Source organism: Haliotis rufescens, unplaced genomic scaffold, assembly GCF_023055435.1.
Source record: "Haliotis rufescens isolate VD_foot unplaced genomic scaffold, xgHalRufe1.0.p SCAF_12, whole genome shotgun sequence".
Taxonomy (NCBI): Eukaryota; Metazoa; Mollusca; class Gastropoda; order Lepetellida; family Haliotidae; genus Haliotis; species Haliotis rufescens.
In genome coordinates this window covers 39,640,067-39,712,155 of record NW_025963802.1, presented here as the reverse complement: position 1 = coordinate 39,712,155, position 72,089 = coordinate 39,640,067, and the positions used below count along the sequence as shown (strand labels likewise).

At 39.1% G+C, this 72,089-nt stretch overlaps 2 protein-coding genes across 2 annotated transcripts; one reads left to right on the top strand and one right to left on the bottom strand.

Moving 5' to 3' along the window:
• Positions 1-2,120: 2,120 nt before the first annotated feature.
• Positions 2,121-29,672, top strand: LOC124150964 (sodium-coupled monocarboxylate transporter 1-like). The gene is made up of 15 exons (XM_046523179.2): positions 2,121-2,492; positions 4,189-4,257; positions 4,513-4,564; positions 4,862-4,929; positions 6,894-6,974; positions 7,131-7,204; positions 9,399-9,536; positions 19,894-20,029; positions 20,602-20,690; positions 21,821-21,933; positions 22,905-22,975; positions 23,835-23,921; positions 26,330-26,550; positions 27,759-27,865; positions 28,696-29,672. Exons 1-15 carry the CDS (start codon positions 2,166-2,168, stop codon positions 28,893-28,895), a joined length of 1,833 nt encoding a protein of 610 aa, XP_046379135.2. The 5' UTR covers positions 2,121-2,165; the 3' UTR covers positions 28,896-29,672.
• Positions 29,673-32,975: 3,303 nt separating this feature from the next.
• LOC124150932 (sodium-dependent multivitamin transporter-like) lies at positions 32,976-62,497 on the bottom strand. Its single transcript, XM_046523133.2, has 16 exons — positions 62,113-62,497; positions 61,618-61,950; positions 52,724-52,792; positions 52,415-52,466; positions 52,050-52,117; positions 51,412-51,492; positions 51,182-51,255; positions 48,461-48,598; positions 42,841-42,976; positions 42,183-42,271; positions 40,920-41,032; positions 40,026-40,096; positions 38,939-39,025; positions 36,359-36,579; positions 36,084-36,190; positions 32,976-34,122 (listed from the first exon to the last, which is right to left on the bottom strand). Exons 2-16 carry the CDS (start codon positions 61,942-61,944, stop codon positions 33,980-33,982), a joined length of 1,776 nt encoding a protein of 591 aa, XP_046379089.2. The 5' UTR covers positions 61,945-61,950; positions 62,113-62,497; the 3' UTR covers positions 32,976-33,979.
• Between the last annotated feature and the right edge of the window lie 9,592 nt (positions 62,498-72,089).

The following is a 72,089-nucleotide window of genomic DNA, read 5'->3' as shown; positions in this document are numbered from 1 at the left end:
CACAGACAGCCAATTAAGTCGGCTGCGACCAATTAACACCTGGGCTAATTAACTCAATGCTTGAATGAACGAATAACCTTGGCTGGGTGAAATAACCCTAAAAATGAGTTCCTTGGACAATAAAAAAGACGAGAACGTATGAATATCTAATTAGTCTAATAGACCAAAGACTTTGCCACTTTGACTGAAAAAGTAAATTCTGAAATTCACAAATACACACGATACTTGTTCTGAACTAGACAATCACAGGAAGGTTTGTTATCCACAGATTACTTGCAAAATTGTGTATGAAAAACCCAAGCTAACAAGATAAGCTCAATACAGCCAGAGTAAGTCACAATCAGATCAAAAGAGCCCTGAAATCACTTACTAACGAAACCAGAGTTTCAAGCGTCCACCTAGTAGCCAGCTGACCGTAGAACGGCCTAAAGAATCCTGGAAGACACAATATCATGACAAAGTTTACATATATATGTATATATGCACGCGGACCTCGGAGAGGGCAGTCTCTCCTTGCAAGCCGGGTAATACAATAATCTCGAGGCTCTTAGCCAAAGTTTGTTTCTTAACATTGGAAATAAATTGGAAAAACACGAATAGCAAACTAAGTACCATATCCATAAGGAACATGTAAGTATCAAAATAAAGTGCTGAACATAAGCTATCCAACGGTATCATTGACGATATACAACAAGTTATGTAAAAGTATCGAGGAGGCACAAAATCCATAAATGTGTAACAATATCTGTGGGTGCAACACATGAAAAAGGCAGGAAACATATCTAAGACTACATATACACAATCAATGCATGGTGAGTGAGTGAGTGAGTTAACATTTAACGTCGCATCGGCATTATTTCAGCCATATAGCGAGGAGACCAAGTTAATATATACACAATTTAGTTATTTATGCAATGTCATATTTTAAAACAATTTATGAAACATATTGGAGCATACTATATTTAAAAATAATACATATTTGAGCATAACAATATCATGAATACAGTTTAAAACACGGGCTATAGGCCACCAGCAACCAAGGCTAGGCCACCTCGCTGGGGATCATGGGGACCTCTGCTTCCTGCATGATACCCCAGCAGGATTTACGTCAGCACTTTAGCCACTGGTGGTTGTGCACAAAACTAGCCAATATAAAAAAATATTCATCAATGAGTTGGCTTAAAACACTGGTTGATGATAGTTACATCCATTACTATAGGATTACGTGTCACACATGGGGACAATATTTTTACGCTACGTTAACCTCCTGGACAGAGCCTTTAATAATGTCAGTTATTAATAGCATCACACCAAATTTAAAAACAAGCATGTAATTATTCACATACATATTTAAAATTTATTATACAGACCAATTTCTTTCAAGTAATTTATGATGAGATGCCCGCTGACACGGGAAAAGAGATCTTTTAGATTTACACCTTGATAATGTGAATCCCTTGCGATTGCAAAGTCCACACAGTCAATACATGGTAAAAATGTGTCATTAAATCACAAGAGAATGTAGAAGTCGGGACACTAATTCTCTAACGAAGATTGCAATGTCACAGTACAATGACGACCTCCATTTTGCCAAACAGCATAGAAAACCAGACAATTTAAGCAGGGGAGCTTTGCGGTCACAAGACTGTGACAAGACCAATTTTACGACCTGGTGACACTTTTATTCAGGTGTTAAGTATACATTGTCACATATGCTTTTACGTGTGCAGTGTGTACACATATTAAAGTCAAGTCACGTATGTGAATTAAATCCACTGTTACGTTAGGGAAACATTGTGATGCCACAAGCAGACACTTTAGACTTATATGGATGTATCTACGCAAGGCGGACTCGTTTACTTACATACGGGTGGAAGTAATAATATGTATTTGAAATATATATACATTATATAGACCATTAGATGGTGGTCCATGATTGCAGCACCATAACAACCAACTTCAGCAATTCATTACTGTCAACTTTCAGTTTTCAAGGAGTGAGTGATGTGTCTGAACATTTCTGTGTATATTTTATAACTGTAATGGAGCCATGAGTTTACAAGAAAAGATTAAAATACTTATCGTCGTATTAACATGTTATATTACCCCAAATCCTATTAGACAGGAGTATAGGAGTATAGTACAGTATTTTGTTTCAGATCACAATGCAAACTCTAAACACCCCCGATTACATTGTCATTGGAATGATGCTCGCCTTATCATTCGGTATCGGGGTGTTCTTCGCTGTAAGGAGTAAGAACACAAGAGAAACCTACCTCCTGGGGAACCGACAGATGGGAGTTTTCTCCGTTGCTATCTCCATGTTCGTAACCACGCAATCGGCAGTGTCCTTACTGGGCTACCCCGCGGAGATATACACATACGGAACTATGATCATCTACCTGTTCATAAGCCGAAGTTTCACCTACCTTGCCGGCGTCTATACTTGTCTCCCGCTTCTATACCCGTTACGCATTGTCAGTATATTTGAGGTAGGTACACTTTATGCTACACAAGATTAAACTAACAAGTAAAGCAGATTCCAGGTTGTGATAGGTCCCCATTATGTTATGCATGTACGCTTGGATTGAATGGATCGGACGGTCAGACTCGGGTACTTGGTTCATAGTTTCCCGGTGCATCCCGATGGCATTGGGCGTTTCTCATAATATCAAACAGATTTGTCTGGTCAAAATTCGATTATTTACATGCCACCGTTATAGAGATGGAATAGTGCCGAGTTCAAAGGTAAACAAGAAACACGAATACGGTGATCAGAAGCTTCCAACTACCACTGAATCATTAGTGTCAACAGTTAAAGAACCTCTTGATTTGGCTTCAGGTGGATCGGTTATCTGATATTATACAATAATGGTGAAATAGTCAATTCCCTTCCGCAGATTTACCCAACTGACATTGAAAAAAAAGACACACGTGAAACAGCCTTATCTCTTTCATGTTAAGATCTATGCATGAAGAGTGACTATAACTATCCACAAGACTGTATGACAAGAGAGATTACTTAAACTTGTCAATAGCCAACTTTCCCTTTTTGTCGAACAATTTTCCTACAGCTCCAGTCTTTTTTATCAACTTTTGAGGTACAATCGAGCATACTCTTTCTTTGAATATTTAAAAGACTGTCATACCGCTCTTGCCTTAAAATGTTGTTGGATCAGGTTGCAACTTCAGGTGAAGAACTGATCTGCCATTGATGTGTTTATGACGGGTGCAAACGTGTGTGGCACATACATCCCATTTGATAGAGATTCGTGAACATATCCTCATAATATATTCGGAATCGTACAATAGTCTCTGCTTTTAGAAGAGGTTTCCTATTATTCTGGAAATGTTTGTCACTTCTTTTGATTATTATGGTCAGATTAAAATTTAAAAAAATGCATCATAGAGGGTTTGGGTTATTCTTGCACAGTCAGGCTGGCTAGACTCATCATCAGCTCAGGGCCCTTGTGCCTTTTACATGCAGCCCAAACAGCGAATAGGACTTCTCACAGGAAGCCCTCCCCAGTCAAATCTACTCAGAACCTTTCGGAGAATGTATAGAGTGCCAAACAATGCAGCCTTCGGCATTAACCAGACTGTAAGAAGGTCTGTATCCTGGTAGCAAACCCTGGGTCATCTAACGACGTCAGTCAACAGATTGGGAGGTACCAAACCGAGAACAATTGGGAGTCGGACAACTTGGTTCTTGGAATGCAATCGTGACATTACGAAAGCAATGTCCGCTTTTTTGCCATGTTTATCCTGAATCTTGTCAATCACATTAGTGTGAAAAGGGAAAGAAAATTCAATGATATAAATTATTTGATTGGATTTATCAAAAAGGAATAGATGAGGTTTGTCGGCCTGCATTGGTCTGAGGCTGTATACGGGCCTATTCCAAAGATTTTTATATTTATCATTGACCATGACGCCCTCATTATATATTTAAATATATATTATGCTATTAGACAAACTTATCGGCATGTACTAACCATCGGACTCAATGGCAACAACAAGCACTATGATATCATTGTTAGAGACACTTTAAGATGATATTTTTGATGATTTGGAGAAAACAATTGGCCTTTGACAATTGACACATCTGTTTCGATGGATGATCGTTGACGGTTTATGTCGTTTTGTGATTGTTGCATATGATCAATTGCCTACATTTTCGGTTTTAAGTATCTTGGAAGAAGATTTGATTCAACTGCAGTGCGTATATACGGAACATTCCTTGGAATGTTACAAACGGTAAGACTCGGAAACAGTGTATCATGTCTGAAGAAGAATTATCCATTTCTAAATTGTGTATGTTGATACCAATTTAAGCAGTCATCAAAGTTTTCAAATTACTCTATTACACCACATTGTTCGCCAGACATCCATTGTTTTGAACAATGTTACAATGTGCAAGATTCTACTTAATTTAGCCTGCTCTTAGTAAGTGATTTGCAGACTTTTAGCTTGTAATATGGTATAGTCTAATCCTATGGATTTAATATCTAGGTTATATACATGGCTGTGGCGTTATTCTCTCCTGCTCTGGCTCTCCAAGTATGTAAGTAAATAAATCATCTGGTAACAAGGCAGTTCGATTGCAATAAAAGGATATACATTATATTCTCTTAGGTGACATCAATGATGTCTGAATAGACGTAGTGAAGGAGTGCTACGGGAAATGTTGATAAACATAAGACTTGGAATGTTAATTACCTTTGCGTTATTTTTGGGGATCAGTAACACTTACACATCTGGAAACACACCAAACTGTATGTCCTCATGCGAATCCATTCTTCTCCTACTGATTCCTCAAGCACGTAATCTTCAGCACGGATCTTCTTTGCTTTTTCTCCAGCTGCAGGCATTCCCCTTTGGATGTCCATTGTAATTGTCGGACTCGTCGGCACGGTCTACACATCAATTGTGAGTAATCATTGCAAAACGGTGTGGAGATTCCATTTAGGCTAGGTTTTATTTTGTGCTAAAGACGCGGTAAAACTGCAGGTTATCTGGGAATCCTCGCAGATCTATATTCTATCACTGGATTGTTGTACACATATACAAATATTGCCATATGTTGACTGATATATTCATATAACTAATTGTTTTTGTATTATTGAACATGATGACGTCCACACACATATCCTAAGTTCAGAAGAATGTGTGCGGGAACTAAAGGAGGTACCTGTACCATTTTTCCTTTGCTGATATGAGGACAGGATTATTTTCAAGAAAATGCTATGAATCGCTTTCCATGTCGTGACAATTTGTATGTGCGGGACTGGACTGGTACCTGCGTCTCCTTATTTGTGTTGATTTCATTATTTAGAGTATGCATTACAGATTTGACATTTGATTGCATAATTACATTTTATGTGTTTCAATGTATATATACTCTTCAAAAAAAGAAACTTGACATAGATGTAAAACCACTTTTTGCCAAATATCTAAAATAATAACATTCAATGAAAACCAAGTAGGTCAAACAGAAAGATGATGTATCTATAACTTGCGAAAACACATGCAAAGCACATAAACGTAGCGTTTGGGGATCAATTTTACAGCTTCACCCAAACGCAACCGCCTGTAAAAAACATGCAGCACAGGATCCTGCATTTAGGCATGCAGGCCCCCCTGCTGAATGGGTATAAAACTCCACATCAACGGCTGTTCATACAGTCCTTATAACGGCAGTAGAGGTGGTGACAGAATGCCAAGACTGAATGCAGCTCAACGGAACAACGCCATTGGGAGATTACAAGCTGGAGCAACTCAGCAAGAAGTGGCCAGGCACTTTGGCGTATCCAGACAGACAATCTCCGCACTGTGGACCCGATACAGAGTTGACGACAGACCAAGGTCAGGAAGACCAAGGGTGACAACCCAAGCACAAGATCGATACATCCGGCTGCGACACCTCCGAGACCGCACTACCACAGCCACGTCTACAACCACACATATCTCAGATCTAACGGTACGCAACAGACTGAGGGAGGCTGGACTTTTTGCACGAAAACCTGTTCGACGTCATGTATTGACCCCACGTCATCTGGCGGACCGTCTGCTTTGGTGCCAACAGAGGGTTAGATGGGCACGTGCAAGAAGGAGAAATGTACTGTTTACTGACGAATCCTGTTTTCTACTCACACGTGCTGATGGGCGCGCACGTGTCTACAGACATCGGGGTGAACGTTACGCCCCCAACTGTGTGCAGCAGGTTGTTCCATTTGGCGGCGGGAGTGTCATGGTATGGGCCGGAACTCATCACAGCCTTAGGTTCTTCCTTCCACGTCAACGTCATGGCGGACAGTTCGAGCAGGACAACGCTCGACCGCATATTGCACGTGTTTGTCAGGACTTCTTACAGCACAACAACATCCAGACATCACCTTAGCCAACCCGGTCACCAGATTCGTCCCCGATTGAGCATCTGTGGGACGAGTTGGATCGACGCGTTCGCAGAAGTAAACCACCGCCCCAAACACTTCCGGCGCTTCTTGATGCACTTCAGCATGAATGGCAGCACATCCAACAGCGTGTTATTGACAACTTGATTGCATCTTTGGGTCGTCGGTGTCAAGCGGTGATTGATGCACGTGGTGGGCACAACCGATACTGACATTTTCTGTACCCCTGTGACATTAACTGTATCGTGTACGTGTGTCTGTCTAGGTGACACGATTAATGTTTTGAACATTGTGTACATTGATCTTCAAACAGTGTTTCAATTATGGTTTCTGTGTCCTATTTTGAAACAATCGCATTTATTACATTTTGAAAGTCAGTGTCAAGTTGTTGTTTTTGAAGAGTATATGAAGCTGATCAACTTCCTCTATAACTAATGTGTATATGGAGAAGGTTTTATTTTCCCTCCCATGTTATTTCAGGGCGGCATACAGGGCGTGGTTTGGACGGATGTATTGCAGTCTGTGTTCATGTTAGGGGGCATGGTGCTGGTTATAGTGCTGGTGAGATAAAAGTCGTGTTCGTGTCTACATTCTATCACATAATGTGATGACTTAATGATGTTATTTTCATATGGTTAATAAACATTTGGAACCAAGTTCTAAAATTGGTCACGTCAGTTTCTGAAATAAACCATCATTACCTATTCTTTCTACCAGAGCATTGGCAGGATTGGGACTCTTCAGAAAGTTTGGGAAATCAACCACCAGGAAGGACGTATACAGTTTGACGAGTGGGTAATTTGTTTTGATTACAAAGACATGAAAATGTTATTAATTATTTAAGGATTGACTGTGTATCATTTTGGGTTCATTGAGATATGAATCGAAAAATCGATGTGTAAACTGTATGAATCCGCTTAAGAAAATACACAGTCAATCCTTGTAAGTAAATAAGTGTTATCTACAATAGGTTAAAAAAGATGCATATATCACGGCAGACAAAAATGACGAGATTGATAAAGATTCCAGGTGTAGGAAATATACCGTGGCGTGACATGAATCAAGTAACTGTATGCACACAACTTAACAAGTCAGTAGCCAATCAATAGAGTGTAGGATCAAAACAAAGTTCTTAGGGCCTGTCAATCAAGGCAAGAAGCACGAAGAACTACAACAGTCAGACTGTAACGAATCGGAACAAATATGTCCGTGAGAAAGTGTCTGTTTCAAATGACATTGCCATTTACAGTCAGATTCAAACATTAGTTGTCTGAGAACTAGAAGACACGGCTGGAAAAGTGCGGGTTAGAAATGAAACCCGAAGACACGAAATTTGTGGAACCCAAGTGAGCTGGAAAATACAGGCAAGTGAGCCTGCAAGTTTGCTGTTTCATACCTTCTCGGCCTTCGGTCTCAAAGAGTGTCTTGGACAATGAATAGGCATGAATGTCGCTAAATGTTTGGACTGAACAAAAAACATAGGTTACATATGACAATTTTGCTATTGAACTGCGTACTGAATGTTAGCTCACAAGCTCATTTCACTCATACATGATCGTTAAGACGGGGCCTTGCCTGCATATACCAGTTGACTTTAATTCAAGTTAATATCACTAAAGGTATTATTATAATACAGGGACAAAACACGTGAATACATGGTCCAAGCCTAAGTAGGGAATTGGATCTGACCTATTTTTTGTCACTGGTGTGTCAATATTAGAAATATCCTCCACATTTCTTAAAAAAAGAAACGTTTAGAAAGACTTTCTGAGGCTTTGCATGTTTGAGCAAGAGTTGTGTGACGCTCATTGAAATTTTCGTAGAGAGTATGTGCTCGACTGTACCTCAAAAGTTGTTGAAGCCTGAAGCTGCCGGAATATTGTTTGACATAAAGGAAATTGGGAAAGGTGCAGTCATCTCTCTTGTCATGCAGTCTTTTTGGAGAGGTTTTTGCCATTCTGAATCTTTATACATAGATCTAAGTAGATTCATGTGGGCAAATCAGTGGAAGGGAATTGGCTATTTGAACTATTTTAAATATCACATCATCAATATACCCGCAGCATCCGTTAAACGCCTCAGTTCCAGATTCCCCTGTTTAGATTTTTTCAATCCGAGCAAACCTTCTGTATGCCTAACGAAAGAGATCAGCCAAAAGGGGAGCACAGTCGGTGCCCATGGGGATGCCTACTCCCTGCCTAAATGTCTCATCCCCAAATTTCACATTGTTCTTAATGATGAAGTCCAGCATTTCACATATTGAATATCAGATGACATTATTTTCATTTTTGACAAATTGTCCTGAACCTTTGACGAAAGAAACTTAACTGCAGGTATGGTCAACACGTTTAGTGACAAATGCCCGATGGATCAGTTTGACATATAGGATAGACAAATCACATGTTTTGACACATTTGAACTTGGTTCTTTTTTGCATATAAATCAAATATTTTTCTATTTATTAATTAAATGTAAAGCATTATTATTTTATATTATTCTAATGTTACATGTGTTATCCGTTCATGAGTGTGGAGTCACAACAAGAACCTGTCTAACATTTTAATGAAGTAATTTGATTTTGATGGTTTGGTTGATTGATGGTTTGTTGTTTAACGCCGCACTCAGCAATAGTCCAGCTATATGACGGCGGTCTGTAAATAATCGAGTCTGGACATCCAGTGATTGACATTATGACCATCGATCAACGCACTTGAGATACGATGACATGTATCAACGAAGTCAGCGAGCCTGATCACCAGATCCCATTAATTGCCTCAGACGACAAGCATAGTCGCCGTTTACGGCAGGCAAGGGTTGCTGAAGACGTATTCAACCCCGGATCTTCATTGGTCTATTTGATTTTGGATTGGATTACAGTACGATTGCAGATTACAGCATACACCAGGCGACCACTGATATACAGCCTATGACAGTGAGTAATTATCCTCTCCCTTGAGTCTTAAATTAGTACAAATGTTTCTGCAGGCTCAGCCCCGATCCCCGCGTTCGCCACACTGTTTGGGGACTATTTCTGGGAGGTTTCTTCAACTGGTACGTCAACATGTTCAACCAAGCAACCATGCAGAGAATGTGTGCAATTCGGTCAATGAAAGGATCCAAAATGTAAGTAATGGGTGAGTAACTGTTACTTTTAGCCGCATCAGCAATATTCCAGCTATTCGCGGCTAGAAAAACAAAATCCGTTTCCTTCAGACAACATTATTTTAAAATGTTAAAATGATGACGATCGCTAAAACTTCAGTCCCTTATCACAGTAAACAGTTAACACTGACATTCAAAATTTAAAATCTACATTTTCTCATTCAGTTTAATTTCTTTAAAGTAGGCTAAAACTAAGTGGTTAGAAACGGTATTGAAAAGTTCAGAAATAGTTTGAACAGTATAAAAACCTTGAAGAATAAGTGCACAATCCACACATTCCAACAAAAGGTGCTTGATAGTCATAGGACTGTGGAAAGGAATACAACTAAAAAGGGATGGTCAGTTTTACGGTTGTTGCCTGTAAACAGGATAAACTATCAGAAAAAATGATAAAACTGGACTCTTTCGAACATTCAATGAGTTGCAAAGCTAAATGTATAGCCTTGGCCTCTACATTAAAAGTAGACCTTCCATCAGTTCATCGTAATGATAGAGTACCTTCATTTGTAAGTTGCAGCTGACACTTTATCCCCATATTTGGATCCATCAGTGCATATGCTTGTATACCCTGTATATTGATGTTTAAGTTCTAGGAAGGCTTGTTGGTATGATAAGGAGTTCGTATCTGTCTTTTTCAAGTTCGTCAACTCCAAATTGATAGTGGGTTGTATTTACTGCCACGGTGGCACTTCATGTAGTTTATAAGTTGCAACTGAAGAAATATTTAGATCCGCATCTGTAATTGTTGTTGAACACGAATGCGAAGTGGAGGAATTGAGCTAGGTTTCTTGTCATATAAAGTCTGATAAGGAGGATTAAAAACCATGTTAAACACCGGATTGGATGGATTGGAATGGGGTTTTGTGACGTATTGCAGGGCCATATTTATCCATTTGATATCAAGACACGGTTAATTAGTTTCAACATATAAACTTTCAACAGGGCAAATTCGAATACACCAAGACACAATCTTAGACCTTAATGGTGAATGGAGATAAATAGATTGTCTTTATTTCCTCCAGTACAGAAGATACATAATATAAGATACATTGTAGATACTTGAATTAGATTAAAACTAAACAAAGTAGTTACATGTCATGGTGAAGGGGGCATGAACAAGTGTTGCCACTTGTTAACGTAATGAGAGACTAGTAACATAGTTTCGCCCCATATCTCAAGCTCAAGGTCTTTCTTGCAATCAGGCAGTCCACCTAAGAGGAAAGACATGATAACATCATCATCATTTGACCAAAGGTCAACAAAGGAATTCGCATCTGTGATATCAAAGATATTTTCGAACATTTCATTTCTTTCTTGCATATTTATAGTACATGACATAAAAATGTGTTTGACTATGTCATGGGCTACAGTTCCGCAATGACATTCTCGCGATTCTATCTTGGAGCATCCTATTTTGACCATATTAGACAGAACATAAAACTTTGAAGGAAATCGTAATGAAAGTTGCCAAATCCTGTGTTGACCTTCTGATCTGATACCAGTATATCTTAACAGGTCCTGTCGGTCACACATTTGTTTCAATAGCCTAACAGAGTCTACATTTCTTATCTTTTCATTCACAAGACTAGTCCATTTACATTTACTGGGAACACTACAATTAGCTATGTAATCATTCAAGACATGGAAAAGATCGTATTTATGTACAAGGCGCAGCATGTTAAAACAGGGAGATTTATAACATCTTTTGTCAAAGTCTGGTTGACATTTGTATTGCCAAGGTCTGCCAATAAACAGTTGTTTGAAATAGAAGTCGCAGCTAGATCGACACAGTTTACCAAATAAGAGCAGAGCTTGTTTATCAATGTATGCCTGAATGGTAATAAGATCTAGACTATCCAATACAACTTCGCTTGGTGTAAGTCTTGGTAGACCCTGTACTTTTTTACTGAAGTAGCGCTGTGGTTTTTCCAGCAATTCATACTCTCTACCAGTAAGTTGCCCCCATACATTGCATCCATATAAGGCACATGGCAAGATAACTCTCTGTAGTATTCGCACAGCTGCAATTGGGTTCAACCCACCGAAATACAAGCCATTGTTATGATTTACATTAATAAGTCTTTTCAGTTTTTCACATGCAATACGCGAGCGTTCGAGTGTTGAGATACTGTCACTTAGGCATACACCAGCATACGTAACAAAATGTTTGTGTGGCAATTCTATCTTTCCACAGGAAACATGAGGGTCGGGTACATTATATTTACAATGCGAAAATACTACGACTGCACTTTTATTCACATTATAAACCAGACGCCATCTACACGCATAATTGTGAGCAATATCTAGCAGGTTTTGCAGTGCTGATGGAGAGCTACTGACAATGGTTGTATCGTCTGCTAGCAGTTGACCTGGATAGTGACCCCAAGGTAAGCGGAGGCCGTAGCCAGAGCAATCAAGCTTGCAAATGAGATCATTGATATACACTGTGAAGAGCCAGGCGGATAATACACGTCCTTGACCAACACCTTGATAGATAGAAAATACATCTGAGTTGTAGCCTGCGTATGTAACATATGATTGCATGGACGAGTAGGCATTACGCAAAAGACGCCATGTTTTACCAGTTATACCCATGTCATATAACTTAACGAATAAGCCATCAAGCCATACTCTATCAAATGCCTTTGCGTTATCAAGAAATGCACAATAAACAACTGATTTTCTTTCCGTATAGTATGCAATGTTTTCGAGGAGGCTGAAGCAGGCTGTTTCAGCCCCTGCATTTTTGCGAAATCCGAATTGTAACGGATGCGGAAAAACACACTTTCTGTTTACCCACTTTTCAATTCTGAAGAGCAGGAGGCGTTCAAAAAGCTTACTGAGGACAGATGTTAAGGTAATCCCTCTGTAATTGTTTGGGTCAGCCTTGCTCTTACCATGACCTTTGTGAATTGGTAAGATCTTGCCTACATGTACGTGATAAGAAGATGGTATATGTTCATATTTAATTATAGCATTGAACATTGTAGTTAAATGGCCAAATAATGATCTACCTGCACGTTTAAGGTGTTCATTAGTTAGGCAGTCTGGACCAGGGGATTTTCCCATTTTCAAGGACTTGACAGTACACCAAACCTCTTGGGAGGTAAAAGGATCGGATAGCCGTAAATAAAGCTTTTCCACATCAGGATTTTTATAGATCTTTTCAATTAATTCTACTCTTTCCGTTACATGAGAAGCAAAAGATTCATCAAAACAATCAGATATTACAGGTGTAGCTAAATCAGCAAAATACATGCCAAACGCTGAGCATATGTCCTCTGGCGTCGTTGAAGAAATCCCGTTAACAGTTAATTTTTACATTTGTCCATTCTGTCTCGATAAGCGTTTAGTCACTTTCACATATTCGTTAATGTCCACTTCAGCAGCTTTCGATATTTCGCAGAGTTTATCGTCAAGACTGCGTTGTTTTGATCTGCGATGGCGTTTTCGAAATTCACGTTTAGCGTTTTTGTACTTTCTATAGTGTTCATCGTCTATATTATGAGATTTTCCCGAGTCCGCGACATCGTCTCATTTCATTATGGAGAGGTTTCAAGCCATCTCTTTTCCTATATGGTTTCAGGTACGAGCGATATCTGGAGCATGGTATACTGTTGTTTGATGAATCTCTGAGTGCCTGTACCATAAAGTCGTTGTAGGAGTTGATATATTCTGCAGGAGTTGAGTAGCATGACACATCAACGCACGTCTCCCGGAGATGGTTCTCAGTCTCATACCGGTAGAGCATCAAGTCAACTTCACTTGCTTTTTTCCAGTCAATCTTGTCACCACCATAGTGTTTACTGGAACCGGCGACATTAAGATACACAATTACAGGCAAGTGATCAGACACACTGTAGGGCACACTAGTGTCAATCAATCATATGTCCAGTTACACAAGGGAGGTATTCTTAATGTACAAAAACATAGTCAATGAGAGTTCTCGAAGAATTATTCTTTGTTGAAAATGTATATTGAGACTGATTATCCAGAGGAACAATAGAAATAAGATTTCTTTCAGTGAGTGCTCTCTGCAAATATGTCGCACGTTTTCTTGTGGGTTGAAGATGTTTGCGCAGATCTACATTAAAATCCCCCAGGAGAATAGTGTCACCTTCGTGTGAATATTGATCATACATCGCCATGGTAAAGTCAAGAGCATCTATATATACACTATCCAAATTATTGGAAGATGGCAGATGTGTTCCAATGACATAGATCAGTTCTTCATTCGTTTTAAGTTTTAGACCTAACATACGGTCCTGGCTATTGGTATCCAGAAGTGTGACCTTGCACTGTTTTGATTTTCTGACGAATATCGCCACTCTACCAAAGCCTCTGTGACCCTGGGGATAACCCACAGAACATTTAGTAAATACTGCAAATTGGTCGTTAATGTGATACCGGGTGTCTTCATTCTGTCTATCAAGCCATGTTTCACACACAAACATTAGATCACAGTGGTCTAATCTGGAAGACAGTTCATGCTCGCTTTTAACGATGCCTCGTATATTCCATGTTGCAAGTCTGCTTATGAGCATTATTAGAAGTAATGGTAGCATCACTTGAAGTTTAATACATTTCCCCATAATTATTTATTGCTATGGAATGTGCGTGAACTATCCTCGTCCTGACCATACCAGTATTTCCTTGGCACCCACTCGCGGCAGTTTACATTTTCTGGCCAAAACGTATCATCATCAAGAATGATTTTTCCACACTGAGGCGACACACTGATTGATATTGTGTAAGTCGGATTATAAAATGTTAAAATGATGACGATCGGTAAAACTTCAGTCCCTTATCACAGTAAACAGTAAACACTGACATTCAAAATTTAAAATCTACATTTTCTCATTCAGTTTAATTTCTTTAAAGTAGGCTAAAACTAAGTGGTTAGAAACGGTATTGAAAAGTTCAGAAATAGTTTGAACAGTATAAAAACCTTGAAGAATAAGTGCACAATCCACACATTCCAACAAAAGGTGCTTGATAGTCATAGGACTGTGGAAAGGAATACAACTAAAAAGGGATGGTCAGTTTTACGGTTGTTGCCTGTAAACAGGATAAACTATCAGAAAAAATGATAAAACTGGACTCTTTCGAACATTCAATGAGTTGCAAAGCTAAAGGTATAGCCTTGGCCTCTGCATTAAAAGTAGACCTTCCATCAGTTCATCGTAATGATAGAGTACCTTCATTTGTAAGTTGCAGCTGACACTTTATCCCCATATTTGGATCCATCAGTGCATATGCTTGTATACCCTGTATATTGATGTTTAAGTTCTAGGAAGGCTTGTTGGTATGATAAGGAGTTCGTATCTGTCTTTTTCAAGTTCGTCAACTCCAAATTGATAGTGGGTTGTATTTACAGCCACGGTGGCACTTCATGTAGTTTATAAGTTGCAACTGAAGAAATATTTAGATCCGCATCTGTAATTGTTGTTGAACACGAATGCGAAGTGGAGGAATTGAGCTAGGTTTCTTGTCATATAAAGTCTGATAAGGAGGATTAAAAACCATGTTAAACACAGGATTGGATGGATTGGAATGGGGTTTTGTGACGTATTGCAGGGCCATATTTATCCATCTGATATCAAGACACGGTTAATTAGTTTCAACATATAAACTTTCAACAGGGGAAGTTCGAATACACCCAGACACAAGCTTAGACCTTAATGATGAATGGTGTTAAGCTCTTTAATGTACGATTGATGGGCTGAACCATATATGAAACACCGTAATCAAGTTTAGATCGAATCAATCTTCTATACAGATGTAACAGAGTGTGTTGGTCTCCACCCCATTTAGCATTTGGTAGCATACTTAAGATACCAAGTGCTTTCAAACATCTAGCCTTCAGATGTTTTTATATGAGGTATGAAAGATAACTTATGATCAAAGGTAAGTCTCAAAAACTTGACTGCTTCTTTGACTGCGTTTATTGGAATATTATTCAAAGTCAATTCTGGATCCTTATGTAATTTCCGTTTTAGTTTTAGAGAACTAAAAACCCTTTTTCTAGAGACCATTTATATATTATATTGAGGCAAACTTTCTTTCAATGGTATTCACATTTCTACAACGGCAATATACACTGAAATCATCAACAAATAACAAACCATCATAATTATCACTTAACACTTTTGCAAGTCTATTGATTTTTATGCTAAAAGTGTCACTGATAAAAAAGACTTCCCTAAGGGACCACTTTTTCCTGATCATTTATCTCAGATATTGTGGAGCCCATTTAACTTTAAATTGTCTATCTTCTAAAAAGCGTGTGATAAAATCAGGCAAACTGCCACGAAGACCCATATCATAGAGATGACATATTTCCATGTTGTATTCTAGGCTTTCTCTAAATAAAACAAACAACATTAATGCGACATGTTGTTAATAAATAAAACCATTGCGTACACATGACCCTAATCTAACTAGAGGATCAATGGTGCTCCTCTGATGCCTGAAGCAAGAATGTATATCAGTTATCAGGTTATTAGATTCCAAATACCAGACAAGACGCCTGTTGATCATTCGTTCCATGGTTTTACAGATGCAGCTTGTTAAAGCTATTGGACGGTAATTAGAAGTATTCGTGTGATCCTTTCCTGGTTTTAGCACATGAATTATATTAGCCTCATGCCAAGAAGAAGGAAAATTGCCCTATTCCCAAATATGATTGAAAATGAACAAGAGGGTTAAACAAGATGACTCAGGTACATGTTTCAATAATCGATAATGGAGATCATCTGGCCCATATGCTGTATCATTAACTTTGTTTCGAGCCTCTTGCAGTTCACACAAGGATAAAAATTCATTGTAGTCTTCAGATTTATCGGATGTGAAATTAAGAATCTTCTTTTCCTGCAGACTATTATACGTTTGAAATTTGGGATCATAGTTTGGAGACGATGAATATTTACTAATTGTCTCTGCCAGCTTTTTAGCAATGTCTTTTTTGTAAGTTAATGCCTCAGTATCAGCTTTTGCGTGTTGAAGACTGCTAGTGCGCCCTTTTATCCCTCGAACCATATTCGATACTTTATTGAGTGGAGTACGTGTAGTCAATTTGAAAACAAAATGTCTCCAGCTGCTTCGTTTATTTTGCTGGATGGTTCCATGAGCTCTTCGTATCTCCAAGTGTTTTAAGTTATATTGAGTTGGATGTTTATTATAAACTCTTTCAGCCTCTTTCCTGGTCTTTCTAGCTTTTGGTGTTTGAACACGTAGAGTTGGTAATGCTGATTAATGTATCAGAAAACAGTCTAATTTGGTCATGATCATTCATAAGGTGATCAACGTTCAATTTAGTACCAGACAAAGAACTAATTGACAGCCAATCAGCCTTCATTCATAAGGTGATCAACGTTCAATTTAGTACCAGACAAAGAACTAATTGACAGCCAATCAGCCTTGGAAAATAGCCATTTGGAAATGGAACTATCCACAAAATGAGATATAGATTTAAGCACGGTAGGAAAGTGATCCCTGCCGCACAAATCACCATGACCAAGAAAATTTATTAAATAATGATGCGTCAGAAATGGACAAATCCAACGCTTAGTATGTACCTGTTGCCGGGTGGAGGTAGGTGTTACTTCAATCATTAGGCAGACATAGACAATGCTTATCAAGAATGTCTTCAAGTACTTTTGCTTTTATGTGTAGATGAACCCCATGAGGGATTGTGACCATTTAACTCGCACACAATAATGAACGGCTTGGGAAGCTGGTCAGTGAGATGATCCAGATCCCATTTGATATGATGCAGGTATATATATAAGGAGCACAGTTATTGCAATATGTAAACTTATACATACTGCAACGACTTGTAGGTTCATATATGGGGCAATAGGGCTATGTAGTGTACCCTGTTTCACTAGTATACTTGCATCACCAGAGGCCTTACCATTGGTAATACTTGCAATCGAACTGTTAGTATCATACTGGCGTAAATTTATTGGATGATCATCTCTCTGAAACGGTTCCCGGAGGCTAAATGCCTAGGGGTTATACTCTTGAGCTAACAGTTTTATTTCCTCAAAATTAGCACTAATACCTCGAAAATGTCATTTTATTAGCGTATTTGTCATTTATTGGAGAGCGCTTCAGGCCTTTTTTCTTAGGAGAATGGCTCTTGGAGTGGGTGCTCTGATGGTGTGACACTTCCATATCGTCTAGAATGCCAAACCTGTTGATCTCTTCGATCAGTTTTATTTGTTTTTTTTTAATAGTCCTTATTCATATTTTTCTTTTTCTCAAGTGGAGAAGAAGTGGTTTGAGCTTCTGTTGTTTTTTATGTTTGTTGGAAGATTCAGTTGGTGTAAATGAAGAAGTAAGATCACGAAATGCTCTCTGGTGTGTCTGTATTCACCCAAGTTAAGTCAGTTTGACAGTGAATTGATTTTTAGACGGTTTCATAGCCTCAGCTTAGGTTGACTTACCTCTCAAGGCAATGTTATTGAAGCAGCTAACTTCCTTGCATCTGAAAAAACTAATATTCTTTTCTGTTTTTATGCTTTGAATGGTCATTTCAAACTGCCAAACTGAATACTTTTTAGATAATGTCATGTGTGGACCTGAGCAATGAACACAATTTAATTCAGAAGTACATGCGCTGCTATCATGACCTTTGCCTCCAAAACGGTAGCAGGCAGCACGATAGGTACATGATTGCTGCCCATGCCCAAATATCTGGCTCCTCAGATACATGTCAATTCTCATAAAAAAAGCATCTTAACTTTAATTGATTCCGGCGACTGTGGAACATCAAACTTAAGGAGGTAAGTGTTAGAAGGTAAATAAACTCCATCCTTCTTAAAGTTGTAACACTTGGCCTCAACATTCCTTTGCTAAGGTTCAAGGATTTGTGTGGATAGCATTTGATTAACATATTTTCAAACCATTTTGTTTCCATGAATCTATTTACATATTCTTTTAGAACTGCAACAAGGCTAATTTAGGTAACCTCCTTAATAGTTCCAGCAATGCTTTGAATTGCTTCTTCTAATTAAAATGGAGAACAAGAAGTCAACTTTTTCTCAATTGTCACTGCAACAATGAATCGAATGCAAGTTTCACGTTCAAGATAACACAATCTGTTGATCATATCCTACTCATCATCAGTATCATCAGTTTGATAACGTTTTTTTTTTTTGGGGGGGGATTTTGAGCACTCAGGGTGGTATGGTTTGTGGTTCACCCTCCTGGCTCCCCATCCACCATGGAGTATCCACAAGGACTACGCCAAATGCCTATGGGCTTCAAACAGGCGGCACCATTGATACCAAGAGGGTGTAATCAAGCGGAAATAATGTACCACCAGACTGGCCCATGAGCCACCGCCTTCTGGGCTTTAAGACTCAATGCAAATATTGCAAATATTTCAACAAGCAAATATATACAAATGTTGAAAACAGCTTGAACAGAGTTGATACAAGGAGAAATCAGGTCAAATCTGTGCTAAATAAGATAACGCACAGGGTTCAGTATGGCCAGGCAATTGATAGGACCATCAACCCGTCTAGGGTAAGTAAGGGTCAAAGTGGTGTATTGGGCAAAAGAAAGCTATTCCTGAAACCACTGCCCTCAACCTCAAGACTCCCGTCCTCCGCCGACACAGGGATGCAACCAACGACAACGGGTTGCCCAATTCGGTCGCCTTTTACGACCAGCAATGGGGTGCTGAGGACACATTCTTATCTACCCGGGTCCCCACGGGGGAAATTGTAAAGATGAATGATATCAAGACTCAACAAGAGGGCACCAAACCATGATGCATAGTCCAAATTAATATTCCATATTTGCTGAAGCTTTCTTCAACCGACTTTTGCACATTTGTTTGCAATATGTTCTGCTTTAACAAACCCCTCCAACTAAACATAACCATGCCTCCGATACACAGTGTTCTTTACTTACTTTTAATCTTACATGCCCATGCCCAAGCTATTGGTTTGAAGCTTTTTCTTCTTTACAGAGCCATACTATTGAGGAAAGCGCCAATGCAATAAAGTGTTCTTCGTTACGGGGGGCACGGGGGGCCCAGTCGTCTAATGCGCCGCGATACGCTGTCCAGAGTTGCGTCCCTTGGGCACGCCAGAAACCTATGATTGTGGGTTCGAATCCCGGTTCGCCCCGATTATGTTTCCATGTTTGTCAGCACCATACCCGTGGTCACCGAAGTGGTAGACGTCTGAGCCCTGCATCACTTTGGGCTTTCCACCACATTAAGCTGACACGCCGCGATATAACTGGAATACTGTTAAAAAGCGGTGTTAAACCCAACTCACTCACTCACTGTTCTTCGTTACAGAGCCTTCTTACTGAACATACCAATGCTTCTCATATACGGTGTTCTGCTGGTGATCACAGGGCTGCAACTGGCCGCCTACGTCTTCACCACCCAGTGTGACCCGTATGAGGCTGGTTACATCACAAACAGGAACCAGGTACACCTTGATTCATTCCATTCTTACTGTAAATGAGCGGACGTTTCGAATATAAGACGCTTTCAGCAATATTTCAATTCTATCACGGAAGGTCACATAGAATGCACTTGATGTAACCGTGTGGGAAATTGTACTCGGCCTTCGATTTAACAAGACAAAGTTTTATGCACTGTGCTATGCCAGAGCCCTTTTATTCACCACATATCAGTGTTCATTTCATGACCATATCGTTATCGAGTTGAGTCTTTCTTTCTGATTTTGTCCTTGTGGTGTGTTAAGAGTGGTTTTGTTTAGAGTGATATTTTTCTATGCATCGGAAAATCTATGGGTTGGTTTGTTGTGCAATGCCGCTCCGCACAATATTCCAGCTACATTACATCCAGCAATCTATAAAATAATCAGATAATCCAGCAGTGAATGATATCATGAGAATCGAATTTACTAACCTCTTACGATGTTTTTTGGGATCTATATTCTTACAATCTTTCACAGTGAGACAGATAAGATGAGACTCTTTGTCGCTCTTTCTCTTGATATGTCATCCAATGCCAGTGTACTACGTCTCTGTGTAGATGATGCCCTACTTTGTGTTGGACATCCTCGGCTCCTACCCTGGCCTGGCTGGACTCTACATGTCTTCCCTGTTCAGTGGAGCGCTCAGGTAATGTCAGCGTCAGGGCAGCTGTTGTTAGTTTTAGGAGTGAGGTGAGCAGTCGAAAAGACAAGTGCAAGCTACAGATTGTCTGGTATACTAATAAGAGCTGCCAAAATAATACTTATACCTCATATTTGACACCCCTGTCACCATCTGTGACTACAAGATTCGCTTGAGGCAATAGATATTAAATATATTGTCGTAAATCTTTTCTGTAACTGTTTCCATTTAGAGACATTGAACATCATCACATGTGGATAATCCAACAGTTGAAAAGTTGTGTAAAGCTCTCTATTCTCGGATGATACAGATTAAAAGGTTTTCAACCATCTTCCATTATAGATATTACAGTGGTTCATTTTATATATCCTATAAAAAATATATTATACCACTGTTTTGCAAAATTAATCCTTATAGAAATATAAATGTGACTCCGTGGTTGGATATATCAGCGACAAAAAGCTAATAATATGAAACGCTAACGTCAGTGTATAACCAGTCTGACTTCGGGGGGCATGAATGGCAAACAGATTACAATGAATGGTGGTCCAGTGGTTATATTTTCCTATTGATCTAGATCCAGGGTGACAAAATTACTTTCTACAAGGCTCCATTGCAAGACGAATGACTTCAGCTTTCCATTTGTCAACTTTCCCTTTACGTCAAGCAATATTCCAGCAGGTCCAGCCTTTAGTGTCTACAGTTTACAATTTCTGAGGTACAATCGAACATGCTCTTTCTATGAATATTTCAGAGCGCGTCATACGATTCTAGCTTAACAGTTGTTTGATCAAGCTTTCAAAATGTGTTACTGTAATATACTAGAAGTGATAAAATGTATGGCCGATGCGATTCCATAGTTTGACTTGTACCATATGTTCCAACGTTTTTTTATGGACAATAACTGACTTGTCTTTTCATGTGTTTGTCAAGGGTGCCACCAGTGGGGCAGGAGACGCTCACATTTAAACCAACAGCTGGTATCATCACTGTGTGATTCATAAACACATGCTCATGTATACATCTTCGTTTATATGTTGTCGTACAATCGACTCTTCTCTAAACAGAAATTTCTTGTGGTTGTGGAAATGTTTATGTCGCTTTTATTTACCAGTGAGACAAATACTTTTACACAGTACTCTGTCCTCTGGCATCAACGCTTTGGCCGCCAACACAGTGGCAGATATCCTGGTCGTGCCACTGCGCCGATCTTCAGAAAGGACATCCACAATCATTGCTAAATTGGCAGGTAATATTGACTCAAAATGTCTTGTTAAATGATTTTCCTTTTAATTGATCTATGCAAAAAATATCAGAGTGTCAACGGTCACTCCACAAGACTTACGACAAGAGGCACGACTTTTATTTCTCGTCAAACATCATTCTTCCAACTTTTTCAGTTCCTAGACAGTAATAAGTAGTGTCTTAAGTGTAAAAAAGTACTGCTAACGTCTTCAGTAGCAGAGCCATTAGTGATGTCATTGGATTGGGATGTCATGGTAACAGGTTTTGGATGATAAATGAAGTTCTTCAAACAATTAATTTTCAGTTTGACACCTGGTTACATTTCGTCATGAAATTCAAGCCGTTGACATGCAATAAAATGGTGATTATGCATCAATCAAATAGTACCTCTTTAGGCAAAAATGCAAATTACCGGGATAATCCACGTGCGCAAAACCCCCAACCAGCAGCTCAATCACCAAGCTACATCGTTTCTGTTGGTTCACGCTCCAATGCACTCGACTTACCCATCCTCCTTGGTCTAAGGGAAACTGACACGCCTTACGATCCAACAACGTTTTTCGGTCTCAGGGAAACTGACACGTTCATGCCATCAGACACCCCTTTTCAGTGTTTCGGAAACTGGCTGTGGCTTCCTCAGAGTGATGAATGGGGAGGGTGGGACGTCAATAACAAGCATGCACAATATATATTTTTTATTGTTTACTTAATTGCGCACGCTTGTTTATGGGGTGCTAATACAGTCACTTATTAACTCAGGCAGGAAGCCAGTGAATCGCGTTCGAGCCGCAGCAGTGCTAATCATATTTGAAAATCAATTACTGATATCGATTTTGTCAATAATAATTGATGTTCCATTGTATTTGAGAAGTCATGTGTTGAACACTGTGTGAGAGATCCCGTGCTTGTGTACTCCTTATTGTCCCAATGCCAAGAGCTTGGTACCACTGTCCCATTGTGCTGTCATTTTTTCAGTTTGTTTCTACGGACTCCTGGCTATAGGAATGGCGTATATGATTCGATCACTCCAGGGGCCAATAACACAGGTTGGTGCAACGAAACATGAAAAGTCCTCTTACCATACATATTTAATTTTACTAAGTTAAATCAGGTGTACCTGGCCTTTGAGTGGGTGAGAGAGTTGGATTAAACGCCGTATTTGAACAGTATTCCAGTTATACCACGGCGTGTCAGGTTGATATAGGGGGAAAGTCCGAAATGATGCAGACATTAACCACTATGATGAAGACCATGAGCACGGGTACCAAGAAACATAAGCGTGACGAACAGGGATTCGAACCCATAATCTGGTTTCTGGCGTGTCAAGGGGACACAGCTCTGCACAGGGAGTTTCCGGCGCATGAGACGACTGTGCCACCATGCCTCCTACTGACCTTACGAGGAAATAGTCCCAGTTAAATTGTCAGTTTCACTTAGTTTGATTCACATTGTTCTAAGCACGCTTTGTTTGTCTGTTTTCTCAGTTTATAGGTTAAGGATGTACTGAGTACACATACAAATTGCCACAGTTTGACACATGGCGCAGACTGTAATGTCTAGACAGGCATACTCATGTATTAGTGTAGGTCCGTTTCTTGTCCTATTGACGTATATACGAATATGAATATTACAAAATACGAGAGGGCATTCTGAACTCATCATAATCAATGGGATATCACCATCCAAAAAACTTCATTACAGCACATTTTTTTGTTTGTTGATATTATATATTTTTATTTACAGAAAATCATGCTTAGTATACATACATAATGAGGTATAAACCTCTTAGAAAAACAATTGCATCACGCTTCAAGTTCAGATTTGCTACATTATGACATGAAGTATTTCCATTTACACAAATCGATTCAGAGTGTTCAGTGTGCAAACTTCCCTCCTTTGCTGCAGATGACACACGCTGTGTGGGGAGCTGGTGGCGGTCCTGTGTTAGGAATGTTCTTCCTGGGAGCTGTTTTCCCAAAGGCCAACAAAGTGGTAAAAAAATAACTTTGCTTCAGATTGTTAAAACTTAAAAATTGTTTCCCAAAACAATTACATTGTTGCAAGGTGCATTTCGTTATAAACATATTCAGTCTGACAGTTTTAATCAATAATATGTCTGGTTTTGCAGATGTAACTGAAAAAATATCTAATCTCCTGACAAAATCCCAGCCTCCAGAATATCAAATGGTCAATCCCTAGGGTCCAATACAAATTTAATACTACGGGACCGACACGAGATCCACCTGCCACGGGCCCTTTGGCAGGCACTTATTTTGAACACAGCTTCCAACTGATTCTTCCAGTTCACAACTGAAACTGTGACGATGGTTCTCATTGCGTATAAGAGTATCTTGGTATATATCTTTATTTCTATATGAGATGCCATAGGCCATGAACATTTGAAAGAAATAAGTGATGTTTACAGAAGGCAAGCGCAATTGTGACAATTATTTATTTGACAGTGACAATTTTGATAATCGTGTACTCAGGGCTTTTTTCACATGTTTCGCTGTATTCAGAAGTACAAAATGAGTATTTCACTTTGTTAGCATTATCAGCGACATCACACCTTTACTGTTACAATACATACTCTGCAAAACAGAAACGCAAAGTAGATATCTGAGTTTTGCTGACATCCATACAAAATTAATACTAAAAATGAATTGGTCATTTCCTCATGAAATGGGATTTATTTGTGTGTAAAGAACGCGGTACGACATACATTTGGTGAACAGATTGGAAAATCGTAAAAACACAACCACGTGAGAGACGAAAGATACCAAAGACTTTCACGTGCAACATGACTTGTTCGGCTACAAAAAAAGTTCGGTTAGCATTTGCTTGTGTTATATATATATGTATATTTTCTTTTCATGAAGAATATATAAAATGTACTTAGTTTTCATGAAATGTACATACCTTCTTATATTTTGTGTTGCTTGTGTACAGATTGCCAGTGATCAACACTGACCAATTACACTTCACTTCACATTGTCTATATGTAAGCCATGGAAAGCTCACAGCCCAGTGAAGTCTGATGTTACGCAATTGTAGCTTTCCTAATGCTCGATAGCAAGACGGAAGTCGTCAGTTCCCAGGTCGGGTTTTGGTGTTAACTGACATGTCATGTCGGCAAGATTTTGAACTTTTATTGGGTATGCCATGTCGGCAATGTGTGAACTATGGTGAATTACGGATTTTATGAAACATTGACTGGCTCTTGTTCGGAAATGATGAAATATCACAGCATAAAGTTGTTATGTATGGAAACTGTTTACATGATTCACTCGCAACACATGCGATCGCAATGTTACAGCAATTGAACAGCGAAAATATGCCACGACAAACGTTATCAATCCAACAAATCAACTGAAAACAGGAGAATCATTTTCAGCTGCAGCCAGGTTTTTCAACGTTGCACCAAGCACCATTACATGACCGTGGAACCATTATCAGAACCATGAAACAACACAGGACCTTCCCTGGTCCGGTCGACCACGTATCACAACTAGAGCACAGGACAGATTCATACGGCTACGTCACTTACGTGAAAGAACCACCTCGGCCACATCTCCAACTATGGCAATGCCAGGTTTACGTAGGATATCAGCCCAAACAGTGAGAAACCGTTTACGCGTCCTCCTCATTATGCAAGAAGCGAATGTCATTTTCCAAACAAGACTGACAACAGACTTGTTCAGGAATCACAACATCCAGGTCCTACCATGGCCCTCAGGGTCTCCAGATTTAAACCTAATCAAACATTTACGGGATGCACTGTACGAACAACAGCCAACAGCCACAGAACCTCCGACAGTTGGTACACGCACTCCAGGCAGAGTGGTTAAACATTTCCCAGGTCAACAATTCAGGATCTGATTTCTTCCATGGGACGACGATGCCATGGGACGCTAATGGTGGCCACACAAGATATTGAGAATAGATTACCTTCGCCATGAAACTTTACTATTACATGTGTGTCAAATGGAACCTGGGTCAATGACAACGATGTGTGCCAGTCTTGAACAATCGATTACCATCTGTTGATAATTCATACATGAATGATGCATAAATTATACCTCTCAAATCACTTTTGCTTTTCTCTATTAACCTAAGTCTCAAATCAAAATATGCAAGACATATAAATACAAAATGTATTTCATCTTCAATGCAACCCGAATTACACATTTCACAAAGTCGATGTTCATAATCAATATCTAATTCCAAAGAACAAGATGTTTTATTTTCTCCTTGTAAATAATGTAATACCAGATTTTAACAGATTAGAAAGGAATGTGTCAATACCACAATTCGTTTGTAATTTGTCGTGACAGGAATATTGTTTATTAATCCAATGAATTTTTAAGCTAAACTTGAAATGTTTTCATTTTCATGTGTAGGGAGCTCTGTGTGGAGGTATATCAGCTCTATTAGTGACTGTCACACTCAGCATTCTACAAGAACTTCATGGAGTCAAGCCGACCACTCTAAACCCCGCACCTCTAGATGCATGCCCAGGAGAATCCTATCTAGAGGCGAATAGTACCATGGCATTCACAACCCCAAAGATTCTGAATACAACATTCCCACAAGATTATATTCTGAATTCTCATCACGAAGGGTATGTTTTTAACTATAACAAAAACATGTGTATAATAACCTGTGATTCCAGATTAGAATTTTGTAATATTTCCAGGTTAGCCTGGAGCTGACAATGTTGACTCGTTCGATTTTTCAAACATGCATTCACAAAGTAAACTCCATTCTTGATGACACCGGCTCTTAACTCAATATGTTTTGCTGAAAGGTAAATCAAAATAAATTTGCAGTAAATGCAATTGTCCAAGATTGTAAATTGTATTTCTGTTTTTTTTCGAGCGAACGGTTTGAAGCTCCATTGGTAGAATTCACTCCATTTTGTCAGCACCATACCCGTCCTCATGGGTTTCACCCAAGAGGTAAACGTCTGCGGCCTGCATCACTTTGGGCTTCCTTCCCACATTAAGCTGACATGCCGTGACATAAAGGGAATACTATTCAAAGCTGCATTAAACCAATCTCACCCACTCTCTTGGTGGAATGATTAAAATGTGTCAATTATGTCCCTTAACCTTCTCTACACGGAATTCCATTCAAGTTCCCTGCACCTTATAGTGAGTGAGTGCGTTCAAAACTAAAGTCACATCGGCAATAGTTCAGCCACATCCTAAGTACACAAAGTTATACATAAATACCAAATCAATTTAGAATATATAAAGCCTGTCAATAAAGGACAGTAAAATAACTAGAATGTCACAGATTTGTATCAAAGCTAGTATGAAAACATTGAAACACATCATGATGTATAACAATGCATTATAAAACGGGCTATAGATCTAGCGCACCATCAACCAAAGTTAGGCCACCATACATGGGACCACTGGGACTTACGGTACTTCTGCTACCTTCATGGTACCCCAGCAGGATTTACACCATCCCTTTACCTACCGACGATTGTCATTAAAGAATTATTATAGAATTTAAATAGCAGTAGGAATAGATCTACTTTCAATTATGTGGTTCCTCTCAGGGGAAACTTATGTACCATAAACGTTATTGTCAATCCAAGGTAATAAACATTTAGATTGTCCGAATATCCTCTTTGTGCAATTCCGGTAAATCCGAAGGTGACTCAAGATCTTGCTTTCAGTCAATGGCTACTTGGGCTCGACTTCATTGTTTGACAGACCATCGGAATATAACCGGGATATTGCTGGGCATTAACTCTCTTTTAAGTATTCTGAAACAGCATGTTCAAATAAGGATCAGCTCTATGCTGTGGTTCCACAGATTGTCTGCAGTGCCATTCTACCTATATGATGTGTCCTACGTGTGGTACGGCTTCATTGGCTTCCTGGTGGTGCTGGTTGTTGGTGTGGTCACAAGTTGGATCACCGGTGAGTCCAGCCAGTGTATAAACATATGGTATATACCTTTTCGCAAACACCTGGTATCATCACTACTTGATAGTGATTCTTAAACACAAGCTCATTAAACCGCCGGAATCGTACAATTCACTATGGTTTCGGCAGATATTTCATATGAATATGGAAAGGGTTTTGTCACTTTTATATGTGTGTACGCCAATTTGAATGGCATTTCAGTTGTGTCAGGCGCGTGGGAGTCTAGTCGTTGGTAAGAGAGAGGTGAGTTAGGTCTTCGCTATTTACCATTTGTTATAGGCATTGATATGGTGCTGGGCAAAAAAATATAATCAGAGCGAATCTGAATCAAACCATTCTCATAGAATCCTGTCATGCATAAGGGACGCAACTCACATGTGTCTTGTACAATGCCTTGTGACAATGTCATTATATGCTCATAGAAGAACCTTCATTGGCCCTATGGTTGCATGTGGGCACTCAAATTGTGTCACACTACTGTTAACATGTATTTCGATGGGCGGGTTTGCTAAAGAAGTGCTCCTGAATAAGTATTTTCTTTTGGTCATCAGCAAGAACATGGTCTAATATAGGTTCGATACCTCTGGCGAACCAACCAGAACCCAGAATTCTAAAAGTTTCTTGGTAAAATGAATTTCATTGTGGACCGTTGCACATGCAATCCGAGATCTGGCACAGAGTCGATTATTTACAGGCAGTCCTGTTATGGTCGGAGATATTGCTAACATGCGACGTAAACCAAAGCGAACACACTCACCTCATGAAATCAAGTATGTTTGCCCAGAGAAATACTAATCCCATTACATGTTCTTTCTTTCTGACAGCAAGCCGATACCCTCAAACAGTGGACCCGCAACTCCTCTTTCCGTTTGCGCGGCGACTGTGGAAACTGTCGAGTACAAGCGGGATGCAGCTGACACCTTTACCAGGGAATGAGACTTACGTACCCAGCCGGAAAAACAGCCATGACGAAACTCTACCTGTCCCTTTCAACACGGCAACACGGACGCCACAGCAAGTCTAAAGTCGGGCCAAGCAACGATGAAATTCAAAACAAAGACGTTTCAAACAACATGTACATCACCATTTAACTGTTTAACCGACTGGTGTTGGGGAATTTATGCTTAGCGTCATTTTAACCACTGTTCAGACACGCTCTATTCTTATTATTAATTTTGGTCCAATACGACAAAATATTTGGGAAAAATCCTAAAAATGGAAATCGATCTTGTCCCTTTGAGTGTCCCCATAACATTAGACATTTTGGATCAGTTATATGTTGCAATTCAAAAGTTAAGCCTGGTGTAGATAGATTTATTGTATATCATAAGCTATTTATTCAAGAATTAGCAGATCTAGACCTTGCCTTAACTGTTTCCGAGAATAAAAAAAATGATTGCTATTTTGTAACAAGGACATGCAGAAATTGGTGATGAGAATGTCATTGATATGAGCATTGTTATTTGGAAGTGCAAAAGTGTACTGGTAACGGATGAATGGTGTGATGGTAGATGGATAAATGACAAAATCAAAACCGATGACATGAGGTAAATCTTGAACAATTAACAACTATAGTTTATTATCAAGAGCTTTGGTTAGGAATTCCATGAACGGTGGCAGTGTTCTAAATTTTGAATGATTACATCAACAGCTGAGTACTTTATTTGCAGCTTTTCGCGTCGTGACAAACTTAGAGCTCCGACAAAGTGCATGAGAGCGCACAGGTACATTGAAAATGTATTGTGTAGCAAAACAACCTAAGGTGTTTGCCTTATGACACTGAACACGCAAGCTCAAAGTGTTTGGCTTTCCACGAAAGGGCTGAAAATTGTATCACCGTTAATAGTTTTCCACAAACAAACAAATCCTGTCCGGAAATACACTTTCCTTTTCTTTGTTTGTGTTTTTTTGTTGTTATTTAACGCCGCATTCAGCGATATTCTAGATATATGATGGCGGTCTTTGAATAATGGAATCTGGACCAGATCATCAGTGATTGAGATCATGAGCATCGATCCACGCAATTGGGTTACAATGACATGCATCAAACAGGTCAGTAAGCCTGACCACCTGATCCCGTTAGGCGCTTCTTACGACTTTCTTTCCTATTCAAATGTCCGGAATAAATTATCAGCAAGTCACTTGACTGAAGCACGTTATATTGTGAAATATGACAACAGGCCATTAAGTGACCTGTTATCTATCATGTACACCTCATGGAGACGGACTGGACAGCGTTCTGGCTTCTCCGAATGATAGTTTTCATGCATTGGGACGAATATTCCGTTCTTGATCAAATTGGAGTAGTCCCCCCTCTGTCCCACTCTAAACAAATGATGTTCCGAGCTATCCCTCAAACGTACATGTATCCTGTTCATGTAGATGGAGGTGATCATGCGAGTGTGTTTTGAGGTGGTTTATATCCTACGTTGGGAATATTCAATGCAAAGTTCTCTAAATGATTATTCCTACTACAGGGTATTTACCATTCGAAAATATACAAGCGTGACAACGCCTGTCAGCGAGGTTTGACGTGTTGATAATAGCTCTCACTGTTTGGCACACGTGGGGCTAGATATTGTTACTTCTTGCGAACTTAAATATACTAATAATATCACGAAGGTAAGTTTAGAATACAGTCAGCTTAAAAAGATGGATTTATTTTGCCATATTTTTCTTTTCGGGTGAAGTTCTGTTACATGGACTTCTCCCCCAATGTGACAAATCTCAAATGATGTCCTAAACACATTTGAGGAAACATCTACTGATGCAGAATTCGCTGAAAGTTATATCAAAATGCAAGGACCATAAAATAGAGGGACGGCCCTCCCTAACAGTTTATCACTTTCCATCAATGCTACGGTCTTACATGTAACACTCATACGCCTTGCTGTTAACCTCCCTCTACCGCTGCATGTGCGCAAATGACTGACAATTCCGGTAACCACATAAACAACATTACATAATATCCGGGTCTAGAGTAAATTCCCTCAGCCGCGATTTCTCTGACTACGACCCGCGACAATCAGTCAACTACTGAAATGTCTTGAATAATTTGCATGTTGATAAAGAGTAGTGGATAAAACTCTTGTCTTCCTCACTATCTTACACTGGAACGCTGAAAATATTGTGGCCATGTTGAGAAAACCTTAAGTATTTCACAACAGCCAGACATTATTTGCGTCGAAGAGACAGATTTGCTGCCTGAAAGTAATTTCGCAATTATTGGTATACCAGGACAGAATAAGCAATAATTCTAATTTAAAAGAAACCCTGGACGGGAGCTTGCCCTTTTTCTCTCAAATCTGATGTATATTTCAAAGAGTGAGTGAGTTGGGTTTAACGCCGCTTAAACAGTATTCCAGTTATATCGCGGCGTGTCAGCTTAATGTGGGAGGAAAGCCCGAAGTGATGCAGGTCTCAGACGTTTACCACTTCGGTGAAACCCACGAGCACGGGTATGGTGCTGACAAACCTAGAAATATAATCGGGGCGAACCGGGATTCGAACCCACAATTATAGGTTTCTGGCGTGCCCAAGGGAGGCAACTCTGCACAGCGTATCGCGGCGCTTTAGACGACTGGGCCCCCCGTGCCCCCGTATATTTCAAAGAACGCACATTACCAAGAACAGTTTTTGAAACATATGCGGTAGAAATATATTATGGTGATAAAAGGAGAAACCATAGTCATTTATATCTACAACACTGAAAAAAATCTAGTCTGGAAGATTAAATGGAAATTGTTGAGATACCTTATGGCCATTACTTCATGTGTGGTGGCTTCAACAGTCATAATGAATTGTGGGGCAGTGATAAATCGTATTTCAACCGAACAGTCAAAGGGGAGGGGGTATTACGTGTGTGTGGGAGGGGGGTATAATAAAGGAGACATCTGTATCTATGCAAAAAGATTCAGAGTGACAGAACACTTTTCACAAGACTATACGACAAGAGAGATAATTTCAACTTTACAAAAGTGAACTTTTCCTTCATGTCGAACAGTTTGGCTGCAGCTCCAGTCCTTGTGTCCACGTTTCACAACTTGCGAACTAAAATTGAGCATGCTATTTCTTCCAAGATTTCAAAGAACGCCATACGACTCTAGCCAAGAAGCTGTTTGATCAATGTTTGATCAACATTCAAGGCCTCAAAAGGTTTATGGAAGACATGTGGAGGACATTTCCAAATTTGACGCACCAGTGACAAGAATAATGTCCAATGCAATTCCCTATCTGGACTTGTACCATATGTTCCCGTGGTTTTTTTCAGGTAAGCACGCAATTCCTATCATAATCAACGTAACTATTGGTGTTAGAAGCCAACTCATTGCTGAGTACTTTGTAATATTGGATATTATTGTGTACAACCAACAGTGGCTAAAGTGATCACGTAATTCCTGCTGGGGAATCGTGCAGGCACCATAAGTTCCCATTATCCCGAGCGAGGTGGCCTAGCTTTGGTTACTGGTGGCTTATTGCCCGTGTTTCAAACAGATGTTGATATTATTGTAATACCTAAATATGCTTGACAAATAGTTTTTTAAATATAACTTTGTATTCATGACTCAATTGTGTACATATATCAACTTGTTCTCGTCGCCATATGGCTGAAATAATGGCAATTGGACGTTAAATTTTAACTCACTCACTGGTAGTGACGAGATGAAAAATGCAGTTATCTAGGTGTGTCAGCACCATACCCGGGCTCGTGTGTTTCACCAAAGTGGTAAAGTCTGGGATCGGCATCACTTCGGGCTTTCCCCACACATAACGCTGACACCCCGTGATATGACTGGAATACTGTTAAAAGCGGCTTTAAACCAAACTCACTCACTCACTGAATAGGAAAGGACCCATGAAGATCCGGGGTAGAATAAATCTTCAGCAACCTGTGCTTGTCGGAAAAAGCTAAATGTAAGAAGTCTGGCTAACGGGATTGGTTGGTCAGGCTTGCTGACTTGGATGATGCATGTCATCGTATCCCAGTTATGTGGATCGATGCTCATGATGTCTGGTCCAGACTCGATTATTTAAAGACCGCTGTCATATAGCTGGAATGTTGCTGAATGCGGTGTTAAATAACAAAGAATCAAACACACAAACAAAAGAATAGGAAAGTGTATTTCCGGACATAATTTTTTTATATGTGGAAAACTATTCACGATGATACAATTATCGGCCCTTTCGTGGAAAGTCAAACACTTTGAGTGTGCGTGTTCGATTTATTAGACAAGCACGTTAGGTTTCTTGAAGTACAATACATTTTCAATGTGCCCTGTCATGGACTTCAGAGCTGTGGGTTTGTCAAGACATGACAAGCTGCAAGTAAAGTGCGTAGCTGTTCCGACCACTGCAACCTTTGAGCTCATGCGTATATTTCATGGAATTCCTAACCAAAGCTCCTGATAATAAATTATGGTTGTTATTTGTCCAAGATTGACCTCATTTCATTGGTTTTGATTTTGTCATTTTTCCATCCAACATCAAACCATTAATCAGTTACCAGTACACTTTAATACTGCTCATATCAATGACATTATCATCACCAATTTCGCATGTCCTTGTTACAAAATAACAATTATCTGGTATCATTTTCTGAAACAGTTTCGATTTCTGGTGTCCCCCGCCGTGATATTGCTGGAATATTGCTAAAAGCGGCATAAAATCATATTCACTCACTCACTCACTGAAACAGTTTCGGCATGGTGAGCTAATTCTTGAATCTATAACTTGAATGATATGCAATAAATCTTTCTACACCAGGCTTAACTTTTGAATTGCAACATTTAACTGATCTGATGTTATGGGAACAATCAAAGGGACAAGATCAAATTTCCATTTTAAGGATTTTTCCCAAATATGATATTTTGTCGTATTGGACCAAAATTAATGATCAGAATAGAGCGCGTTTGAACAGTGGTTAACATGACGCTAAGCATAAATTCCCCAACACCAGTCGGTTATACTCTCGGTAGATATACATGAGTTAAATGGTGATGTACATGTTGTTTGAAACGTCTTTGTTTTGAATTTCATCGTTGCTTGGCCCAACTTTAGACTTGCTGCGGCGTCCGTAATGCCGTGTTGAAAGGGGCAGGTAGAGCTTCGTCATGGCTGTTTCCGGCTGGGTACGTAAGTCTCATTCCCTGGTAAAGGTGTCAGCTGTATCCCGCTTGTACTCGAGACTTTCCACAGTCGCCGCGCAAACGGGAAGAGGAGTTGCGGGTTCACTGTTTGAGGGTATCGGCTCGCTGTCAGAAAGTAAAAGGACATTTAATGGTATTAGTATTTCTCTGGACAAACATATTTCGATTTCATGAGGTGAGTGTGTTCGCTCTGGTTTACGTCGCATGTTAGCAATATCCCCAACCATAACAGGACTGCCTGTAAAAATCGACTCTGAGCCAGACCTCGGATTGCATGTGCAACGATTCACACCGTTGTTATTTTTGCTAAATAATATGTAGCGGTTTATATATTATATAAGGCAAGTGAGGCAATATTTTTAAGGTGGAAACTTCACAAACAATATACTTAGAGAGTGTATAATGAAATTCAGTAACATCAACATTGCTTGACATCTATCACGATTAGACTTAGAAGCGATACCTGCAATTATACAAAATGAAATAAACAGCCGAGCAAACGAAAGTACACACTTGAAAATTCACACTTCACTCTGCTCATTGGTGTGTATTGTGCAACTGCGACCCTCATGCTCCTCAGACATCAAGTGCACGTCAGTTTTTGCGAGATACTCATTGACACGATGCATGTAATATCGCCTGTAATACCCGTATGAAATACATCACAATCACCATTTCTTGTTAGCTTGATTTTTAGCCACCGTTAAACATAGGTAAACATTTTCTTTTGCCTGTTAGTTTTAAATCTCTACTTCTGATTCATACTTGAGGAATTGCATCAAAGATTCTGGACCTTTCCGCATCTGGCTGATTTTTAAAGGAAAATATTTAACAAACATTGAAAAGTGGTAACCATCCAATACATGTCGAGTTAACAGTAGTACGACACCAGTGGAGTTTCTATATGCGGGTTCTTCTATGGCCATATTATATACTTGCATTGTACAAGACACATGGGAGTTGCGTGCCTTATGCATGACAGGATCCTATGAGAATGGTTTGAATCCAAGATTCGGTCTGATTATATTTATTTTGGCCAGCACCATATCAATGCTCGTACCTAAAAACATGGTAAATAGCACAGACGTCAATCACCTCTGATGACATTAAACTGACTTGCCTTGACACAACTGAATAAAATCGACAAAACCCTTTTCATATTCATATGAAATATGTGCAAAAATCAAAGTCAATTGTACGATTCCGACCTTTTCATGAGCTTGTGTTTAAGAATCAATATCAAGTAGTGATGATACCAGGTGTTTGTGTATCCTGCTCAACTGGTGGCACCCGTCACAAACACATGCAACGGCAGGTCAATTGTTCACCTGCTTATGATGCCAATCACTGGATTGTCTGGTCTAGACTCGATGATTCACAGACCGCCGTCATATAGCTGGAATATTGCTGAATGCGGCGTGAAACATCAATCAAACAAACAAACAAACAAACAAACAAACAAACAAACACCTAAAAAAACACGGGAACATATGGTGCAAGTCAAAATAGAAAATTGCGTCACTAATAATTCTAATCACTGATGCGTCAGATTTGAAAATGTCCTCTACATGTCTCGCATTAAACGTTTTAAAAGCCTTGAATTCTATAACCTTGTTTAAACAGCTTCTGAGTCGTTTTGCGCCCTTTGAAATCTTGTCAGAAGGAAAATGCTCGATTGTACCTCAAACGTTCTGAAATGTTGACACCAAGGGCTGGTGGAGCTGCAGGATTAGTATTGCTCGACATACAGGGAAGATTGACTATTGGAAAGTTGAAGTCATCTCTCCTGTCATATAGTCTTGTGAAGAGTGTTTTGTCAGTCAGAATCTTTATGCATAGATCTTAATATGAAACAGACGAGGCGGTCTCACTGGTCTTCTTTGTTACTGGTTCAGGAGGGTATATCAGTGGAAGGGAATTAGCTATTTGATGGTTATTGAGCGATATCAGATCACTAATATACCTGATTCTTTAGTTGAACTTATTGAACAAATTACTTTGTTTTGGCTTTGCCAATCCGCGCAAGAATTCCGCTAACTAAATATATATACACTGGCTGGACTCACCTGTGATCCAACTTGTGACCACACCAACAATCAGCGACACCAGGAATCCAATCAAGCCGTACCACACGTAGGACACATCATATAGGTAGAATGACACTGCAGACAATCTGTGGAACCACAGCATATAGTTGATCCTTATTTGAACATGCAGTTTTAGAATATTTATGACATAAATATGTTTGATACAAATGTTATGATTAAAACTTTAATTACACGATTCTAATCTGAAATCACAGGTTATTATACACATGTTTTTGTTATAGTTAAAAGCATACCCTTCGTGATGAGAATTCAGAATATCATCTTGTGGGAATGTTGTATTCAGAATCTTTGGGGTTGTGAATGCCATGGTACTATTCGCCTCTAGATAGGATTCTCCTGGGCATGCATCTATAGGTGCGGGGTTTAGAGTGGTCGGCTTGACTCCATGAAGTTTTTGTAGAATGCTGAGTGTGACAGTCACTAATAGAGCTGATATACCTCCACACAGAGCTCCCTACACATGAAAATGAAAACATTTCAAGTTTAGCTTAAGAATTCATTGGATTAAAAACCAATATTCCTGTCACGACAAATTACAAACGAATTGTGGTATTGACACATTCCTTTCTAATCTGTTAAAATCTGGTATTACATTATTTACAAGGAGAAAATAAAACATCTTGTTCTTTGGAATTAGATATTGATTATGAACATCGACTTTGTGAAATGTGTAATTTGGGTTGCATTGAAGATGAAATACATTTTGTATTTATATGTCTTGCATATTTTGATTTGAGACTTAGGTTAATAGAGAAAAGCAAAAGTGATTTGAGAGGTATAATTTATGCATCATTCATGTATGAATTATCAACAGATGGTAATCGATTGTTCAAGACTGGCACACATCGTTGTCATTGACCAAGGTTCCATTTGACACACATGTAATAGTAAAGTTTTATGGTGAAGGTCATCTATTCTCAATATCTTGTGTGGCCACCATTAGAGTCCAAAACTGACTGGCATCGTCGTCCCATGGAAGTAATCAGTCCTGAATTGTGACCTGGGAAATGTTTAACCACTCTGCCTTAGCGTGTACCAACTGTCGGAGGTTCTGTGGCTGTTGGCTGTCGTTCGTACAGTGCATCCCATAAATGTTTCATTGGGTTTAAATCCGGAAACCTTGAGGGCCATGGCAGGACCTGGATGTTGTGATTCCTGAAAAAGTCTGTTGTCAGTCTTGTTTGGAAAATGACATTCGCTTCTTGCAAAATGGGAAGGACGCGTAAACGCTTTCTCACTGTTTGGGCTGATATCCTACGCAAACCTGGCATTGCCATAGTTGGAGATGTGGCCGAGGTGGTTCTTTCACGTAAGTGACGTAGCCGTATGAATCTGTCCTGTGCTCTAGTTGTGATACGTGGTCGATACGTGATATGTTGTTCCATGGCTCTGATAATGGTTCCACGGTCATGTAATGGTGCTCGGTGCCACGTTGAAAAACCTGGCTACAGCTGAAAATGATTTTCAGTTTTCAGTTGATTTGTTGGATTGATGACATCAGTCGTGGCATATTTTCGCTGTTCAATTGCTGTAACATTGTGATCGTATGTGTAACGAGTGGATCAAGTAAACATTTTACATACATAACAAGGAGAGATCACACAACTTTATGCTGTAATATTTCATCATTTCCGAACAAGATCCAGTCAATGTTTCATATAATCAGTTATTCACCATAGTTCACACATTGCCGACATGGCATGTCAGTTAACACCAAAACCCGACCTAGGAACTGACCACTTCCGTCTTGCTGTCGAGCAATAGCCAAGCTACAATTGCGTAACATCAGCCTTCACTGGGCTGTGAGCTTTCCATGGCTTACATATAGACAATCGAAGTGAAGTGTGTAATTGGTCAGCAACATAATATATAAAAAGGTATACATTTTATGAAAACTAAGTACATTTAATATATTCTTCATGAAAAGAAGATATACATTGTGGATTCTCATAACACAGGCAAATGCTAACCGAACGTTTTTGTAGCCGAACAAGTCATGTTGCACGTGAAAGTCTTTGGTGTCTTCCGTCTCTCACGTGGTTGTGTTTTTACGATTTTCCCATCTGTTCACCAAATGTATGTGGTACCGCGTTCTTTACACACAAATAAATCCCATTTCATGAGGAAATGACCAACTCATTTTTAGTATTAATTTATTTTGTATGTCAGCAACACTCAGATATTTACGATTTTGCTACTTTCCGTTTCTGTTTTGCATAGAATGTATCATAACAGTAAGAGTGACATGTCGCTAATAATGCTAATAAAGTGTAATACTCATTTTGTACTTCTGAATACAGCGAAATATGTGAAAAAAGCCCTCAGTACACGATTATCAAAATTGTCACTGTCAAATAAATAATTGTCACAATTGCGCTTGCCTTCTGTAAACATCACTTATTTCTTTCAAATGTTCATGGCCTTTGGCATCTCATGTAGAAATAAAGATATATCCCAAGATACTCTTATACGTAATGAGAACCATCGTCACAGTTTCAGTTGTGAACTGGAAGAATCAGTTGGAAGCTGTGTTCAAAATACGAGCACGGGCCCGTGGCAGGTGGATCTCGTGTCGGTCCCGTAGTATTAAATTTGTATTGGACCCTAGGGATTGACCATTTGATATTCTGGAGGCTGGGATTTTGTCAGGAGATTAGATATTTTTTCAGTTACATCTGCAAAACCAGACATATTATTGATTAAAACTGTCAGACTGAATATGTTTATAACGAAATGCATCTTGCAACAATGTAATTGTTTTGGGAAACAATTATTAATTTTTAACAATCTGAAGCAAAGTAATTTCTTTTTACCACTTTGTTGGCCTTTGGGAAAACAGCTCCCAGGAAGAACATTCCTAACACAGGACCGCCAGCAGCTCCCTCCACAGCCTGTATCATCTGCAGCAAGGGAGTGAAGTTTGCTCACTGAACACTCTGAATCGATTTGTGTAAATGGAAGTACGTCATGTCATAATGTAGCAAATCTGAACTTGAAGCGTGATGCAATTGGATTTCAAAGAAGATTATACCTCATTATGTATGTATATTAAGCATGATTTTCTGTAAATAAAAATATCTAATATTAAAAAAACAATGAATGTGCTGTAATGAAGTTTCTTGGATGGTGATATCCCATTGATTATGATAAGTTCAGAATGCCCTCTCGTATTTTGTAATATTCATATTCGTATATACGTCACAAGGACAAGAAACGGACCTACACTAATACATGAGTATGCCTTAACGGTATCATTCTACGAGTCTTCTCGAAGGTAAAGTGGCCTACGTTCTGTTTCCCCCTTACCGTGTAGACATTACAGTCTGTGCCATGTGGCAAACTGTGGCAATTTGTATGTGTCCTCAGTACATCCTTAACCTATTAACTGAGAAAACAGACAAACAAAGCGTGCTTAGAACTATGTCAATCAAACTAATTGATACTAACAATTTAACTGGGCCTATTTCCTCGTAACGTCAGGAGGAGGCACGGTGGCACAGTCGTCTCATGCGTCGGAAACTCCCTGTGCAGAGCTGCGTCCCTTGGACACGCCAGAAACCAGATTATGGGTTCGAATCCCTGTTCGTCACGCTTATGTTTCTTGGTACCCGTGCTCATGGTCTTCATCATAGTGGTTAATGTCTGCATCATTTCGGACTTTTCCCCTATATCAACCTGACACGCCGTGGTATAACTGGAATACTGTTCCAAGCGGCGTTTAATCCTACTCTCTCACCCACTCAAAGGCCAGGTACACCTGATTTAACTTAGTAAAATTAAATATGTGTGGTAAGAGGATCATCACAGATAATCTCAACAAATTGCCTAAAACTAGTTCCTCTATTTTCTGTTGGACTCAAGCATTCTGGAATCTGACTTTTCATGTTTTGTTGCACCAACCTGTGTTATTGGCCCCTGGAGTGATCGAATCATATACGCCATTCCTATAGCCAGGAGTCCATAGAAACAAACTGAAAAAATGACAGCAAAATGGGACAGTGGTACCAAGGTCTTGGCATTGTGACTATAAGGAGTACACAAGCAAGGGATCCCTCACACAGCGTTTAACACATGTCTTCTCAAATACAATTAGGGAACATCAATTAGTATTGACATAATCGATATCAGTAATTGATTTTCAAATTTAATTAGCACTGCTGCGGCTCGAACGTGATTCACTGGCTTCCTGCCTGAGTTAATAAGTGACTGTATTAGCACCCCATAAACAACCATGCGCAATTAAGTAAACAATAAAAAAATGAATTGTGCATGCTTGTTATTGACGTCCCACCCTCCCCATTCTTCCCAAGGATTGGTAAGTCGAGTGCATTGGAGCGTGAGTAACGAGGTAGCTTGGTGATTGAGCTGCTGGTTGGGGGCTTTGCCCGCTTAGAGTGCGCCCGGTAATAGAATTACTATTTCGTTAATGCATAATCACCATTTTATTGCATGTCAACGGCTTGAATTTCATGACGAAACGTAACCAGATGTCAAACTGAAGATTAAATGTTTGAAGAACTTCATTTATCATCCAAAACTGGTTACCATGACATCACAATCAAATGACATCACTAATGGCTCTGCTACTGAAGACGTTAGCAGTACTATTTTACACTTAAGACACTTCTTATTACTGTCTAGAAACTGAAAAAGTTGGAAGAATGATGTTGGACGATAAATAAAAGTCGTGCCTCTTGTCGTAAGTATTGTTGAGTGACCGTTGACACTCTGATATTTTTTGCATAGATAATTAAAAGGAAAATAAGTTAACAAGACATTTTGAGCAAATATTACCTGCCAATTTTGCAATGATTGTGGATGTCCTTTCTGAAGATCGGCGCAGTGGCACGACCAGGATATCTGCCACTGTGTTGGCGGCCAAAGCGTTGATGCCAGAGGACAGAGAACTGTGTAAAAGTATTTGTCTCACTGGTTAATAAAAGCGACATAAACATTTCCATATCCACAAAAAAATCTCTGTTTAGAGAAGAGTCGATTGTACGACAACACATAATGGAGTTGTATACATGAGCATGTGTTTATGAATCACACAGTGATGATACCAGCTGTTGGTTTAAATGTGAGCGTCTCCTGCCCCACTGGTGGCACCCTTGACAAACACATGAAAAGACAAGTCAGTTATATTCCTGAAAAAACAACTAACGTTGGAACATATGGTACAAGTCAAACTATGGAATCTCATCGGACTTAATTTTTATCACTTCTAGTATATTACAGTAACACATTTTGAAAGTTTGACCAAACAACTTTTAAGCTAGAATCGTATGACGCGCTCTAAAATCTTTATAGAAAGAGCATGTTCGATTGTACCTCAGAAATTGCAAACTGTAGACACTAAAGGCTGGACCTGCTGGAATATTGCTCGACATAAAGGAAAAATTGACAAAAGCTGAAGTCATTCGTCTTGCAATGGAGCCTTGTAGAAAGTAATTTTGTCACTCTGGATCTAGATGAATAGGAAAATATAACCACTGGACCACCATTCATTGTAATATGTTTGCCATTCATGCCCCAAGAAGTTACATTGGCGTTAGCGTTTCACATATGATTATTAGCTTTTTGTCGCTGATATATCCAACCGCGGAGACACATTTATATGTCTGAAAGGATTAATTTTGCAAAACAGTGGTATAATATATTGTATATAGGATATATGAAATGAACCACTGTAACATCTATAATGGAAGATGGTTGAAAACCTTTTAATCTGTATCATCCGAGAATAGAGAGCTTGACACATCTTTTCAACTGTTGGATTATCCACATGTGATGATGTTCTCATCTTTAGTAGACATGTTCAATGTCTCTAAATGGAAACAGTTACAGAAAAGATTTACGACAATATATTTAATATCCATTGCCTCTCAAGCGAATCTTGTAGTCACAGATGGTGACAGGGATGTCAAATGTGAGGTATAAGTATTACTTTTGCGGCTCTCATTAATAAAACAGACAATCCGTAGCCTGCATTTGACGTTTTTCGACTGCTCACCTCACTCCTAAAACTAACAAGAGATGCCCTGACGCTGACATTACCTGAGTGCTCCACTGAACAGGGAAGACATGTAGAGTCCGGCCAGGCCGGGGTAGGAGCCGAGGATGTCCAACACAAAGTAGGGCATCATCTACACAGAGACGTAGTACACTGGCATTGGATGACATATCAAGAGAAAGAGCGACAAAGAGTCTCATCTTATCTGTCTCACTGTGAAAGATTGTAAGAATATAGATCTCAAAAAACATCTAAAGAGGTTAGTAAATTCGATTCTCATGATATCATTCACTGCTGGATTATCTGATTATTTATAGATTGCTGGATGTAATGTAGCTGGAATATTGTGCTGAGTGGCATTGCACAACAAAGCAACCCATAGATTTTCCGATGCATAGAAAAATATAATTATAAACAAAACCACTCTTAACACACCACACGGACAAAATCAGAAAGAAATGCTAAACTCGATAACGACATGGTCATGACATGACATGATATGTGGTGAATAAAAGGGCTCTGGCATAGCACAGTGCACAAAACTTTGTCTGGTCAAATCGAGGGCCGAGTACAATTTCCCACACGGTTACATCAAGTGCATTCTATGTGACCTTCCGTGATAGAATTGGAATATTGCTGAAAGCGTCTTACATTCGAAACGCCCGCTCATTCACAGTAAGGATGGAATGAATCAAGGTGTACCTGGTTCCTGTTTGTGATGTAACCAGCCTCATACGGGTCACACTGGGTGGTGAAGACGTAGGCGGCCAGTTGCAGCCCTGTGATCACCAGCAGAACACCGTATATCAGAAGCATGGGTATGTTCAGTAAGAAGGCTCTGTAATGAAAAACAGTAGCATTGGCGCTTTCAATAAGAGGGCTAGCATGAACATTCACAATAGTATGGCTCTGTAAAGAAGAAAACGCTTCAAACTCAGTCTTGAGGTTGAGGGCAGTGGTTTCAGGAATAGCTTTCCTTTGCCAAATACACCACTTCGACCCTTATTTCACCTAGACGGGTGGTAGGATATATCGGCCCGGTGCTATCAATTGCCTGGCCATGCTGAACCCTGTGCGTTATCATATATAGCACAGATTTGACCTGATTTCTCCTTTTGTAAACTCTGTTCAAACCGTTTTCAACCCAAAACAACAAATTTATATATTTGCTTGTTTGAAATATTTGCCTAGCGTCTTAAAGCCCAGAAGGTGGTGTCTCATGGGCCAATCTGGTGGTACATTATTTCCACTTGATTAAACCCTCTTGGTATCAATGGTGCCGCCTGTTGGAAGCCCACAGACATTTGGCGTAGTCCTTGTTGATACTCCATGGTGGATGGGGAGCCAGGAGGGTGAAACACAAACTATACCACCCTGGGTGCTCAAAATAAAAAAACAAACCAAAAACGTTATCAAACTGATGATACTGCTGATGAGTAGGATATGATCAACAGATTGTGTTATTCTGAACGTGAAACCTGCCCTCGATTCATTGTTGCAGAGACAAGTGAGAAAAAGTTGACTTCTCCATTTCAATTAGAAAAAGCAATTCAAAGCATTGCTGGAACTATTAAGGATGTTACCCAAATTAGATCTGTTGCAGTTCTAAAAGAATATGTAAAGAGATAGAGCAGGCAGCTCTCATGGAAACAAAATGGTTTAAAAATATCCCAATCACATGCTATCCATACAAATCCTTGAACGTTAGCAAAGGAATGTTGATGCTAAGTGTTTCAACTTTAAGAAGGATGGAGTTTATTTACCTTCTAACACTTACCTCCTTAAGTTTGATGTTCCACAGTTGCAACAACCAATTAAAGTTGAGATGCTTTCTCTGAGAATTGACATGTATATCCCTAGTCATCTGAGGTGCCAGATATTTGGGATTGGCAGCAATCATGTACCTATCGTGCAGCTTACTATCGTTTTGGAGGCAAAGGTCATGATAGCAGCGCCTGTACTTCTGAATTAAAATGTGTTCATTGCTCAGGTTCACACGTCATCATCTAAAGAGTGTTCAGTTTGGCAGTTTGAAATGACCATTCAACGCATAAAAACAGAAATGAATATTAGTTTTTCAGATGCAAGGAAGTTAGCTGCTTCAATAGCATTGCCTTGAGAGGTAAGTCAACCTACGCTGAGGCCATGAAACCGTCTAAAAATCAATTGACTGTCAAACTGACTTAACTTGGGTGAATACAGACATACCACTGAGCGTTTCGTGATCTCACTTTTTCATTTACACCAACTGAATCTTCCAACAAACATAAAAAAACAACAGAAGCTCAAACCACTTCTTCTCCACTTGAGAAAAAGAAACATGTGAATGAGGACTACTCAAAGAAACCAAATAAAACTGATCGAATACCAAAAGGACAAAGAGATCCTGTGTCCATATTCAACAGGTTTGGCATTCTAGACGATATGGAAGTGTCACACCATCAGAGCACCCACTCCAGGAGCCATTCTCCTAAGAAAAAAGGCCGGGAGCACTCTCCAATAAATGACTAATACGCTATTACAATGACATTTTCGAGGTATTAGTGCTAATTTTGAAGAAATTAAACTGTTAGCTCATGAGTATAACCCCTAGGCATTTAGCCTCCGGGAAACGCTTCTGAGAGATGATCATCCGATAAATTTACGCCAGTATGATACTTACAGTTCGATTGCAAGGATTACCAATGGTAGCCTCTGGTGACGCAAGTATACTAGTGAAACGGTACACTACATAGCCCTATTGCCCCATATATGAACCTACAAGTCGTTGCAGTATGTATAAGTTTACATATTGCAATAACTGTATGTGCTCCTTATATATATAACAGCATCATATCAAATGGGATCTGGATCATCTCTTTGACCAGCTTCCCAGGCCGTTCATTATTGTGGGCGAGTTAAATGGTCACAATCCCTTATGGGGTTCATCTACACATAATGGCAAGGGAAAAGTACTTGAAGACATTCTTGATAAGCATAGTCTATGTCTGATTGATGATGGAAGTAACACCTACCTCCACCCGGCATCAGGTACATACTCAGCGTTAGATTTGTCCATTTCTGACGCACCATTTTTTAATAAATTTTATTGGTCATGGTGATTTGTGCGGCAGTGATCACTTTCCTACCGTGCTTAAATGTATATCCCATTTTTTGGATAGTTCCATTTCTAAATGGCTATTTTCCAAGGTTGATTGGCTGTCCATTAGTTCTTTGTGCTGTACTAAATTGAACGTTGATCATCTTAAAAATGATCATGACCAAATTAAACTGTTTTCTGATACATTACTCAACATTACCAACTCTACGTGTTCAAACACCATGGTACAATGAAGATTGCAAAAAAGCTAGAAAGACTAGGATTTGGTTGGTTGTTTAACGCCGCACTCAGCAATATTCCAGCTATATGACGGCGGTCTGTAAATAATCGAGTCTGGACCAGACAATCCAGTGATTTACATCATGAACATCAATCCACGCAATTGGGATCGATGAAAGTCAGCGAGCCTGACCACCCGATCCCGTTAGTCGCCTCTTACGTCAGAAAGACCAGGAAGAAAGCTGAAAGAGTTTATAATAAACATCCGACTCAATACACTTGGAGATACCAAATAGCTCGTAGAACCATCCAGCAAAATAAACAAAGAAGCTGGAGGCATTTTGTTTTCAAATTGACTACACGTACTGCACTGAAAAAAGTATCGAATATGGTTCAAAGGATAAAAGGTAAAGGGTGCACTAGCAGTCTCCCACACGCAAAAGCTGACATTGAGGCATTAACTTACAAAAAAAGACATTGCTAATAAGGTGGCAGAGGCAATTAGTAAATATTCATCGTCTCCAAACTATGATCCCAAATTTCAAACGTATAATAGTCAGCAGGAAAAGAAAATTCTTAATTTCAAATCCAATAAATCTGAAGACTACAATGGATTTTTATCCTTATGTGAACTGCAAGAGGCTCTAAACAAAGCTCATGATACAGCATATGGGCCAGATGATATCCATTATCGATTATTGAAACATCTACCTGAGTCATCTATTTTAACCCTCTTGTTCATTTTCAATAATATTTGGGAATAGGGTAATTTTCTTTCTTCAATCTTCTTGGCATGAGGCTAATATAATTCATGTGCTAAAACCAGGGAAGGATCACACGAATACTTCTAATTACCGTCCAATAGCTTTAACAAGCTGCATCTGTATCTGATCAACAGGCGTCTTGTCTGGTATTTTGAATCTAAAAACTTGATAACTGATATACAGTCTTGTTTCAGGCATCAGAGGAGCACCATTGATCATATCGTTTATTTAGAGAAGGCCTATGGTACAATATGGAAATATGTCTCCTCTATGATATGGGTCTTCGTGGCAGTGTGCCTGATTTTATCACACGCTTTTTAGAAGATGTCCAATGGGCTCCACATTATCTGAGCTATATGATCAGGAAATAGTGATCCCTTAGGGTAGTTTTTTATCAGTGACACTTTTAGCATAAAAATCAATAGCCTTGCAAAAGTTTTAAATGATAATTATGTTGGTTTGTTATTTGTTGATGATTTCAGTGTATATTGCCGTTGTAGAAATATGAATTCCCATTGAAAGAAAGTTACAACTTTGCCTCAATATAATACATAAATGGTCTCTAGAAAATGGTTTTTAGTTCTCTAAATCTTAAACGGAAATTACATAAGGATCCAGAATTGACTTTGAATAATATTCCAATAAAAGCAGTCAAAGAAACCAAGTTTTTGAGACTTACCTTTGATCATAAATTATCTTTCATACCTCATATAAAGACATCTGAAGGCTACATGTTTGAAAGCACTTGGTATCTTAAGGATGCTATCAAATGATAAATTGGGTGGAGATCAATAAACTCTGTTACATCTGTATAGAAGATTGATTCGATCTAAACTTGATTACGGTGTTTCATATATGGTTCAGCCAATCAATCGTACATTTAAGAGCTTAACACCATTCACCATCAAGGTCTAAGATTGTGTCTGGGTGTATTCGAACTTCCCCTGTTGAAAGTTTATATGTTGAAACTAATTAACCGTGTCTTGATATCAGATGGATAAATATGGCACTGCAATACGTCACAAAACCCCATTCCAATCCGGTGATTAACATGGTTTTTAATCCTCCTTATCAGACTTTATATGACAAGAAACCTAGCTCAATTCCTCCACTTCGCATTCGTGTTCAACAACAATTACAGATGCGGATCTAAGAATTTCCTCAGTTGCAACTTATAAACTACATGAAGTGCCACCGTGGCAGTTAATACAACATACTGAGTTGACGAACTTGAAAAAGGCAGATACGAACTCCTTATCATACCAACAAGCCTTCCTAGAACTTAAACATCAATATACAGGGTATACAAGCATATGCACTGATGGATCCAAATATGGTGATAATGTGTCAGCTGCAACTTACAAATGAAGGTACTTTATCATTACGATTAACTGATGGAAGTTCTACTTTAATGGCAGAGGCTAAGGCTATAATATTAGCTTTCCAACTCATTGAATGTTCGAAAGAGTCCAGTTTTGTCATTTTTTCTGATAGTTTATCCTGCTTACAGGCAACAACCGTAAAACTGACCATCCCTTTTAAGTTGAAATTTTGAAATGTCACCTGAATTTGTCCGTGGCGATTAATGGCATCGTCTTCTGCTGGCTCCCCAGTCATGTTGGAATCAATGGAAATACTAAGCAGATTCTGTAGCTAAAGCTGCTCTTTGGAAATCATTCTCGATAGGTACTTTCCCATATACACACCTAAAACCTGCTATTTGCCAATATGTTGGAAACAGGTGGCAGCAAAAGTGGAATAACAAGTACTAAATAAGCTTCATGTCATACAATCATTGATTGGAAATCATGCCCTTACTGGATAAAATCGTCAGAATGAAGTTGTTATCCGTCAATTGACTCATTCCTTTTCATTGAAGGGAGAGGATCCCCCTCAATGTATTACTTTCCATAGTCCTATGACTATCAAGCACCTTTTGTTGGAATGTATGGATTGTGCACTTATTCTTCAAGGTTTTTATACTGTTCAAACTATTTCTGAACTTTTAAATACCGTTTCTAACCACTTAGTTTTAGCCTATTTTAAAGAAATCAAACTGAATGACAGTTTTTACTGTTTGCTGTGATAAGGGACTGAAGTTTTAGCGATCGTCGTAATCATTTTAACATTTTAAAATAATGTTATCTAAAGGAAACGGATTTTATTTTTCTAGCCGCGAATAGCTGGAATATTGCGGATGCGGCTGAAAGTAACAGTTACTCACTCACTAATTACTTACATTTTGGATCCTTTCATTGACCGAATTGCACACATTCTCTGCATGGTTGTTTGGTTGAACATGTTGACGTACCAGTTGAAGAAACCTCCCAGAAATAGTCCCCAAACAGTGTGGCGAACGCGAGGATCGGGGCTGAGCCTGCAGAAACATTTGTACTAATTTAAGACTCAAGGGAGAGGATAATTACTCACTGTCATAGGCTGTATATCAGTGATCTCCTGGTGTATGCTGTAATCTGCAATCGTACTGCAATCCAATCCAAAATCAAATAGACCAATGAAGATCCGGGGTAGAATACGTCTTCAGCAACCCATGCCTGTCGTATGAGGCGATTAATGGGATCTGGCGATCAGGCTCGCTGACTTCGTTGATACATGTCATCGTATCTCAATTGTGGATCGATGGTCATATTGTCAATCACTGGATTGTCTGGTCCAGACTCGATTATTTACAGACCGCCGTCATATAGCTGGACTATTGCTGAGTGCGGCGTTAAACAACAAACCATCAAACAACCAAACCATCAAAATCAAATTACTTCATTCGAAATGTTAGACAGGTTCTTGTTGTGACTCCACACTCATGAACGGATAACACATGTAACATTAGAATAATATAAAATAATGATGCTTTACATTTAATAATTAAATAGAAAAAATATTTGATTTATATGCAATAAATAGAATAAGTTGAATGAAGGCACACCTTTTCCTTAATGCCACCAAACCGTGCCACAATATGTATCGTGAACCAAGTATACTTCCCTAAAACAAGCAGTCAGCAAGTTTGGTTTAATGGCACAATTCCTATTTTGAATAGGCCAAGGCTCGCTAAATACAATGTTTATTCCTAATGCAGGATATTTACCATTCCCAAACACACTCGCGTGATAACCTCTATATACCTTCATATTATTGTCTTTGAAAGATTATCCATAATCCTTAATAATCAAGGACTTTCTTTATATTCACAGAAAGTATTTGTAGTCTTAAAATCTTAAAGGATTTGCTTGAAGTTTTGCAATCTCAAAAAAAGAACCAAGTTCAAATGTGTCAAAACATGTGATTTGTCTATCCCATATGATAAACTTAAGAAAAAAATTCATTCCTTGATCCATCAGGCATTTGTCACTTAACGTGTTGACCATACCTGCAGTTAAATCTCTATCTTCAAAGGTTCAGGACAATTTGTCAAAAATGAAAGTAAATGTCATCTGATATTCACCGAGAAAACAATATGTGAAATGCTGGACTTCATCATCAAAAAAAATGTGAAATTTGGGGATGAGACATTTAGGCAGGGAGTAGGCATCCCCATGGGCACCGACTGTGCTCCCCTTTTGGCTGATCTCTTTCGTTAGTCATACAGAAGGTTTGCTCGGATTGAAAAAATCTAAACAAGGGAATCTGGAACTGAGGCGTTTAACGGATGCTGCGGGTATATTGATGATGTGATATTAAAAAGTGTTCAAATAGCCAATTCCCTTCCACTGATTTGCCCACATGAATCTACCTTGATCTATGCCAAAAGATTCAGAATGGCAAAAACCTCTCCAAAAAGACTGCATGACAAAAGAGATGACTGCAACTTACCAATAGTCATATGTCCAAATTTCCTTTATGTCAAACAATATTCCGGCAGCTTCAGGCTTTCACAACTTTTGAGGTACAGTCGAGCACATACTCTCTACGAAAATTTCAATGAGCGTCACACAACTCTTGCTCAAACATGCAAAGCCTCAGAAAGTCTTTCTAAACGTTTCTTTTTTTAAGAAATGTGGAGGATATTTCTAATATTGACACACCAGTGACAAAAATGAGGTCAGATCCAATTTCCCTACTTAGGCTTGGACCATGTATTCGCGTGTTTTTCCCTGTATTGTAATCATACATTTAGTGATATTAACTTGAATTAAAGTCAACTGGTATATGCAGCCAAAGCCCCGTCTTAACGATCATGTATGAGTGAAATGAGCTTGCGAGCTTACATATGGTACTCAGTTGAATAGCAAAATTGTCATATGCAACCTATGTTTTTTGTTGTCCAAACATTTACCGACATTCATGCCCTTTTCATTGTCCAAGACACTCTTTGAGACCGAAGGCCGAGAAGGTATGAAACAGCAAACGTGCAGACTCACTTGCCTGTTTTTTCCCGCTCACTTGGGTTCCACATATTTCATGTCTTCGGGTTTCATTTCTAACCCGCACTTTTCCAACTGTGTCTTCTAGACAACTAATGTTTGAATCTGACTGTAAATGACAATGTCATTTGAAACAGACACTTTCTCCCGGACTTATTTGTTCCGATTCGTTACGGTCTGACTGTTGTAGTTCTTCTTGCTTCTTGCCTTGATTGACAGGCCCTAAGAACTTTGTTTTGATCCTACACTCCATTGATTGGCTACTGACTTGTTAAGTTATGTGCATAAATTAAACAGTTACTTGATTCATGTCACGCCACGGTATATTTCCTACACCTTGAATCTTTATCAATCTCGTCATTTTTTTCTGCTGTGATACATGCATCTTTTTTAGTTAAACTATTGTAGATAACACTTATTCACTTACAAGGATTGACTGTGTATTTTCTTACGCGGATTCAAACAGTTTACACATCGACTTTTCGATTCATATCTCAATGAACCGAAAATGATACACAGTCAATACTTAAATAATTAGTAACATTTTCATATCTTTTTAATCAAAACAAATTACCCACTCGTCAAACTGTACACGTCCTTCCTGGTGGTTGATTTCCCAAACTTTTTGAAGAGTCCCAATCCTGCCCATGCTCTGGTAGAAAGAATAGGTAATGATGGTTTATTTCAGAAACTGACGTGACCAATTTTAGAACTTGGTTCCAAATGTTTATTAACCATATGAAAATAATGTCATTAATTAATCACATTATGTGATAGAATGTAGACATGAACACGACTATTATCTCACCAGCACTATAACTAGCACTATGCCCCCAAACATGAACACAGACTGCAATACATCCGTCCACACCACGCTCCGTATGCCGCCCTGAAATAACATGGGAGGGAAAATAAAACCTTCTCCATATATACATTTGTTATAGATGAAGTTGATCTGCTTCATCTATACTTGAACAATGTTACATTGAAACACATACAATGTAATTACGCAATCAAATGTCAAATCTGTAATGCATACTCTAAATAATGAAATCAATACAAATAAGAAGACGCAGGTACCAGTCCAGTTCCGCACATACAAATTGTCACGACATAGAAAGCGATTTAAAGCATTTTCTTGAAAAGAATCCTTCCTCATATCAGCAAATGAAAAATGGTACAGGTACCTCCTTTAGTTCCCGCACAAATTCTTCTGAACTTAGGATATGTGTGAAGACGTCATCATGTCCAATAATACAAAAACAATTAGTTATATGAATATATCAGTCAACATATAGCAATATTTGAAATATTTGTACCACAATCCAGTGATAGAATATAGATCTGCGAGGATTCACAGATAATCTGCAGTTTTACCGCGTCTTTAGCACAAAATAAAACCTAGCCTAAATGGAATCTCGACACCGTTTTGCAATGATTACTCACAATGGATGTGTAGACTGTGCCGACGAGTCCGACAATCACAATGGACATCCAAAGGGGAATGCCTGCAGCTGGAGACAAAGCAAAGAAGATCGGTGCTGAAGATTACGTCCTGGGGGAATCAGTAGGGGCAGAATGGATGCGCATGAGGACATACAGTTTGGTTTGTTTCCAGATGTGTAAGTGTTACTGATCCCACAAAATAATACAAAGGTAATTAATGTTCCAAGTCTTATGTTTATCAACATTTCCCGTAGCACTCCTTTACTACATTTATTCAGACATCATTGATGTCACCTAAGAGAACATACTGTATATGCTTCTATTGCAATCGAACTGCCTTGTGACCAGATTATTTATTTACTTACATACTTGGAGAGCCAGAGCAGGAGAAAATAACGCCACAGCCATGTATATAACCTAGATATTAGATCCATAGGATTAGAATATACCATATTACAAGCTAGAAGTCTGCAAATCATTTATTAAGAGCAGGCTAAATAAAGTAGAATCTTGCACATTGTAACATTGTTCAAAACAATGGATGTCTTGCGAACACTGTGGTGTAATAGAGTAATTTGAAAACTTTGATGACTGCTAAAATTGGTATCAACATATATACAATTTGGATATGGATAATTCTACTTGAAACATGAGACACTGTTTCCGAGTCTTACCGTTTGTAACATTCCAAGGAATGTCCCGAATATGCGCACTGCAGTTGAATCAAATCTTCTTCCAAGATACTTTAAACCGAAAATGTAGGCAGTTGATCATATGCAACAATCACAAAACCATAAAAACCGTCAACGATCATCCATCGAAACAGATGTGTCATTTGTCAAAGGCTATTTGTTCTCTCAAAATAATTTTAAAATATCATCTAAAAAGTTATTCATTTCTAACAATGATATCATAGTGCTTGTTGTTGCCATTGAGTCCGATGGTTAGCTCATGCCGATAAGTTTGTCTACTTGAATAGCATAATATATATTTAAATATATAATGAGGGCGTCATGGTCAATGATAAATACAAAAATCTTTGGAATAGGCCTGTATACAGCCTCAGACCTATCCAGGCCAACAAACCTGATCTATTATGTGTTGATAAATCCAATCAAATCATTTATATCATTGGATTTTCTTTCCCTTTTCACACTCATGTGATTGACAAGATTCAGGATAAACATGGCAAATATGCGGACATTGCTTTCGTAATGTCACGCTTGCATCCCAAGAACCAAGTTGTCCGACTCCCCATTGTTCTCGGTTCCTGAGGTTTGGCACCTCCCAATCTGTTGACTGACGTTGTTAGATTACCCGGGTTTGCTACTACGAATACAGACCTTACAATCTTGGTAATGCATAAGGCTGCAGTGTTTGGGAGTCTATACATTCTCCGAAAAGTTCTGAGTTGATTTGACTGGGGAGGGCTTCCTGGGAGAAGTCCTATTCGCTGTCTGGGCTGCATGTAAAGGGCACAAGGGCCCTGAGCTGATGATGAGTCTAACCAGCCTGACTGTGCCAGAATCACCCAAACCCTCTATGATGCACTTTTTTATTTTAATCTGACCATAATAATTAATAGAAGTGACAAAACATTTCCAGAATAATAGGAAACCTCTTCTAAAAGCAGGGACCATTGTACGATTCCAAATATATCATGAGGGTGTGTTCACGAATCTCTATCAAATGGGGTGCTGTGACATGTATGTGCCACACACGATTGCACCCGTCATAAACACATCAATGGCTGATCAGTTCTCACCTGAAGTTGTAACCTGATCCAACAACTTTTTGAGGCAAGAGCGGTATGACAGTCTTTGAAATCTTCAAAGAGAGAGTATGCTCGATTGTACCTTAAAAGTTGATGAAAAAGGCTGGAGCTGTAGGAAAATAGTTCGATAAGAAGGGAAAGTTGGCTATTGACAAGTTTAAGTAATCTCTCTTGTCATACAGCCTTGTGGATAGTTATAGTCACTCTTCATTCATAGATCGTAACATGAAAGAGATGAGGCTGTTTCACGTATGTCTTTTATTTCTAGGTCAGGTGGGTAAACCAGCGGAAGGGAATTGACTATTTGATCATCATGAATCATATCAGATAACCGATCCACCTGAAGCCAAATCAAGAGGTTATTTAAGCGGTTGACACTAATGATTCAGGTGTAGGTGGAAGCTTCTGATCACCGTATTCGTGTTTCTTGTTTAACTTTGAACTCGGTGTAGGCTTCCACTTGTGAGGATAAGTCATTTTAGTTCTTTTATGAGAGCTTCATTTAAGTTCTCTAATTTTTTGGTTTGTCCTGGTTAATCATCCGGGTTATAGTCAGTGCATGAACAAGCACGTGGACGTAAGCAGAATGACATGAACTTGTGTAGGGTGTAAATGGCCCATAAAATTTGTAAGTATTAACAATATATATAAGGAACAACATGTAAATCATAACTAGCAATGCTATAACAAATGTAAATGGTGTAAAAGGGTAAATTGCATGTTGAGAAGGTTGAAGTGTGTATCACAGATGTTTCGTTTAAAATCCGGAAAATAATGTTGAAAATAACATAACATGTACTTACTACCTTAGTTACAAGTTGTAATATTTCCCATTTGTTTTTATTATAGCTTGTACCTGTCAACAATAGGCCTTACAATTAAAGGGCCAGTAAAGGAATTTGAAGGAAAGACATAATACAAAATATCTGTCAATGATTCAAGACTGAATCAAATATGTATTCATCAATCTATGCTGAAGTTATAAAATAAACCATTCAAGACAGTGTACTGGATTATGTGTCAATGGCCAAAGCGTATCACCTACATAAAAGTACAAGAAATTTGTATACATAACAAAGAATGTTATCATCAGACATTAGAAGTGACACAGACAGCTGGATTGCTAGTGACAGAATGTCTAATGTAACAATAAATAAAGATGAAGTTCAGAGTGAAAGGATAATTCAACTGAATAAAGAAAGAGCGGGTATCCAATCTGCATTCACCAGAACTGAAAATCAGATAAATGGTCTCATTGTAAATAAGAATGCTAGTCCTACAGACATTGAACATGTTGAAGGATCAGTGAAATCAATTGAGAAAATCTTTGACAGTTTGACACAGAAAGTAAATCAGCTGAAGGAGATAGTGCGAGATGATGCAGAAGAGATTAGTAAACTGGACATGTACATGAATAAGATGTCAGATAGACTGAAAACAGTGATGTCTAGTGTACAGATGTGGCATCATGATACAGTCAAACCAAGTGACACAGCGAGTCAGGTAGGAAGCCATGCAAGTAGTGGAAGCACGAGATCGAAGATTGCTGCAAGGAGAGCTGCACTGAAAGTCAAACAATCTGCTCTGAAGAAGAGTCAGGAACTGAAGTTAAAGAAATTTGAACTTGAATTACAAGAAGAGACTCTTCAAATGGAGACTGAGCTTGCAGCCGCTGAAGCTGAAATAAAGGCAATCAATGAAATCGATGGACCCCCTTCTGTTAAAGATGATGGTATAATGGGCACAAATCCCAAAACAGTGCATTTAGTGTCAAGTAGCCCGATACCCACAGACAGAGTGAGTGATCAGCAACTCAATCCAAATGCAGTGTCTTGGACAAGCCATAATGATACTGTTCAACCACCACAACCAGATAATACGCAGTATGAAATGTTACATTTGCTTCAGTTGCCAAAAGTTGAAATCATGAAATTTGATGGAAATCCTCTGCAATACTGGGCATTCATCAGGTCTTTTGACATTAGTATAGGGGAAACATCAATCAGCAATAGTGCTAAACTGAATAGGCTTTTACAGTACTGCACTGGGCATGCTCAAGAGGTTATAGAGTGCTGTGTAATCTTGAATCCAGAGATTGGTTACTTTCAAGCCAGAAAGTTACTGTTGGAGAGATTTGGCAATCAATATGTCATCGCTAAACCATGGGTGGATAAGGTGACAGAAGTCCCCAACTTGAAACCTAATGACAGTGCTGGACTGAGAAGATATGCGGATTCTGTTAGAAGCTGTGTGGTTTCACTTACAGCAATGAGCAGACTGGGTGAAATCGACAATCAATTGAGAATGAGAAAGATTGTAGAGAAGCTTCCCTTCTTCATTCAAGGTAGATGGAGAAAAGAAGCTGTAAATGTTATAAAGCGCAACGGTCAGTATCCAGGAATTGGGCATCTTGCTGAATTTATAGAAATTGTTGCTGAAGAACTGGATGACCCGGTGTTTGGAATCAGTGTAAAGGATTCTACAGAGAAACCACCTCCACAAAGGACAAGCTTCAAGTGTAAGTCAGCTTCCGATTTTATTGCACAAGGGAACATTACTCAGGAAAACAGAAGCCTTCATGAACAGCCACAGAGAGCTTGTAAATGTTGTACTGGCAGTCATCCTCTTTACCAGTGTCCTACTTTCAAGAAGATGACTTTACAGAAGAGACTGGAGTTTACAATAAGGCAGAAGTTGTGCTTTAATTGTTTCTCATCAAGGCATTTGTCATCTCGATGTATGAAGGACAGCATTTGTGATAATAGCAGTTATAAACAACATAACCGGAAGCATTCCAGTTTGCTCCATGACAGTTCAAGGACATCTTTGAAATCTGTTAAAGAGCCGATTCCAGACAGCAAGGATACGAATCCCACGTTACATTCTCCAAGTTGCAGTGAGCATGCAGAGAACAAGATTCAGTCAAGTTCAGTGTATGGAGTCAATGGAGCCGGAGGAACAAGAATAGCTCTCCCCATAGTTCCTGTCTGTGTCAAAGGATGTAGTGAACATGAAGTAATTAAAACTTATGCTTTGTTAGACCCAGGAAGCACAAATACCTTTTGTTCCAAAGACTTGGCAAATACTTTGAAGTTGGATGGCAGTGGTGCTATGCTTTCTTTAAATACTCTTACTGACAAAAGCTATGAGTCTCAGACAGAGGTTGTCTCCCTTAGCTTAACAGACATCAATGGAAGACATGTTACAAACATGTCAAATGTATTTGTGCTCTCTCAGATGCCTGTGTTAGAAGGCAGCGCTGTATCACAGTGTGATGTTGACAAGTGGAAACACTTTCAAGGGATTGATCTACCCATGGTTAAAGGCAAATTTGCCAAAGTGACAGTGCTGACAGGTCAAGACAATCCGTTAGTTTTAACGCCACTTGAGGTGCGATCAGGGAAAGCTGATGAGCCCTATGCCACAAAAACAATATTCGGATGGGCCATCAATGGACCTTTACACAGAGGCATTCAGCAAGACATGACGTCCAACTTTGTGCAAGTTGAAGCTAACTTAGATATATCACAAGTCGAGAAGTTCTGGCATCTGGACAATGTGAGTGATGGAAGATCACAACTTTCATTCCATGACAAGCAGGTCATTCAATTATGGGACAATACTGTTGAGAGGGAGAAGAGGCATTACAAGTTACCTATACCTTTCAAAGTAAATCCCCCTAATTTGCCTAACAATTTCTGCATGGCTGAAACCCGCCTAGCATCATTTACCAAGAAGCTGTCTAGGAATGATGATATGTATGAGCATTACAAAGCAGGTATTGATGACATGGTGTACAAAGGCTACGCAGAGAAGGTTCCTGATGATGAAGTATGTATTGATGATGGATCAGTCTGGTACCTCCCTCATCATGTAGTCACCAGTGACAAGAAGCCAGGGAAATTCAGAATTGTGTTTGACTGTTCAGCCAAGTTTGGTGGAATCAGCTTAAATGAATCAGTTCATCAAGGTCCAGATTTAACCAATACTTTGATGGGTGTACTGTTGCGCTTCCGTGAGAAAAGGATTGCCATCGCCGGTGATATTGAATCAATGTATCACAGAGTAAAGGTCGCTGATCAACATCGCAATGCTTTGAGGTTCCTTTGGTGGAAGAATGGTGAACTAGGTGGAGATATAGAGGTCTATAGGATGACATCACATCTATTTGGTGGTATATGGAGCTCCAGTTGTGCCAATTATGCACTGAGGAAAACTGCAGCAGACAATGCGAATGATTTTGATAAAGATACAATTCAGACTGTTACTGACAATTTTTATGTAGATGATTGTCTGAAATCTGTTGATTCCAAGGAGAAAGGTATCAAGTTGGTTCAGAATGTGTGTGATCTCCTACAGAGAGGAGGTTTTAGGCTCACAAAATGGACTAGTAATAGTAGAACAGTACTCCAGAGTATCCCAGTTGAGGAAAGAGCCAAAGAGTTGAAAGACATCAATCTGTGCGATGATGAGCTCCCTCAAGAGAAGGCTCTTGGCGTGAAATGGGACACTGAAACTGATCAGCTTGGTTTTAAATTCCAACCAAAGAATAGGCCTGCAACCAAGAGAGGTCTCCTCAGTATACTTACCTCTGTCTATGATCCAATAGGATTCTTGTCACCACTGATCTTAAAGGCAAAGATGATATTTCAGGATGAATGTCGACTCCGAAAAGGATGGGACACCGCTTTGGAATCTATCAGCCATGAAAGGTGGTCAAACTGGCTGTCTAAGCTGTGTCATATTGAAGACTTCACTGTCCCAAGATGTGTGATTCCGAATGACTTTTGTGAAATGATGTCTGCTGAATTACACCATTTTGCCGATGCTTCAGTAGCAGGATATGGTGCTGTATCGTATGTCAGGATCGTTGATTCATGTGGAAGAATCCATTGCTCCTTTCTGATGGCAAAGTCGAGATTAGCGCCAATCAAAAGTATCACAATACCAAGGCTTGAACTCTGTGCGGCTGTGCTGAGTGTAAAACTTGATGAAATGTTACGCAAAGAACTGAGAATGGAAACCGAACAATCTACATTTTGGACAGACAGCATGATAGTACTACACTATATCAAAAATGACTTTTAAAGATACCAAACGTTTGTCGCCAACAGAGTGACACAAATTCGTGAAGGTTCTTCACCACAAATTAAAGTTGGAGATATGTCCCATCATCACTCAATCCTGCTGATGATGCATCTCGTGGACTTGATGCTGATGAACTACTTGCAAAGGAAAACTGGTTGCAGGGACCGAGCTTCCTGTGGGAGAATAAAGATACTTGGCAAAAAACACCAACAGTACTTCCTGTGTCAGGAGAGGATTTGGAAGTTAAGAAAGTGAAGGTCAACTTTGCAAGTTCTGATAAGGTTGAACCATCCACTACAGATCGACTTCTTAGACGATATTCCTCTTGGTACCACCTCAAGAAAATGGTTGCTTGGATACTGAGACTAAAGCACTGCTTGTTAAAACATGTCCGAGAGGGAAATTCTGAAGAAAGGATTTCCATGGAACCTCTTGTTGTTTCCGAGATGAAACAAGCTGAAACTGAAATTGTTAGGTACACTCAGAATCTTGCATTTCGGCTTGAAGTGGAATGTCTTCTAAATGACTGCTCCATCACAAAATCAAGCCCAATTTACTTACTTGAACCATTCTTGAATCAAGATGGAATCCTATGTGTAGGAGGGCGTTTGAATAATGCTCCAATATCTGAAGAATCTAAACATCAGATGATCCTACCAAAAGGACATGATATTGTCACGTTGATTGTTCGTTGTTATCATGAACAATTAGGTCATTCAGGGACTGAGCATGTTCTGTCGCATGTAAGACAACGGTTCTGGGTCATCAGTGCTCGCAGAACAATCAGGAAAGTACTGAAAGACTGTGTCAAATGCAAACGATTACAAGGAAACGCTCCCATCAGAAAATGGCAAATCTACCAGAAGACCGAGTCGCACCTGGAAAACCACCATTTGCTCACACAGGTGTGGATTGTTTTGGACCGTTTCTGATCAAACGTGGGAGAAGCGAAGTTAAGCGATATGGTTGTATCTTTACCTGTTTAACAACAAGAGCTATTCACCTTGAGAAGCTAGACAGCATGGACACGGATTCCTTCATAAATGCTTTGAGACGGTTTGAAGCACGAAGAGGCGTCCCAGTTATAGTACGTTCTGATAATGGAACCAACTTTCGAGGAGCTCAGAAGGAATTAAGAGAAGCAATTCGTGCATGGAATCACCATGAAATCCAGGAACACCTGCTACAGAAAGAAATTCGGTGGATGTTTAATCCCCCATCTGCCTCTCACATGGGAGGAGTTTTGGAGAGACAGATTAGGACCGTGAGGAAAGTACTGAATGCATTATTGTATCAACAGTATGGCCTGCATGATGAAGGATTGTCAACGTTGTTCTGTGAAGTGGAGGCAATTGTCAACAGTAGGCCAATAACCATCGTATCTGACAGTCCCAGTGATATGGAGCCACTTACACCAAATCATATCTTGTTGCTGAGATCAGGAAATTCCTCACCTCCAGGAAGGTTTTCAGTACATGACACTTACCGCAGGCGCTGGAAGCATGTTCAGTTCCTTGCGGACCAGTTCTGGAAACGATGGCTCAAGGAATACTTACCAGGCTTACAGCTCCGTCAAAAGTGGCTACAATCTACAGTGAATCTCAAAGTGGGAGACATAGTGCTACTTGTGAATGAAAATTCTCCAAGATGAATCTCGCGAGAATCACAAATGTGTTCCCGGGCAACGATGGTCTAGTGCGATCGATTGAAGTGAAAACTAAAGACTCTGTGTTAATAAGGCCAATAAGCAAAGTGTGTCTACTTGAATCAGTTTATGATGCATGAAAGTGATGAAACAAAAGACCACGATATGAGATGGAAATGAAAACCTGAGCAGTTGAACATTGAATGTGAAGGACTGATATGACCTCAATATTGAGTTATAATGTTAAATGTTTCACATTTAAGGGGCCGGGAATGTAGGCTACCACTTGTGAGGATAAGTCATTTTAGTTCTTTTATGAGAGCTTCATTTAAGTTGTCTAATTTTTTGGTTTGTCCTGGTTAATCATCCGGGTTACAGTCAGTACATGGACAAGCACGTGGACGTAAGCAGAATGACATGAACTTGTGCAGGGTGTAAATGGCCCATAAAATTTGTAAGTATTAACAATATATATAAGGAACAACATGTAAATCATAACTAGCAATGCTATAACAAATGTAAATGGTGTAAAAGGGTAAATTGCATGTTGAGAAGGTTGAAGTGTGTATCACAGATGTTTCGTTTAAAATCCGGAAAATAATGTTGAAAATAACATAACATGTCCTTACTACCTTTGTTACAAGTTGTAATATTTCCCATTTGTTTTTATTATAGCTTGTACCTGTCAACAATAGGCCTTACAATTAAAGGGCCAGTAAAGGAATTTGAAGGAAAGACATAATACAAAATATATGTCAATGATTCAAGACTGAATCAAAAATGTATTCATCAATCTATGCTGAAGTTATAAAATAAACCATTCAAGACAGTGTACTGGATTATGTGTCAATGGCCAAAGCGTATCACCTACACTCGGCACTATTCCATCTCTATAACGCTGGCATGTAAATAATCGAATTTTGACCAGACAAATCTGTTTGATATTATGAGAAACGCCCCATGCCATCGGGATGCACTGGGAAACAATGGACCAAGTACCCGAGTCTGACCGTCCGGTCCATTCAATCCAAACGTACATGCATAACATAATGGGGACCTACCTCAAATATGCTGACAATGCGTAACGGGTATAGAAGCGGGAGACAAGTATAGACGCCGGCAAGGTAGGTGAAACTTCGGCTTATGAACAGGTAGATAATCATAGTTCCGTATGTGTATATCTCCGAGGGGTAGCCCAGTAAGGACACTGCCGATTGCATGGTTACGAACATGGAGATAGCAACGGAGAAGACTCCCATCTGTCGGTTCCCCAGGAGGTAGGTTTCTCTTGTGTTCTTACTCCTTACAGCGAAGAACACCCCGATACCGAATGATAAGGCGAGCATCACTCCAATGACAATGTAATCGGGGGTGTTTAGAGTTTGCATTTTGATCTGAAACAAAACATGATACGGTTACCATACTCCTGTCTCATAGGATTTGGGGTATAATAACGTGTTAATACGACAATAAATATTATAATCTTTTCTTGTAAACTCATTGCTCCATTACAGTTGAATAAAAAATACAGACACAGAAATGTTCACAATACTCACATCATAGAAAACTGAAAGTGGACAGTAAAGAATTGCTGAAGTTGGTTGTTATGGTGGTGCAATCAGGGACCACCATCTAATGGTCTATATAATATACATATATTCCAAATACATATTATTACTTCCACCCGTATGTAAGTAAACGAGTCCGTCTTGCGTAGATACATCCATATAAGTCTAAAGTGTCTGCTTGTGCCATCACAATGTTTCCCTAACGTAACAGTGGATTTAATTCACATATGTGACTTGACTTTAATATGTCTACACACATGTAAATGCATATGTGACAATGAATACTAAAGACCTGAATAAAAAGCACCAGGTCGTTAGATTAGTCTAGTCACAGTCTTGTGACTGCACAGCTCTCCCGCATAATGAAATAGTCTTCTTTCCTATGCTGTTTTGCAAAGTCCGGAGGTAGTCGTACTGTGACACTGCAATCTTCGTTAGAGAATTAGTGACCCTACAACTACATTCTCTTGTGATTTAATGACACATTCTTACCATGTATTGATTTATTTTATGTATTCTTAGATGTGTTTACTGCCTTTTTCATGTGTTGAAAATGTTTTTGGGAATTATCTATGTACCCACAGATATTGTTACACAGTTATAAATTCTTTGCCTCCTCAATAATTTTACATAGCTTGTTGTATATCGTCAATGATATATACCGTTGGATAGCTTATGTTCAGCACTTTATTTTGATACTTACATGCTCCTTATGGATTTGGTACTTAGTTACCTATTCGTGTTTTTCAAATGTTAAGAAACAAACTTTGGCTAAGAGCCTCGAGATTAGTGTATTCCCCGGCTGGCCAGGAGAGACTGCCCTCTCCGAGGTCTGCATGCATATATATAAGTTTATATAAATTTTCTCAAGATATTGTCTTCCAGGATTCGTTAGGCAGTACTACGGTCAGCTCGCTACTAGGTGGTCGCTTGGAACTCAGGTTTCGTTAGTAAGGGATTTCAGGGCTCTTTTGATCTGATTGTGACTTACTCTGGCTGTATTGAGCTCATCATGTTAGCTTGGGTTTTTCATACACCATTTTTCAAGTAATCTGTGGATAACCAACCTTCCTGCGATTGTCTAGTTCAGAACAAGTATCGTGTATATTTAGGAATTTTAGAATTTACTTTTTCAAAGAGACTAAGTCTTTGGTCTCTTAGACTAATTAGATATTTAGACGTTCTCGTCTTTTTTATTGTCCAAGGAACTCATTTTTAGGGTTATTTCACCCAGCCAAGGTTATTCGTTCATTCGAGCATTGAGTTAATTAGCTCAGGTGTTAATTGGTTGCAGCCGACTTAATTGGCTGTCTGTGCATGTTGTCAATATCTTGTCATAGGGTTGTTCTAGGTACACGCAATATATTACTGTAATACAGTTGTTTAGCTAAGCCGCTTGTGTATATGCTCTGAAGTATGTAGTCAATATTGATTGTTTTTTTTTTTCCTTACTATTGTCATCTTTTGGTACAATCAGCTGCTGGTAATAAACCTATTAACTCATTTTCAGTATTACGTTCTTCTTGTTGAATGACACCCCTGATCATTGGAGAACAGCTCCATGACGGGACAATTGTTATTTGGAGGCTGGTCTGGGAGAGCTCTAGTTTGAGGATGAGGGGTTCCTTATGGTATTCGTGGTCAGTATTTGTGGTTCACATAGGGCTATATGGCAGAAAACATCTATAATAAAGAAGGCTTCTGATGATGAATTTTTGGAAAATGCTGTTAATTATCAAGTTGATATGCAGACTGGCTTAAGCATTTGGCAAATTGGGGAAGAGTTGACCTCCGAGTTATGGTCGGATCAAATCGAGGTAGAGGAGAATCAGAACGGGGCGAAAATAGGTGCAAATAGCGCAGGTCTCTCCTTTGCAGAACAGTTGGATTTGAGAAAACTAGCATTAGGAGAAAGGAGGTTAGAAGCTGAACTTGAGGAACGGCAGTGAGATGCTCAAAGAGAAGAAATAAGGTAACCACATGAATTCAGATTAAGAGAGTTGGAAATAAGAAAAGGTGGCAGTCAAGCTGGTGATAGGATAAAGGCAGTTTGAAAGGATAACAGGTAAGTTACAATGGTCTGAATAATATTGGCATATTCTTATTCCGTCTAAGTTTAAAGGCAATTCTCAGGGCTTGTGAGGTGACACATGAAGCATATCGCCAGAAATTTCAAGGTCTCAAGAAGGCAGGTTCTGAAAGTAACGCCGAGTTTACTACAAGAATGGCAATTTGTTTGATAAGTGGACTAATGCAGAGTCTGTGAGGGTGGTGTCTGAGCTTAGAGATTTGATGGTGTTAAAAGAGGTCAAGGATACTAGGCCGCCTGGTTTGAAACTTCTCTGATCAGATCAGAAATTGGTCAAGTTGTCAGAAGTGTTCACAAGGTTCAGTCACCTGGCAGAAGCTCTTCTCACAATAGTGTATGTCCGTATGTTAGACATACTAATGGCAATGGCAGTTGTGGTGGTGGGCAAAGTCATGGTCTTAGTAGTGGTCAGTTTGCCCAAGCTTGTGGTCTGAGTGGTAGTCAAAATGGAAGCAAGGCTAATTTGTTTGCTAGTAGTGGTAGCCAAGTTGTTACTTCCAGAGTACTAGATGCAGTAATTTTGTCAAGTCAAATCAGTTGGTCATTGATTGTTTCAAACGGAAAGGGATAATCAGTTGGCGATAGGCTTTGTTCAGACCTCAGCAGGTGCGGAAGGTAGAGAGATAGTTAAGTTGGCCGCTCTGATAAATATGTGCATTGTGGTGTGGTGTCAGGTGTAGATGTCTTGTTAGGTAACGACTTAACAGTCAGGTGTTATCCAGATCAATTGGTAACAGGAGTCGTTGTGTAGGACTCAGAAGAAAGACGAATCTTTTGAGGTGATATAGTCTTTGGTGTCGTCTGATGATCAGGATTATTGGGAATTCTATATTCATTGAGAAGGCATCATCAGGCTGAGTTTGCTGGCCATCTTGGTAGGACTAAGACCAATAAACGGATAAGTTCTGATTATTTCTTGCCAGAAATGTACAGTGGCAAAGAAGATTTCTGTCAGCTTTGTTATATTTGTCAAGTATCAGGAAAACTCAATAGGGAAGGTAGACAGGAATCACTAGGTTTTTCCCAATTTGAGTTCTATTGTCGTACTCCCAAGGGCCCCTTAAAATTGGTAAAAGACAAGTGGCTAGGTCATTTAAACATATTTAATCACTATAAGTGAACGGGATTGGGGGACAAGTTCTTAGATTGCTCCCTACCTGGTATTTACACAATTTCACATTCAAGATATATGCATACAACACAGTAGAAGAGACATAAAATGTTTGAGAGGGAGAGGGAGAGGGACAGGGAGAGAGTTTGAAGGGGAGATATGCATTGTTGAATGAACAGTTCTTTACACAAATCTTTTAAATGTACATATATCTTGTTGTACTGCCTTAAATATAGCTTCATTTTCTGTAACAACGTGATCTGCATTGCCGTATGACAGTAAGTGTACATCAACGGGTATGTTATGAACAATATTTTTAAGGCTGTTAAACATAATTTCACGCTGATGACTAAACAGTGTACATTCCATGAGATAATGATATGCATTTTCACATGTTCTTGAACATGTACAGTTCGGGTGATCTTTTATACCAATTCTGTATAACTCATAATTCAATTGACTGCACATATATCTCTGTTTTGTGTGTAAGATATTATATTTTCTTTTTCCATATGCGAAGTACACAGGTGACGTGGGGTGGTGCTTTTGTAAAGAATTTTTAAAACAAGAAATCGTAGAATTTTGATCTGATAACGGAATAGAGTTCCACTATCGGATAGACGATGGGTAAAAGGATTCACACGAATGTCTTAGTATTGTGAGAGGAACACTGATGTTTTCAGAGTTTCTGAGACTGGGACTTTGCAGCAACGGTTTTGGGTAGAATGTCTGTTAGATTGAAGGGGCCATATTATGATTAGTTTTTGAAGAAAAGGCAAAGTATACGTTTCTTTCTATGCTCAACTAAGGGTTCCCAACCGGTTTCGTAATATAATGAATGCCTGTGGGGCATTTTTAGATAGACCAGTTACAATGCATGCAGCTTCTAATTGTAATTGTTCTAATTTCTCACAGTGTGGTCTTATGAACATTTTATATATACTCAACAACAAAAGTTCCTGTGACACCAATATTTTAGTGTATTTTTCAAACAAGTAAAGTTTGGTTTACAATATTGTAGTACATGTATGAAATCAAGTCACAAAAACGTAACTGCTACAGAAAAGCATGTATTCCATGCAAAAGCATTTTACTATCCAAGAATGGGTATAAAAACATATGCGTTAACGGGATTCCATATGCATTGTTTAGCATCGTGCTGACAACAACCACTCAGAAAAACAACAAAATTACGTAATTATTCAACATTATGAAATGCCACGCATGTCGCGAAAATGAGGGTCTGTGAGTCATAAGTATGCTTGGAGCAGGATCGAGTCAACGTGATGTTGCAAGACAATTTAACGTCCGCAGAAACACCATTTGGTGTTTATGGCAACGTTGGTAACAGACGAATGCAGTCAGAGACCATCCTCGGAGTGGGAGGCCTAGCGTAATAATTGACAAGACAACTGGATTCGAACAACACACCTACGAAATCGATTCCAGCCAGCAACATTGACTGCAAGAAGCACCCTGGCCTTCGACGAATATCTTCACAAACCGTACGTTGTTGCCTCAGATGTGCAGGGATTGTCGCCAGAAGACCCGCAAGACGTCCCATTTTGACAGGAAACCACCGTCAAGCACGTCTGATGTGGTGCAGACAGTATCTACGTGGGACGGCCATGCAGTGTGGACAAGTTCTATTCACTGACGAGTCTCGTTTTCACCTCAGCCTCGGCTATGGACGGATTCGAGTGTAACCGATGTCGAGGTGAACGTTACGTCAATCATTGTGTCATGGAAGAAGATCGGTTTGGGGGCGGCAGCGTTATGGTATGGGGTGGGATTACAGTAAGACAGAGGACCCGTTTGATAGAGGTAGAGGTAAATCTCAATGGACAGCGCTACCGCGACGAGATAATCGGCCCAGTTGTTCTACCGTAATTGCGTCGTCATGGCCCAGGCATTACGTTTCAACATGACAACGCCCGGCCTCATATTGCTCAACTTGTTCAGGATTCTCTTCAACAAAACAACTTGAATGTCATCCCCTGGCCGGCTCGCTACCCTTATCTCTCACCATTCGAGGACATGTGGGTTGAGATGGATCGGCGTCTTCGACGTCAACCACGTGTTCCACTAACACTCCAGGAACTACGAAACATGCTCCAGCAGATGTGCACAGATATTCCACAGTACTTTGTGCGACGCCTGGTCTATTCCATAAGACGAAGATGTGTTGCTTGCATCGCAACCAGAGGTGGACACACACGCTATTGATTTGTAAATTGACATTTTGGAATGTTCATGTTTCTTATGAAGTCATGCATTTTCTGAAGTCAGTATGGCAAATTAAACCAGTTGAACACTTACAGGAGTCTTTTATCTGTTGCAAATCGAATTTGTTTCAGATTTGGTAAAACATCACTTTGCATTAAATCTTATTCAATGTCACAGGAACCTTTGTTGTTCAGTATATATGTTTCCATAGTATGTCTGTGAAGTAGATGTTTGAGTTTTCTCATTGAGCAAATCATCTTGGAATATGTTTTAATTATGGTATCTATATAACAAGACCATTTGCCACTGGCTTCAAGTTTAACACCCAAGTGCTTATGACTATTTATAGATCTGATTTCATTTCCGTTGAAATATAGTTTTAGACCTCCATTGTTGTCTTTGCGAGAGAATAGAACAGGTTTAATCTTTTCGGGATTGTAAGCTATAAGCCAAAGTATCGCCCATTCACTTAAGATTGCTCAATCTGTGCTTAAGGAACGTTTCAGTACACTGTTATCATTGGATGACATGCCAATCGATGTATCGTCGGCAAACAGTATTGTCATACAGTCTAAATTATCAGCAATGTCATTTACATAAACAATAAAGAGTAAAGGACCCCTGTGGCACGCCAGCCTTCATGTATCTTGGTTTGGATATTTCCCAATTCACAAATACGCTTTGGCTACGTTTACTTAAGTAACTGGTGAGCCATTTTAACAATTGGCCTTTTATACCATCCCTCTCAAATTTAAACACAAGCCCACTGTGTCATACACGATCAAAGGCTTTTGATACATCACAGAATACAATACAATAGTTTTCTTTGTTATCTAACGCTGTACAAATTTGATGATAAAGTTCTATTAGTTGATGGACAGTTGAGTGACCAGCCTGAAACCCAGATTGGTACTTATTTTCTTCTCATGAAAGTAATTATATAAATGTTTGAACACAACTCTCTCAAACAAGTTTCCTAAACAGCTAATGAGTGATATCGGTCTATAATTAGAAACGATAGTGTGAACACCTTTCCTAAATAATGGCATAATGTTTGCTCACAAGAGAGCCCCGCTAAAGCAGGAGATCGATACCATGCTGCAACAGGGAGTAGAGTTCCGCCTGCCTGAAGTAGACACGCCTATGTATAACGTTTTTCAGAGTTCGTTTGACGTTTGATTACATTCATTCGACATTTGCCATTTGTCCTAAGGTGGTTGATGCTCAAGACTGCGAATTTCCTTAATTCAAGAATACTCAAATAACGATCACAGGCATGCCTTGGGTCTGTCTACTCTCTGTTGGCATCGTGATAGAACGACAACACACCCATGGTTCTTTCGCTCTGTTCTCTCTGAGTTTTAAACTAAAGCCAGATGTTTAGATACACCTGCGTCGGTTGCATTTCTACCACTGGTTTTACATGATTTTGGAACATTATGTGGTGTTCGAATCTAACTTCAAATGAATCTGATATTCATTTAGGTTTTTTGCACGTCAGTGTAGGATTATATATACTCTCTGGTTTTGAGTTGGAGCATTTCCTAGGGTGCCAATTGGCAGTACGTCGGACTGTCTACTAGTTATTGGCGCGTGTAGGATTCTCATGTGCCGAGTAATTTGTTGATGGTTTGCTTATTGTGTTTTGAGGTATTTCCAAGAATATTGTCCCTGTTGATTGTCTTGAAAGTGACCTGTCGCCGTTCTTGAATATAGATTGGAATTGCCCTCTCTTATGGTTACTGCCAGACTTTTATAAACTGTCCGAAAGTTCTCAAACGACCAAGCCTGCCGTGGTCATGCACATACCAAATGCAGACAACTCTATAATTCGCCGCTGACGACTTGGGAGATAATCTTACTCTGTTTTGAAAAACACAGTAGATTTATCTTCGTTCTGCCATGACGACAAGAAGGCTTACAAAACGATTCTCTCTTGCAACACTTAACACTTCCACATGCGTTCAAAGGTACGCTATTTTAGAATATTCCGAAAAGGACTGACATGCAGTGTTAAATGTTACAAATATTACAAAAGCTCAAGATTAGAGTACTCATAGTTTTGACCAGTTCAAATTATGGGTTCAAAACACATAATTTTTCAAAAAGAAGTTCATAGACAAACGTTTTAATTTCATCGCAACCTGATGCATATTTGGACTGTTTGAACTCACAAGTCATTAGGAATTAAGCGCGACCCATCATTTCTTGGAAATGAAACATGACATGTCATATGGTAGAGGGTAACAAGTTGTAGAAGTGGTGACAATAATGCTGAACGAATCTATTTCTCAAACAAACTTTATTTATTTACATTTTACTGTTTATTTTACATGTGTAAGTATTTTTAGTTAGTAATTACCTTTAGTGAATAATACAAATTCTAAATAAATGCCTCTCCACCCCGACCTAGGATGTGGCTGAACATGACCGACATGGCGGTTACTCGTCACTACTGTCAATAGTAGCCACTGTTGTTGTTGTTATCTCCTTGCTTCTAACTCGTTTTTGTGGATTTTGGAAGGGAGTAAGGTTGTCTGATGTACTTTCAAATCTTTCAAATTCCGAGGTTTATTGTTGTTAGAGATGACAGTGAGATGAAATGGGGTTTAACGTTGCGTCCAAGATTATTGCACTGAGAGCGACGTGTGTATGGTTTTTGGGTTTTTTTTGTGTGTGTGTGTGCGTGTGCGTGCGTGCGTGCGTGCGTGCGTGCGTGCGTGTGTGTGTGCGTGCGTGTGTGTGATTGTGCTAGTCCGGACTGATGCCGATTTTATAGTGCTAGCCAACTGAGCTCTCGTGCCGCAGTTTCACATGAATATCCCACTCAGACACAGTATACCGACCAGTCCTTTTTTTGGCCCCTTAAAGCCAAGCACCAGACGGGGTGGCAACAAGACAGTGATGCATGTTGATCAAAATAATGTAAACAACCTGTTGTCATGAATAAAGTTTTTGAACCCTTTTTATAATGTTTTATTTTACTTTTAGTATCAATGAGGAAATTTCATTATATGTCCCAAAGAGTTTTATAAACGTTATCATTCATATCCAAGAGATAAGACTCGTCCAGATAAGTGCTGTCCCTCATAAACCAATCAGGTTTATGGCATATTACGTAAAACTCGTTGCCCAAAACATCCGATGTCAAACGTAACGTATTCCCTCTATTAGACGCACGGGCTTCAATTAATTTCGCGTCTTTTAGAGTTTTAGATATCTAGCGTCTATTAGAGAAAAAACGGTTTTCAGTTCTAATGCGTTGGGGAACCAACTTTTATCGATCGATGTTGTAGGTATCAATGTATACCTACATATAGAGTTTGAGTGAAAAGGCTAAATTGAAAAGTGGTTTCAGTATGAAAAGGGATACCTCTTTTTAAGCAATCAGGATCAAACATTCTTCAATGTCATGTTAGAATACTGTTCAAATCTTGCCAGGACAGCACTTAATATTTTCTACTAGTAGTTCAATCATTTGCTGCCAATTACAATTACTAAAAATATTTTTACAACAGTTCCAACCACCACTAAATTTACTCATATCTAACAGTAATTATAACAACATAAAATGTCATAAAAGAAATACATACTTTGTCTCTAGGATATAATCGTGTATGTTGCGACCTGTATGTATCTCACGACCTTTTGCAGTGTGTTGATATGTGTAACGTTCCAGAACAAGGGAGTCAAGAGGACAAAGCATACACTATTCACTAAACATCAAATGCTAAGCTCCAGCTGGTGAAGCAGGTGTACTGGCGAATTGCCAATCAGCCTTGAATACATAATAAACATAAAATAATGTAGCATCACTCGCTACAATTCCATGCATATTGAGTTGCTAATGAATGATGGAAACAACACGACAAACATCTGGTTCCATTAATCTTTTTACATTAATTGAGTTAATAAAAATATTAAATTAACTGCTTCTTTTATCTTAAGGACTGCACTATAACATAATGTAATATAAAGCTGCAATATGAAACCGGTTCAGATGATTGTTATAAACCCGGATTAACACGAGACGTGGATCATGACATGCGGGTTGTAATGACGAGTTGTCTATAAGTTGAGAGGAAAGGTTCGAGAGACATACTATTTGTGAAAAGTACACATCATTGTGGCAAGACATTTCCAGCATTAAAGTAAAATTATTTTAGTCAAGGCTGTCACTTGATGTAGATAGGGGGCCATGTCTCGTTTGAAATCGTTTCATAAATCATTTCAAGCGGGGCAGCTCAACATCGCTATTGTATTTAGTTTCACATTTTATATCTGATTTAAATGATCCAGTTACACTCAAAATTGAAGATCATGCTCCTTTTCTTAAATGCCATTAAAAAGTGGAAAACGTATATGCTGTAAGATATGTTTACATATTTATGCTTCGGATTAAAGAAAACCCGTGCATCTTATTCAACCTGTATACATTTCTATGAGATTAAAACTTGGACATTTGTACTATCAGCATCTAAAAAAGACCACGATGAACAGAAATTAGGCGATTCTGACATATATTTATGTAGTTCAAAG

What these genes read in the sequence shown, in the direction of transcription:
- LOC124150964 (XM_046523179.2), top strand. Translation starts at nt 2,166, where the DNA reads ATGCAAACTCTAAACACCCCCGATTACATTGTCATTGGAATGATGCTC. An exon ending in TGGTGCTGGTTATAGTGCTG is followed by an intron (nt 6,975 to 7,130) that starts GTGAGATAAAAG and finishes TCTTTCTACCAG; the next exon opens with AGCATTGGCAGGATTGGGAC. An exon ending in GGACGTATACAGTTTGACGA is followed by an intron (nt 7,205 to 9,398) that starts GTGGGTAATTTG and finishes ATGTTTCTGCAG; the next exon opens with GCTCAGCCCCGATCCCCGCG.
- LOC124150932 (XM_046523133.2), bottom strand. Translation starts at nt 61,944, where the DNA reads ATGCAAACTCTAAACACCCCCGATTACATTGTCATTGGAGTGATGCTC. An exon ending in CTGAATTCTCATCACGAAGG is followed by an intron (nt 36,191 to 36,358) that starts GTATGCTTTTAA and finishes GTGGTTCCACAG; the next exon opens with ATTGTCTGCAGTGTCATTCT. An exon ending in GGTCACAAGTTGGATCACAG is followed by an intron (nt 34,123 to 36,083) that starts GTGAGTCCAGCC and finishes ACTTTCTGACAG; the next exon opens with CGAGCCGATACCCTCAAACA.